A 72,089-nucleotide genomic window follows, 5' to 3' on the forward strand; every position below is an offset into this window, starting at 1 on the left:
TCTCCCTCTTTGCAGATGACATGATCTTGTATTTAAAGCACCCTATGGACTCCACTCCCAAGTTACTTGAGCTGATCTGAAACTTTGGCAAAGTAGTAGGGTATAAAATTAACCCCCAGAAATCATTGGCTTTCCTGTATGCCAATAACAAGAAGAGCGCAGCTGAAATCAAGGAAGCAACTCCTTTTGTAATAGCCACACAAAAAATAAAATACCTATGAGTTAACTTAAGAAGTACCTCAATGACATAAAGTTTAAAAACCTGAAAAAGGAAATTAAAGAAGAGCTAAGGAAGTGGAAAATCCTCCCATGCTCCTGGATTGGGAGGATTAACACCATGAAAATGACAATACTGCCAAGGCTAACAACAAATTCAATGCAATACCTATCAATATCTTAACTTCATTCTTTAACGAAATAGAAGAAGCAATCAAAAATTTCTTGTGGAACAATAAAAGACCCTGAATAGTAAAATCAATCCTTATCAGAAAGAACGTTCTTGATTTTTGGCATTCTAACTGGAGTGAGGTGGTATCTCAATGTAGTTTTGATTTGCATTTCTTTTATGGCTAGGGATGTTGAGCATTTCTTCATGTGTCTATTGGCTATCCTTCTTTCTTCTTCAGAGAAGTTTCTCTTCAAGTCTTTCGCCCACTTATTTATTGGGCAGTTGTTTCATTGAGGATTTGTTGTTGGGGGATTTAATTTTTTGAGTTCCAAGTATGTTTTAGATATGAGACCCTTGTCCATTGTATGGCTAGTGAAGATCTTCTCCCAATCTGAGGGCTTTCCATTGATCTTGCTAGCTATGTCGTTTGCCGTGCAGAAGTTCTGCAACTTTATGCAATCCCATTTGTCCAACCTTTCTTTGATTTGTTGTGTTTCTGGGTCTCTATTCAGAAAATTTCAGCCTGAGCCAAGGAGACCTAGGGTTTCTCCTATTCCATCCTGTAATGTTTTCAGAGTATCTGCTTTGACTTCGAGATCTTTGATCCATGCTGGAGGGGAAGTCTACAGAAGGGAACCTTACTTCATTGTTGGTGGGAATGTAAACTTGTTCAACCACTTTGGAAAGCAGTATGGAGGTTCCTCAAAAGACTTCACATAGAGCTCCCCTATGACCCAGCAATCCCACTTTTGGGCATTTACCCAAATGTTTACAAACAAGACCACACTAAAGCTACCAGCACAACTATGTTTATTGCAGCATTATTTACCATAGCTAAGATATGGAACCAACCCAGATGCCCCTCAGTAGATGAATGGATCAAGAAAAGGTGGTATATATACACAATGGAATTCTATGCCTCCATCAGAAAGAATGGCATTGCCCCATTTGTCAGGAAATGGAAAAACTTGGAAAAGATTATATTAAGTGAAGTAAGCCAGGCCCAAAGAAACATAGGTCCCATGGTTTCCCTTATTTGCAATATCTAGTATATGTATGAGTCAAGCGGAAAAGGTCAGATAATGTGATGTCAGGAAAATGAACCCTTAGATATGTATTTTAATATTTTTTTTCTTTCATGCATGTGTTTCTAACGCATTTATAAGATTATTTCTTTGTTGCTTTGTATGTCCCTCCCCCACAGTATAACCCCTGCTTTCACTATATTTGATGTCAGTATAACTTGTGGAGGAGAGGGGGAAAACCAAGTCATTTAAGGATACAGGTGGACCTGTTGCAACAATGAGAAGTACAAGTTGTCATGTCCAAAACGAGCTTTACAATATCGGTGCGGGGGGGGGGGAAGGATTGGGATTGGGGGTAGGGGAGGGGGGAGGCTGGGAAGGGATGTGAAGGGTAAACAAAGGAGGAGGCTGCAATGCTTGGTAAGAAATGTATGCATTATCTTGCCCATGTAATTGTAACCCCTCTGTACAGTATGTTCACAAATAAAATAAAATAAAATTTAAAAAAAAAGAAAGAACAGTGCTGGAGGAATATCAATACCAAATTTCAAACTCTACTAAAAATCCATAGTAAGCAAAACAGTAATGGTACTGGCACAAGAACAGACCTGAGGACCAATGGAATAGGACTGAAGCCCCAGAAATGAACCCACAGACCTTTAACCACCTAATCTTCAATAAGGGATAAAAAAAAAACACAGAATGGAATAAAGTCAGCCTCTTCAGTAAATGGTGCTGGAAAAATTGGTTCAACACCTGCAGAAAACTAAAGCTAGATCCTTATATGGTCAAAGTTCCTTAATATTTATACTTACTTCCCTTCTATGCTAGGGTTTTCCCACAGCTCTTTATTTTTTCTGCAATGTAAAAACAGAAGTATCTTTTCACAAGCAAAAACACTCATTAAACCTTTATTTAAATCTTGAGAGAAAAAATGTTTTTATCCAGCTTACTCATGTTGAACAATAATGTATCATCTTAGCATTTTTTAACTTCATTTCTTTTTGCTTTTATTGGAGATTTTGGAGATTTTTTTTTTATCAAACAAGATTAACAAATTTCTCATTCAATCTGTTCCTGGATATTGTATCTCTTTATGCAGCTATTTTCAGGATATGCATTGGTGTATTATGTCTTTTACCTGATTCTACATATGAATGCTATTGCTCTTTGCATGGTAATTTCACATTTCACTATTCAGTTGAACTTTGTTCCTCATACTATAATTTGCAACTACCATTCTTTTTTTTTTCATTTTAAAAAATTTTTCCACATTGTTTTGTACTTTTTTTTTTACTGATCTAATTACATTGCCTAATAGTTTTAGTCAAACATCAAATATTAATGCAGATGGATGATTCCTTATCACTCTCTTGACCTTGGGGAAATGGCTTTACCAATCCTACATTAATTAAGATAAATACTACATTCATTTTAATGACTACTTAGTATTCTGTTATCTGCAAGTGTAACATAACTTATTTAATCAGCATATACTGGTGAAAATGTAAATACTTCATATCTTTACCTAACAGAAATCACAGAAGACATTTGTTCATAAGGTACTAGAATTTATATAAATACCTCCATACAAGTTGTAGCTAACTTCCTAAATTAGCAATGTTTTTTAAACTTTGATTTTTTTCCCCAAATTTATATCAATGTAAATTTACACCTATTCATTCAGTGAACATGCTGTTTATCTTTTACTCTTGCCTGTCCAGTTTTAATTAGCCTAAAATGATGATCAAAATTTGGACATTAGTTTAAATTTAATTTGTGTCCAATAGGAAATATATTAAAATCTAAGGTGTACAGTAAAGAAAATTAGCATGCTGTTTATACTAAGAAGTCATACCCAGCATTCATTTTACAACATGCTCATTTATTTGAGGAAATTTTTTTATTTAAGTATTTTGTTCTTGCTAAAATAATGTTAATCTTCACAATGTTAAAGATATGTGTTTTACAGTCATTTTCTGATGATTTTTCAATTCACAAAACTTCTTTACACTACAGTATAAAATATGCTCCTCCTGCTTACATCATAAAACAAAGATCTTCAAAAGCACCAAAGTTATTAAAACAGTAGGTCAACCATTTCTATCTGTAATTACATTTGATTTGTGTTTTATTCATCAGCCTATTATCAGTTCGGAATACATTTCAATGAGAGATGTGATATATGCATTGCAATCTTCTGGACATTCCTAACGATTTGGGGAAAATTTCATTCTCTTTTCAAGTTCTTTAGTAAGTTAAAGGGTATTATAAATATCTGGGTCTAAGCCAAAATATGACAAATACTCAGCCTTGTATATCACTTGCCATCAACTACATATTTTCCTAGACTTTTCCTCATTAGGTGGACAGTCCTGCCATTTTCCTTATTTTAATAATGCAACTGAGGTAAGTTGGGGTCACTAGTGTGCCACTGTTCCACATGCCCTGGGGATGATGCAAGCTACAGACTTAGCATCAAAGCCCAAAGCCTATGTTTCCACATAGATGTCTGCAAAGGTAAAAGCCTACCTGTGAATGTTCTACTGCTTTGTTAGCTTCATATTCCACACTTCAGTATGTAATACTTCCTTCAGAAACTTTCTTCGGTAGACCCTGCTTATTGTCCAGCTGTGGGGTTCTCTACTAGAACCGACTGCTGCTGCATTGAATAGCACGTTTGGGAGCTTTGTCAAACACATATCTTAATAAGGCCAGTTTCATGAACATTGCATCAGTGCCAGAACAAATAGCCCCCAAATTAGAACAATCTAGGGATTAGTTTATGTCCTACTGTGACCATTTTTTCCTCTCAGCAGTTTACAATAAAGGGTCTTACACTGCCATTTTTCAGTGTAAGGCACAAATTAAAAGTACACCTGCGTGTGCGTTCTGTCTTGTAAGTGTGGGTGCGACTGCACATATTCATGCACATGCTGGGGCATTCAGGGCATTGTACAAGCTTTGTACTTATGCTGTAATTGAGCCAGCCTTACCTTTAGTTAAGAAGGCTAGGAATTTTGTTTCCCTTTTTCTTATTTATTTTCGATAATTTCAAAGCTAATAGAAAAACTGGTACACATTGCCATTTTAAGTCAAATTCAAATCTTCAATAATAGATTGTAGTTATTTCTTTTGTCTTTATTTTTCTCCTGTGGTTTATTCTCTGTGGTCACAGTTTCCCATTTCAGTATAGTTTGTCTTGTATATAAGTTTATGTGATTTGGGGAAGGAAAGGGGAGGGGAAATCACAGAAACAATAGGACAAAGAGTGAACCAATGCTACCATGATGCTCACAAGACACTAAGTTGGAAATGAACTTTACAACTTGCTGGGGAGGGAAACTGGGGTAAGGGAAAGCAGGAGAAAACGATGGAGAGGGAACCACTGTTCGAACATCAATGTATTCATTACCTCACTTTTATAACTCTCTGTACATCACCTTTACAATCAAATCAAATCACAACAAAACTAGAGAATGCATTGTGAACTGAGGATTTAGGACAGAACTGCTTGATTCAAAATGCTTCAGTCTTTCCAATTTAGCATGATTCTTCTTAAGAAGAATAACCTTGTAGAGTAAAAAGAAAGACTCTTGGGAGATGTAGCCACATCAAGGTACTATGTAAAACAAAGCCCTGTCTATACTTCCAATTCCATTACATAAAACACTGAATAAGTTAAAAGGATAATGCTATTTCATTGTTCAGTTCGCACTATCCGCAGGGAAAAACTTCTCCTTATACAGAAGTGCAAGGCACACTTTTCCAGAACGTTTGACTAACCACCCCAAAGAAAAAAGTGGCAGGACTGGGGGTGAGCCCTCCCTTACCTAGGGGAAGAAGAGGCCCTGAGTTCAAATCCCAGTGCTATCAAGTTAAAAAAAAAGTACGTAAAGGAAGTGATTTCTAACTGTCCAAGCCCACCATGTTCTCAGTCTGGACATTGTATTCCAGGACTGGAGTTTAAGTTCAAGGACAGAAAGGGCAACATGGAAGGCTCTCACCACAGTGACTGCTCAGAACCTGGAGATTCGAAAGGCCTTTTGATGTTCTTATGATAGGACATTTGCTGACAAAATTTGACAGCTGTGTAGAGCTGTTTCTGGTAAAAAATAAAATGTTGCCAATGAGAAGCCAAAAGCACCAGCATTTTTTTTTCATTAAGATTTATAGCTCATATTTAGGATGAATTTACTATGAATGAAATCCAAAACCTCAAAATTAAACAAAACTTGATTCTGGATTATTAATCCTCTGGTGACAAAACTTGATTCTGGATTATTAATCCTCTGGTGGCTTAATTAAGAACAGAATTCAAGTTACTTCATGAAGAATGCTTCATACTTTATGAAATATTTCAAAAAATTACCATACTGTAAAGAGAAAGTTCACAACAAATATAAACTGATAAATAGAAATAAAATTATATGCAGGCATAATCAGCACAGAATTAATGCACCAGGAAAGAGAAATAATGAAAATATTTGGAGAATATAAAATAATCTATTAAAATATTAAATAGAGATGGGTGCTGGTAGCTACTCAGGAAGCTAAAATCTGGATGACTGAGGCTCAAAACTCACCTATACAGCAGAATCTGTGAGACTTTAGCCCCAATTAACCAGAAAAATCTGGGTTGTAGCATGGCTCAAATGGTAGTGTGCCAGTCATGACTAAAAAAAAAAAGAGAGAAAGAAAGACTGAGCAAGAGATACTGAGTTCAATCCTCAGTACACACACACACACACACACACACACACACACACACACACACACAATGCATGTTTATACATATAACGTAAATATGTATGAATATGTGAATATATGTATTAACTTGGTGAAAACAATAGCATTTATATAGAACAAGTAGTGTGATATAAAGTAAGTAGAATTGAAAATGAGTGAATTAGAACAATTACCAAAGTAAAATTTTGGGTATCCTAGATTATATGAATTCAGGAACTTGCCAATTGATCTAATATTGTTGCAGTAGCTAAAAAGTTAAATCATCAAGACAAATAGTGTGGAGCTTGAGGGATGGCATTGCTAGTTAATTAAAGTTTCAAAGGAATGAATAATAAGAAGAAACTCAAATAAAATAATATAAGTAGTATTTGTGGAGTTAGGACCTAGAAATAGCCCAGAACTTTACAAATAGAAAAATATTCAGATTATCAGATGAAATGAGTTTAATGTATACCTCTGCTTATCTGATAGTACAGAACACTATACACAAAACTTAGATATTAAATTGTTAGATATCATTTTCTTCTCACATGTAAAGAGTTTATAAATAATTACTTGTGTTCCTAAACTGAAGAAAAAGGAAAAGGTGAACAATGTAGAACTTCAGAACTCTTTTGCTTCCCATAGATAATAAAATCACAGAACAAACATTCTAAAACCCGGGACAACAGTAGAGCACAGAAGCTCAGAGGCATAGAAGAGCCCTAAAGGTTCACTGACTACTTATGGACACAGCACCCTGACAAACGTAAGCAAAGGAAACCGTGAGGCCCATCTTAGAGGACCCCTTTCCTGAGTTTTAACTTGCACAGCCTTACCAGATTTTCAGAGAAAAAAATGGAGTAACAACTGATAGATTCCAGGACCAATGAGTGAGAACTAACCATGTTAATGTGTCTAGAGAACTCTCTTCTCCATTTACGGAGGCTTGCCTTGGTGAAGCTAGTCTAGATTCCAAAGTGTAACTCAGTATCAAACAGACTGAGAGGGGTAATTTTCAACTCCAATGTCCAACACTGAAAAGGGATATTCCCAAACCCAGCCATACCAGGCTCTTTGTCTAATCTGAAAAGACGGAAGACACTTTGGAAAGTAACAGCCTTGAAATAAGGCTACATATAAATAAATAAATAAATAAATAAATAAATAAATAAAATCCTTGAATCATGATGTTAAGAAAAATAAGCCATAGGGCTAGGAAGGTGGCTCAGTGGTAGAGTGCTTGCCTTGCATGCATGAGGCCCTGGGTTCAATTCCTCAGCACTACATAAGCAGAAAAAGCTGGAAGTGGCGCTGTGGCTCAAGTGGTAGAGCGCTAGCCTTGAGCTGAAGAGCTGAGGGACAGTGCCCAGGCCCACAGTTCAGGCCCAAAAACCAACAAAAATAAATAAATAAATAAAAATAAAATTGTTTTTTAAAAAAGGAAAAGAAAAGAAAAGAAAAATAAGGATATGTACCACATGTTATCTCTCCCTTGTAGAATCTAATCTTTAAAATTTGATTGAATATATCAGTGGGAGGGCAAAGGGGAAGGTATGTGGGCTGAATATATTCAAACTTCTCTGTGTACATTTATATGAACAGCATAAAATCTGCTAAAATCATTCCAGTAATAGAGGAGGACCTGAGGAGGGCAGTTGATAAAGGGGAGGGCTTGATACAGATAAACTGTATATGTACATGGAAATATCACAATTAGTGATATTTAATTTGGCATATCACTTGGAAAATAACAAGTTTGTATGAAATTCCTGTGTAAAGTTTGTAAGCATTCAGAATATTTATTTGAAAAATTTATAAGCACTAGCACTGGTATCTCACCACATGATTCCTTTCAGTTGTATTTGATTTAATCCAGAATCTGAGAAGAAACACAACGGGACAGAATATCTCTTTAATATATAAATTCCCTCCTAGGTAATATTATCTTATACCTTCCATTTCTATACCTACTGGCTAAATGTGACAGCTTAGTAATGATTCTTCCCCCTCTGAGTAGTAACTAATGATGGAGGACAAGGTACTTAACATAGGTCAAATGGGCAGCAGGGTGATGGCTTATTTTCTTTGGCATGGCAAAAGGCTGGTAGAGGATAAACAGAAGGCAGCCATAAAGGGGCTCCTTCACAGATGTGCTTGCATATGGTTGAGTTAGACACATTTAAAATGCTTTAATTATAATGTAGAACAATGAATTAATTGCTCTGCAGCCATGAGGACATCTTAGAGCAAAACATGCATCAAGTTATAAAATAGTTCTGTTCTCCCTGCCAACACTTCCCAGATGAAGGTGCTGTCAGCAATAAATGTGTAAATCTCCATTGGGTCACTTCAACACCAGCTCTGGCCTGGAAATTGTCATATGTTCACAAAAGGTTCAAAGATGTCATTTCAATCTAATTTGTTTTAAGCCTATTTACTTCCAACTGTAAATACATATTTATTTCCAAACTCTGAATGAGGAACTATGAATTACTATTTAAAGGTCTGAGAAGATAAATGAATGCAGGAATAAAAATATGGGGGAAAGAAAGAGGAAAAAAATGTGCCATGGATATTTTATACATTATCATGTGGTAGAAGGTTAGTTCCATTGCCGCTGTTAATCATGTATGGGTTCCATGCAGTTTCTGTGTTATGTGTTATGAATAGATAATAGTTTCTTAGTCATTTCGCAGCATTGGGAAGACAGAAAAATTAGTAATAGGAAAGTCCTTTGATGGTGCAATATATGATACAAATGCCATCATCGTTATAATTTCATTTTACTAATATTGTACCTTGGAAGTATTCAAGTTTTCCAATTGTATAGTAACGCAGCAATCATTTCTTGGCTATGTAATTTTTATTCCTTCCTTCCTTCCTTCCTTCCTTCCTTCCTTCCTTCCTTCCTTCCTTCCTTCCTTCCTTCCTTCCTTCCTTTCTTTCTTCCTTTCTTTCTTCCTTCTTTCTTTCTTTCTTTCTTTCTTTCTTTCTTTCTTTCTTTCTTTCTTTCTTTCTTTCTTTCTCTCTTTCTCTCTTTCTCTTTCTTTCTGTCTTTCTGTCTTTCTTGTCTGTCTTTCTGTCTTTCTTGTCTCTCTTTCTGTCTGTCTTCCTTAGATCCTTTTCTCTTTTTCTTTCTGCTGTACTGGGATTGAGCTCAGGAACTCATGCTTAGTGATCTACCATATGAGCCTTATACTCTCCCTCTCTCCATATATATATACATATATATACATATTTTTTTCCAGTCCTGGGCTTGAACTGAGGCCTGGGCCCTGTACCTGAGCTTCTTTTGACTCAAGGCTAGCACTCTACCACTTGAGCAACTGCGCCCCTTCTGGCTTTTTCTATTTATGCTATACTGAGGAATTGAATGCAGGGCTTCATGCATGCTAGGCAAGCACTCTACTAAACCACATTCCCAGGTGTCTCGATATTTTTTATTTTATTTTTCCTCTTTTTCTGTGTGTGCCTGTACCAGGCTTAAATTGAGGGTCTTGAGCTCTCACTTGGCTTTCTTGCTCATGACTTACATTCCTTGTTATATAAATTTGAGTCCTCCAATCTTTTTCACGTGACTTCATGATGAGACAAAGAGACGGAGACAGAAAGGGAGAGACAGACAGGGAGACAAAGACAGACAGAATCAGAGAGAGAGAAGACATACTAGCTTTACAGTATTGCCTTCTTGTTTTACTCATCATATTTGTTTATGACATAGGGTGGCTAGGGTAATCTGATTAACCATTGTTTCTGTATGTGAGGATCTTTTTTAGAAGAGATTAATATTTGCATTGGGTTTAGTAAACAGATTATCCTGGGCATCTGCCAGCTCTCTCCCTGCTTCTTTGCTTTAGCTAGACATACAGGTCTTTCTTTGCTCTCTGAATGGGACTTACACCACTGGCACCTTTGATGCTCAGCTTGTGATTGACATCATTGGCTGCCCTGGGTCTCCAGTTTACACAAGGCAGAGTGTGTGGTGTCTCAGCCTCCACAACTGTGTGAACTAATCTCTTATAATAAATTTTACTTTTCACATGTTTCTATCACCTTTTAGTACTGTTTGTTTGGAGAACCCTGATAGAGCCCACACATGCAACTCTTCCTTGGAAAAAGGATTTGAGCTCTAATGGCCATGGCCATAAGAGCTGAGAGTTAGAAGCAGCAAACATGTACCACATAAAACAGAGTCAGTCAATCAATGCCTGTCTGCCAGATAACAGGAAAGTGAAGCATATGACTTTGTTCCTCTGTGGAGTCAAGCTTCTCTTAATCCAATCCGGCTGTTATAAAAACTATCATAATTGGGTAACTTATATGAAAAACATTTGTTTTTGTTTTTTCCCAATTCTTGAGAAGGGGGCATCCAAGATTTAAATTGAGGTCTTGTCTACAAGAGCATTAATATCAATAGTGAGGGCTCCATCCTCCTGATATAATCACCTTCCAAAAGCCTGCTTCCTGATACCAGCATCTTGGAGAATAGGATTCCAATGTATTAATGGAGTGGGTCTCAAACATTAAATCAGGAATATGGTCAGAGCTACGTTTTTGTGCTGCTGAGAATCTATCCTAGTGTACAGCACATGCTAGACAATTTCTGGAAGTACATGGCCAGAGCCCTGAGGCCTCCTTTGTGGCATCATATCAAGTGGTGTTCACCCTGATGTAGGTTCTTTCCTTTCCCTCTCCCACTCCTCTATCCCACAGTTTCTCCTGTAAACATTTTTTTTCAGTGAATCATTTGCACAACATTCTCCTCTCAGGATGCACTTCTGAATGATTGTCCCTAAGACAGAAGAGTATTGCCTTTTTCCTTGGACTCTCTGCCAGTCAGTGTAGGGAATTTTCTGACCCTTAAGATCCAGGCACTCTTCTGGAAATATCAGTATCAGCTATGGTATATGATACAGGTATGATGTGGATATGTGATATAGATTTAATATAGAAACATTCTTCTTATGCCTAGCCCTCAATTAATGAAAAATTGTGCAAATTTTCTTTTATCTTGTTGCTTTCTCTAAGCAGCACTACCACAACCCACTCCCTGTGGAAGAGCAGGGGGCATAGAGGGGAGGGGATCTTGATCTAGAGGCATCCCCTCTGGGAAGAACCCAGTTGAAAGGCTGTTCTAAGCTTCTGTTCTAAGACTCTTTTCATACCTCTTATTCAACACAGGTAATCAAACCAATTTGGATCATCAGAAATATCCCCCCACACACAACAAATACAATAAGGATATATAATTATTATAAATCGAATGTAAGTGTCATTTCCTTCAATCTCCCTCTGTACAGACACTCCCTTTGCTTTCCTTTTGACTGGAATTTATAAAACCTAAGATTGCTTCAAAAGAAACAAATACCATGTTTGACTTTTTTACCGAAAACTAATACTGTTACAACAGAGTTGTTTTGAAATTACCTGCCTAATTAGTACAAGAATTTTAAAAATAATAATGAAACAACCATTGTTTTTCCCATCATACCAATCTGTGTTTTACTTGTTTTATGAGAAAAAAAATCACACGGTCATAGTCTATCACAATGACAATTGGTCATCATATATCTTTATTCTTAATATATACTACTCATCCACAAGATAATTCTTAGTACAAATGATGACAATATTTCAGACCTCCTGCTCACATCTTCACCGTTACAACATTACAATCATTACCACCCTTCTTGCTTCTGCCTGACATTTTATAATAAGTAAAAATAATACGTCTTAAGCAATAATTTACTTTTCCTAAAGAAACAAAAAAATAACCCTGATAAAACTCTTTGGCAATAAGAGACTTTTAGCCTTTAATTTGGAAAGAAAGAAAGAAAGACAGAAAGAAAGAAAGAAAGACAGAAAGAAAGAAAGAAAGAAAGAAAGAAAGAAAGAAAGAAAGAAAGAAAGAAAGAAGAAAGAAAGAAAGAAAAGAAAGAAAGAAAAGAAAAGAAAGAAAGAAGCATTGTGACCTGTTACAAGTTGATATATGTAACAAATACATGTAGAAAGATTTCCATATCAGTTTCTTTACATCTCTAACATGCATTCACCCATTCTGGAAACACACAGACTAATGTATTTACTTATTTATTCAGTCATTCATTTTTATTACCTTTAAGTAATTGTACAAAGAGGTTCTAATTCATCATGTCAGTTTATGAGTACAATGCATTCTGATCGATGTCACCTCTTTCATTTTTCTTTTCATTTTCTCCCAACCCCATCCCATCAAGTTACATTTTCACATATGTACATTGAATGCTATGGCTGTCTTCACCAATCCTTCCTCTCTCCGTTCATCTGCCTTTTCTCCTTTGACCTCCCCTTACCTGACAACCCTGGTATTCATTCTGTTGACCTCTAAGTGAGTTGCTCAAATGAATCAGAACAGCCCTTGAACACAACCTATTTCAATATCTGGGAAGGTCTTCCTCTTCAAGTATTTCTAGAGCTGCAAAAATAACCAAAGAATTTATCTCACTGTTTTGTTTTCTAGACATATGACTCTGTCTGATTTCATAGGTGCTTAGCTGACAGCCACCCAAGATATACATAGAAAGATGAATGATTGATTAGCTACAGATATTGCTCCCCTGAGAGAATTAGGCAGCTACAGAAACTGAACTAGACAGAAACAATGATGAATGCTAGACATTAAAAATATCCCTATCTCTTTTCCTTGTTTTTTCCCCCTGGTTTCCTAAAATTTGTCTACAGAAAAAGTGTAAAGATATAAAGTCATAATAATCCATCACAGTGTAATTTTATAAAGAGACAAATGTTATTTGTGGAATTATTACATTTACTAATTGCATATCATTCTTTCCTATCCACTTGCATTTCATAAAAGCATTCTGACAGAATCCTACACAACTTCTAGGTGTTGCCAATGAAAATGGGCAGAGATCTTATTTTGTACTTTCCATGTAGAAAGGGTGTATTTGATGAATGTCAGTCATACGATAGAAGTAAGGTTTTGGAGGCTTTATTCTGATCACAAACAGCTAGCTCCATACCCATTTAGATACAGAGAGAATAAGCATTCTAAATCTTACAAGCTGATTTTTAGTATTTTAAAAAATTAAAAACTTACATGATTTCAAAGTCACTGTTTGCTAAATCGTAAATAAGTAATCATACAGATTTGTAATAATAAAGTGTCCCCAAATTATCTGTTCCCAGTTGAAATCTGATGCTAGTTGATTATCCAAAATATACTTGGGGGGAGAAAGAAAGGCTGAACTGAAACTAAATTACAAATTTGATTTTGCTTTTTATTTGTTATTGTTTCATTGGTTTTCTCCAGCTGGAAACAGTTTCCAGTTATTGCTAAGGAGGTAATAATCATAATACTCATCTGAGTAACTTTTCAAAGTTTTGTGGGTATTTATTAATACAATTATTCAAACTGATGTATTTTTAATTGTTCATATTAATGTTTACCTTACAGTTAAATGTAATAAACCTAATAGCAAAAGGAAAATGCCATTTTTCCAATGAATTTATCATTATTAAATCAATGTGTCTTTTTCTCTAGAACATTTATTGAAATAGCTAGGAGACACAAAATATCCTATTAATTTTATTTTATTGAAGAAACACAACACAGTGTAATGAATAAATTCACAGCCACCAAGCAAGCTTCACTAATGTTTTTCTTAATGCAGGTGATTGGCCCATAGTTTTAAGTGTTAATATATATGTTGTCATATTATCACCACTTCTGGCAGACATTCAAGAGACACATTTCAAAAGCTAAAATGCTGCCAAACGAGGAAGAAAAGAAGTAATTAGCTTGAAAAAACAAAAATGGGTGTACAGCCTTGGCCAGAGAGTATAATGGAAAGACCACAAAAGAAGAGGTAATTTGAATTAACTTAGAACTCTTAGTGTATGATTGTAATAGCTGTAATGAATGCAGAAAATACAAAGAGGGTTTCTGAATTAAGATATAAGTTATATTTAAAATTTATACATTTATAATATGAAGGCTTAGAAACAGTTGTTCAGTTTTAAAGGGTTCCTAGAAATCCATTCACTGCTATGTACATTCACGAATGTTTAATTATATCTGCAAGACCTAAGTGGTAATACCGTACCATAGAATACACAATCATTTTTCTACACATTCCTGAATATAAATAAATGGCACCCTCCTCTGTCTGCTAATTTTAGTGTATATGGAAAAGCAGCAAAATTAAATTTTGCAGAACTCACATGACTATGTAGTTCCTATCTCCATGGCTGGCTGGTTGTGTCCTCTGCCAGCCGCTCCATGAACCACCTAATAAATAATTTTAAATACCTGAGTATCTCCTAAGCAAGTTTCCAGACAAATCTTACTTAAAAAATATTAATGATCTGAGAAAAAAATTATCTATTTCATGAGATTAATTCTAGTGAAAAGCTAGTACACACAATTTTCTTTCAACTTCCTTGTATTTGATGCTTACTTTGTTATCACCTGGTAAGTACAATGGTCTTCAGTGAGTAAATAAATTGATAGCCCACATCACAAAAGAGGATGGCAATGTGCCCAGACATCAGCATTGATGAAGTTAAAGAACCAGCGGGTGCGAGAAGATCATGATTGATCCTAGTAAAATATATTAGTCAATTCAATTCAGTGTACTATATACGTACTATGTGTCTGGACCATTTAAGTTCTTGGAACAAATTTAGGTTTATACCACAGAAATCATAAGCATTATATGTATAGAGAAATTGTGAACTTCAGGGGAAATCAGTCTTATTCCTGTATACATTTCCTCATGCATAACATTTAATATTAGATAGATAAATAGATATAGATATTATAAGATATAATTATAATATGCTATTATATATTATATAATATGTTATTATATGTTATATAATGTTATTATATAAATATATTTATATATTATATAATATAATGTATACATTTATAGATATATATTTATATAATATATAAGTATATACTATAATAAATACTTTATAGATAGGTATGAAGATACTATATATTAATTATTCATTTCAGAATTCTACAGAATTATATATATGTAATATATACATTTGTGTGTGTTTATGTGTGTGTATGCATATGTGTATGTATTTACCATTGTTAAGTTCTGGCTGCTCTTGCTTTGTCAAACTAGCCTTCAGAGGAATGAAATACCATGTAGTTTTCTAAAACATCATGCTTCTTATGTGTTTAAGGCTTGGCAAGCTCTGGCATTTGGTAGAAGCAGCAGTGTCTTTCAACCTCCCTCTTATCCCTGACTTTCCTGGATAACTGCTGCTCATACCTTCAAATTAGGCAAATGTCCTTTCAACCAGAGACAAGTCAGCTTCCTTCCTGATGCATCTAAGCAAGGGTGACAATGCTACTGCCATTTGCTAGTGTTGAGGAAGTTGTTAAATGTATTCAACAGTTCAGTTCAGCTAATAACTAACCCATCTGGAATTCTGACACTGTGCCTTTGGGAAGCCTAGGAAGAGTCATATCACACAGTAGGCCAACAGCCATCCGAACCCTTTGGAGTCAGCACATTGTGAAGTGTCTTACCTGATCTGTTCCAGCTCCTGGCAAGTGGTAGATTTTCACTAAATGTTTATATATAAACAACTGAGCAAAGGGCTTTCTGGCTACTTTCCTTTCCCCCTTCATAGTGTTGCAGGTGTACTCTGAGTATCCTACACAGTATTCTGAAAGCTCGGATGCTTACCCTTGAATTTGATAGTTTTAGAAGGTAGACAGGGAAGTGGCAAAAGTAAAACAATAGATCAATTTTATCTAGATAAAAGGAAAATCTGTTTAGGCATATAGGAACATTGTATTTACATTGAGAAAACATTCATAAGGCACTAATTTTGAGGCAGATGCATTTTCTAAGTTCAGAGAGAAACAGACATCATCTGGTTTTCTTGCACAGTGTTTGACACTCAGGAATGTGGAAAAATCAAGCATCACTTCACTGACCAATATGTAATTACTCAGGTTTTATCTGATCGTTGTGTTTGCATGCTAGCTTGTGTATCTTTTTGTCCAAGAACTTCGTGCTGACATGGTTTTTAAAAGTTTTTCATCATTCGATTTCTTCCACTTGTGAAATTTGTCAGCATATCTTGCTGTATTAAAGCCAGTGAGTATTTAGGAATTTACAATGGCAGGAGAATAAGGATTCATTTTCCCTCTCTCCCTTCCTCCCTTCCTCCCTTCCTCCCTCCCTCCCTCCCTTCCTCCCTTTCCTTCCTTCCTTCCTTCCTTCCTTCCTTCCTTCCTTCCTTCCTTCCTTCCTTCCTTCCTTCCTTCCTTCCTTCCTTCCTTCCTTCCTTCCTTCCTTCCTCCACTTGGCTCCTTTCCCCCTCTCAATTCCTTGTCTCCTACTCCATTTTTTGTTTCCTCCCTCTGTCCCTTCCTTTCTCCCTGCCTATTTTCCTCTCTTCCTTCCTATATATCAGGCAGAAAGGAAAGAATTTTGGTTTCATATTGCATTCAAGATGCATATGTCTTGACAGGCTTCTCATGAGTGAGATCAATGCATGTGTCCAGTCAATGATCTCAAATTTTCTATAGTTTAGAAAGGAATAACTGGATGCCATTGGGGTTTCACAAAGTTTTCTGGATTGGGTGAGTTTCAACAAGCAAGTTTCTGAGCCTCCCTCCCCGTTTTAAAAAAATATTTTAGTCTTAATTAACAAATCATGGTATGAGAAAGTTTCATCTTGATTCTCTATGAGCTAAGAAGATAAAACAGGGTCCAACATTGCCAAAGCTACTCCTAAGACTGGCCCACAGATCTTCCTCTGCCTGATTAATGTCCCAAACCCCTTTGTAATTCCACACTTCATGAACATTGAAAAATACTGACAAATGCCCCATGGGCCAGACAAATGGGCATCACGGTTCTACAACAAGGTCGCTTGCTGGCTGAAAAATAAAATACCCCTTAATGGAATTGTCCTTGATGTTTCTAAGTGAACTTTGTGAAAGACCTTATTTCTCAGACTTTGTACATATGCACAGCATATCATTAATACCATTATAACAGAGTGGAATGTAGAAATGGACATAAGAAGTTGGAAAACTGTTATACAACCACCTCTGTCCACACAAGACTATTCATCATGAAAATCTCTTCTTATGGAAGGGACTCTCTGACCATATTCTCAGCACAGATGAACCTTAAGTTGTCCCAGACATCACTCCTCAGGGCTTGGACATTCTCTTGCTCAGGTCTGTTCCCGTGCTATGCATCAATGTGTCAACACAGATGTATACAGTACAATTTGAAAAAGTTCAGCCCCTCCCTCTCCACTATATTCCCATGTCTCTTCCCATACACACACACACACACACACACACACACACACACACACACACACACACACACTTGTAAATGTACTTTGATTATATTTACCAGGTAGTATTCTATTCTTTTATTCCCAATTGTTAATTCACTCCCAGACTGTTCACCTTTAGCATTCATTTTTCTTCATCATTATCACCATCATCATCATCATCATCATCATCATCATCATCATCATCATCATCATCATTATTTCAAGTCCAGGTTCCAAAAATAAGTGAAAACACAGACTTTTGAGCTTATCTTGATCAACATGATAAACTACAGTTTCATTCAATTTGTTGAAAAGGTTATTTCATTTTGTGTTATAGCTTAATGATTCTCCATTTGTGTGTGTACAATATTTTTTAAGGATACATCAGTTGTAGGGAACTTAGGGTTAATTTCACATTTTTGCTCTTATAAACAGAGGTTAACTAGTTTACATTCTCACAAACAGTGTGTGGGGAGTGGTTCTTTTCCTCATTTACTCACCAGCATTTTTGTTGTTGTTGTTGTTTGTTTTCTTGGTAATTGCTTATCTGACTAGGGTGCAATGGAATTTCAATCTACTTATGATTTGCATTTCCTTTATGGTTAATGAGATTGCAAATTTCCTCATGAGTTTATTAACAATTTGTATTTCTTTAGACAATTGTCTGTTTATTTTCCCAGTTATTAGCTACATTATTTGTTGTTGGCATTTTTGCGGTTTATTTTTTGAAGTATTTATTTTATTTTATTGCTTTTTAAAATTTTTTCTCAAGGTAATATACATAGGGGTTACAGTTTTGTAAGTAAGGTAATTTCTTATTTTATACTGTAGATATTAATCCTATATCTGTTGACTAATTAGCCAAGATTTTCTCTCATGCTGTGGTTTGTCCCTTGATTATGACATTTGCCTTATTAGATACTATTAAATTTGATGTATTTTGTTAATATGTGGTCTTATTTCTTGGGGAACTGGAGTTCTATTCAAAGAATAATGATCTATGCCTATATTTTTCAGTGTTTTCACTATATATTTCTTTTGATCTTGCATAAAAATATTTGATCTATTTCAAATTTATTTTTTTACAGTGTGACAGATAATAGTCTTCTAAATTTTAGTCTTCTACATGTGGATAATCAATTTTATAGGCTGTTTTTTCTCCAATATATATTTTAACTCAATCTGCATTTTTGACAAAGCATATTAAAACCTGGGATTTAGATCCAGAAAGACTTCACAGTGAATTATGGTTTTGACTTTGGCTTCATAATCATGAATCTATAATGCATCGAATAAGTTCATGAATAAGAATGAAAATAATAATGTACTTATTGCTTTGCTCGTGTAACTGTAACCCCTCCGTACATCTTAGCAATAATAAATTTTTTTTTAAATTAATGAAAAAGAAAAAAAGAAAATAATGCCTTCTCAATTGAACTAGAAAATGCTTAGCTTTGCTTTTCAGTCAAAACATGATTTCACAGAAAATATGATCTTGTGATTATTGTACGTATCTAAAAATTATTAGTTCCACATGAAAATAATTGTGAGAAGCCATAAAATATATGGTTATTTTTAAATAGAATGGGCCTGTATTGAAGGTTAATTTATGGAATAACTAAGTATCAAATCTCTTTTTACACCCTGATTCTGTGAGAACCTGGGGAGCCGGAAGTCTTGCCCCAGGCTGACATCACCACCATTCACACCAGGCTGCTGGGGAGGCTGGGTGTCAAAAGGTGTCTTGGGGGACGGGCCACCGGGTCAGGGAGGAGGAGGCTCTGGGGAGGGTAGATAGGGAAGAAAATAAAATCACCACTACAGGTGCATCGCAAGGAGAGCACCTTCTGGAGCAGAGCAGTGCCGAGCTTTCTCCGGCCTGAGGGGAGACCCAGGCCACTGGAGAGGCCTGGGCCAGAAGAGAGGTCCAGCATGGAAGAGAGGCCTGGGCTGCAATGTGTATGCAGAGCCGAGAAGCCTTCAGAAAGGCCTGCATAGGGTGGAGAGGTCTATGCAGAGTGGAGATGCCCGAGGAGACCCAGGCCGGCAGAGAGGCCAAGAGGCCTGCAGAGAACAAAGAGGCCTGAGGAAAAGATTGTGGAGTCTCAGAGAGGCCTGCAGAGAGCAGAGAGTTCTCCACCAGAGTCCTGTGGAGATCAAAGAGGCCAGAGCCCTGCAGAGAGGCCCACAGAGGGTTGGAGAGGCCCATGGAGAGCAGAGAAGGTTGAGGAGAACAGAATGGCCTGTGGGAAGGAGGGAAAAGGAAACAAAACAAAACAAAACAAAACTTGCCCCTTTGCAAACTGCAGCTACTCCCAGTTCTGAGGTAACCAGGACAGGGTAGTAGACTAGCTAATAAAACTCCTTTGCCATCTTTAACCGTGCTTCCGTGGATGTTCTTGCTCACTGATGATTACAATTCTGTGAAGTAGCACAACACAGTTATTGCTTTTTTCTTAGAGTTTTTAAACATTAAATTATTAACATTTATTGTAACTGCAACTTTTTTTTTTTTTTTTGCCTGTCATGGGTTTTGTACTCTGGGCCTGGGTGCTGTCCCTTAGCTCTTTAGCTCCAGGCTAGCACTCTACCACTTGAGCCACAACACCACTTGCAGCGTTTTCTGCTTATGTGGTGCTGAGGAATCGAATCCAGGGCCTCATGTCTGCAATGCAAGCACTCTACCACTGAGCCACCTTCCCAGCCCCTGTATATTACCTTTACAATAACATTTAAGTTAAAAATAATAATAATAATACCTTTACCCACCTTTGAAATGTACAATGTCCATAGCTGATGCCTTCCATGAACATTGGAAATCACATTTAGTAGACCTTATTTATAAATGTACCATCATACTTTATCTTACTTATGAAAAACAGTGTCTATAATTTCTCAAAAAGTATTGTATTATATTTTGAGCCCACATTTAAATCTTGGCTCTATGTTTTTACTACATATGGGATGCAGAGCAACTGACACCATTTCCGTGCCTCAGATTCCCTCTATGTGGAAAGCAGTTAGTCAGTGGCTATCGCACAGCATTATTGTAAGAACTAAAAACAGTGCTTGAAAGAGTGCCTGACAGATAGCAGATGCTCATTCCTTTTTAGTACCACCTCCTCTGTGGTCTTTCTGTAAATGTTTCAGAACAACTCACAGATGGCAACCTAAAAATCTATCATCTTCACAGCTCTGTTCTCCACAATCCTGGTATGTTTTGGTTGAGGCACATGTAGACTCTATCAAAAGTAAGCAGTATTAGTTTTATGTCAGTGTTTTAAAGACTAAATGAAAGCATGTTAAATACTATTATTTATATGTCAGTGGTATCAAAAGAAAGCAAAAACAAATATAATGAAGGAAGCAAAAAAGGAAGGAGGGAAAAAGGAAGACAGGAAAAAATAAAAGAAAAGAAGAACAATTTATGCTTTTTTTTCTGTGTGTTTCCATGAGGCTATCATGGTCTACTGAACTCTGGACACTTTTCTAGTTGATGCCTTTCCTCTCTCCTGATAGTAGGTGTTGTCATCATGTCTGTTTTTAAAATGATACTGAATTCAGAGCTTGGCTCTGCTCACTAGACTACATGGCTGTTTACAGCAGATAGTGTTTTCCTATGTTTCCACATTCATTACTAGTCTTTTACAAAAGGAGGGGAATAAACAGCAGAAATGGATAGATGATGGTGCCACCGAAATTAGCTTGTGTTTCCACATTCTTTTCCTTGGGTCAACTTACATTTACAAGAAGTTTGGGGACTAATAAACTTAGCTCTTCAAAATATTTTGAATTTTATATTCCCATCATGCTTGGCTATGAGATAGCGCTGAAGATGGGACTAGGATAAACAAAAGTCCTCTGATAAGCCTGTGTATGTGTGTAGCCCCAGAATAGAGAAACTGCAAGATTGCCTCCTTTTGGAAGTCAGTGCTGTAGTGGAATGATCATGGATTAATGTCTTGCCATAGAGTCAAACAATTTGGGACAAAGCAGAACTGTCCTATTGAAGAAGAAAACTAACAAGGAGACTTCTATTTTCTTCTAGGTTTGAGTGAAATGAAAGAAATAAGCAAGTATCTTGGTGACATAAGGAAAGTATTGAAATATGTGCTGTCTTTAGTGTCTATTTTCTGGGAGAAGTAGACTAAAAGACAGGAGTCAATTGATTGGCACAAATTTGTGTTTGCACAAATCCTAAGTTAGAGATAACTGTTGTGGACAAAGCAAGTACTTGATTAAAAACTAGAAAAAAAAGAATTTAAAATGCACAAGTCAAGAATGTTCAAGTTTGCAAATGGCAGATACGCAAGGACACTTCACGTAGGAAAAGGTGAATCTGCTGGATCATTGGTTATGTGTCGCATTTTACAGATATTTGCTTTCATAACCCATAACTGCTTTTCCCTACCTGCTCAATCCATAGAAGACTGACCATATAAATTATGTCAATGGGACTCCTTTGTTTTAGCCTCTTGTTTTGACACAGATACGAGATTATAAGATGTAGAGTGATCAGGGAATTCCTACTTCATACATCATTTAACTTTGGTTACATTCCATACAAAGCAAGAAATATACATTGGCAATGATAAAGGGGGTGGCATTGATCAAGCTCCAATTTATTCATATAATACTATGTTGAATGGCAAATCTTCCATACAACTAAAGATAAAAATAAAATTACATGAAAAACAAATTTCCTTTTCTCCTTTCAGCTGTATTTTCTTTAATTTTGTCATTTAGACTTAGATGTGACAATGACTGTTCACTCTTCCTTCTCCTTGACTGATGTTGCCTTTATACATATTTCATAGGTTAATATTTCTTCAAATATCCAATATAAAGAAGCCATATCTTTCTTTCTTGTAGGCATCTTGATTGATGCCATTTTCAAGTAAGAAATAAACAACCCAAATTATGGAAGATCAGGAATGGAATCGTGCCTTGTAATAAACTTCAGCCAAAGAACAAAGCAAGTGAGAATTGCTTTTCTGTGTTGTATTATCGTTATCTCCATTAAATAAGCTTACTTTTCATTCACTGAAAAAGATTTACACTCTTTCTTCAGAAGGAATAAGAAAAAAAATGAGAGCAGCAATTTTTTTCCTGGAGTCCTACAATCTCACATTTCCTTTTAGTAATAAGAGGGACTCTATTTCTGAGGTCTATTAAAAAATACTGAGTAGCTTAGGGTGAAGTGACATCAATGCTGTCCTTAAATCATTGATTTTTGGCAGGAGAAAAAGATACATATGAATATGGAAGCAGTTCACATGGCTAATTATTGGAATGGTGAGAAAAGCAATTGCAAAAATAACAGAATTTTTCACAAGAGAAATTAGGGACAGCATATAAAACAAAAGACAATCTTCATTCCAAGAATGGGAATCAACATGCTTCCAACTGCAGAGCTTACTTCTAGTGCATAGTATTCATGTGCTTAGTGATATAGGGCACAATAACAACACTGCACACACACACACACACACACACACACACACACACACACACACACACACCAAGTAAGATGTGTTACCATGAAATCCTAATCTAATATTTACAGTCTAATATGGGTCAAATAAATATAAATATATCAAGTCATGTCACAGTGTTATGTATTTTCATTATATTTTATTATGTAACAATCCTCTCCTACCTACTGCCATATTTATGATGATAACATGCAATAGAGACAATCAAAATGATAATTTTCCAGTCCTCTACAGCTGTCAAAGAAATTCTTTTTTTGGTTTTGTTTTGAATAGTTGGCCAAGATCCTTTACAGTTATAATCTATGAGAAGCACAGAAAATATAAGCAGGTGTTGGAGTACACATGTTCTCCATATTCTTACCAGGACAGCTCAGATTCTGAGTTCTCATTGGCTGTAGGGCCAGGTACTGAACTTCTGACCTACTATAACAAGAATGGCCACTCATATGCCCCAGGAATCTTCCTTAGCTTCACTCTGGGATATCCTAGCATCCCAGCCACTGGCCAGATCATCTTCTTATCCTGAAGGGAGTAATTCATTCTCCACTAAAGGGAGAATGAGTAATATTACTTGCTTTTGTCAAATCCATAAAGAAGAGAAGCCCAACATAATCTGGGTGTAAACAAAGTTTGATAGTTAGCAGATTAGCCCTGTGTTGCAGAGCAAGGAACAGCCTCTTTGTTAGTGTGCATGTGGTTCTGAGAATGTGCACTGAGGGAGCTAGGCATTCTCACATGGGTAAATAAATCTCTGCTTCATGCTGCTCAACATGGAAATGGAAAAGGGAAAGTAGCTGGTATTTACTGAGGGACCACAAAGGGTCACTTTCTCTGCTGAGAACTTTAAGAAGACATTTTATTTACTCCTAATAATAGACCTAGAATTTGAACATTATTTTGACCATTTGCTATGTGGAAAACTCAGGCTCTGAAAGGTTATGCAATTGGTCAGGTTCAAATAGATGATAGAAAATCTGAGTTTGACACATTCTTTTTCACTCACTACAGAATCCCTGTGTATAAAACCATTTAATACTTGTCCTATTCAAATGCTAAATATGGGTCCCACACTGCAGGGCAAATTGTGTTAGGTGAAAAAGGCTATCTACTAGGAGGTAATACATTACTTTGGTAAATTTACTAAAATCCAATTTAGACTTCCCTTATTTATGCAGGCTTAGAAAGCTGGCTATGCTCATTCAATATTAGATCCATCTTTCTTTGTTATTCTAATAGCTTCTTAGATTCTATGATTGATGTAGAAGATTGGAATGCCAATACATCAACTTACAATGAAAAATGTATTAGTTTACATGATCTCGAAGACACATACCTCACAGAAGTCAGAAGATTGATGTGGTCCATGGGATTAGAATAAAAGGTATTATTATTAAAGTGGAATGTTTCTAGTATTAGCTAAAATTGTCAGTTGTAATTATTTATCCAGTAGGGTTGGTCTTTCCAGTGGGAACTACAGTTTTGGGATCCTGTTAAAAAAGGGAGCCTGTGAAAAAGGTGTGTTTAATCTTCACTTTTATATGTTTAAATAGTTTCATTTTGGCCCTATTATATATTAATATCCCTTTAGAAATTTTCTCAATCAATTTAGAAAGAAATAGATTCTGTTTCTTGAATGAATGTTAACAGTTTAGTTTTCTATATACTTTTCTTTCAGTGTGACTTTTACCCCGTAAAATGTTAAGTATAAGTTCATTATAAAATTTCATAGAGTAGGAAGATGAGGCATAAGAAAATAGCCTTCACTTATACTTGAAAAAGTAAGAACATGTTTTAGATCCTAAGGACCATGATTATTTTAATATTGCATCAAGAAATATCTAACACAAAAGAGACCATTAAATTTGCAACTTAAAATTTAATGATGTTTCTGAACACAGAAATTAAAAGGAGAATATTTAAAGTAGGGGATACATAACAAACATGGAGATTATAAGTGTCTCATATCCTATCAAGATTTAAGGATGAGGATACAGCTTAGTGATTGCCAAGCATGTGTGAGTCCCTAGGTTCGATCTTAGGTTGAATCCTAAAAGTTATCTGGAAGGACATAAATTTACTCCTTCATGATTTGTATTCATATCTTCCTTTCTGTCATTTAGGCTTTTGTTTATCAGTGTTTCTATGTTCTTTTGAGAACACTAGGAAATATGAATGGAAAGATGGATCAAACTACATCACTGAAATTCTTCATTATACACTAGATTAAAAGATAGTCAATGTTAAATATGTGATAGGGATATAGTAGACAACTATAAAATATAGGTTAGGATGAAGAGAGGATTAACAGAGAAAATTAGTCTCAACTAAATAGTAAATGGGCAAGAAGAACACAAGGGAAATGCAAAGTGAGATCCAATTAGAGAGTGTTGCTCATGAGTGCCAGAGACTAGATGTACTGCCCAATGCATGTGTCTTTGATGTGTACTTTGATTTGGGGTGGTGTGCTGTACACCCTCTCTTTTCATCCACATCATTCTTCTAGGTTGTATTTGTCAGCAATTGTCAATGATGCACTCTGCTGGAAGCTGTCCTTGTACTCTGCAGATCCTACATACTTGGAAATTGAGTGAATAATTCATAACTTCCTAGCTCTTAGTGATGTTGAATTTGTAAAGATATAATTTTTTGTGTACCAAACTTCAACTTTAGGTCCTATGTACACTAATATTCTAGTAAGTGCCTGAAATTTCAGGGATAAAATGATTCAAGATAAGTCTTGAATAGTTAAGCCAATTTAGAAAGTGATTAAAGGGAAATAATTATGGAGAGATGCCATGGTGACTCAGGTCAGATGAGGTAACAATTGTCTGATGAATTGGATATAGGCACATGAAAATGAACTGATTTACGAAAGACTGAGCAAGTTCTATGAGTAAAAAAATAATCAATCTGTTATTCACTATATAACACCTGCTTAGCTTGCTAACTCAGCTGGTATTCTACCACCTGAGCCATATTTCCAGTCAAGCTTTTGACTGTTTCTAGTGGAGTTTTGTGGAATTTTCTGTCCAGAATGGCTTGAAACCTTGATCCTCTAGAGGCTAGTCTCATGCATAGCAAGCATTTGCTACTAGCCTGTAGCTAAAAAAAAAATCTATTTTTTGTTTATGGTCATATTTGGGATTAAACTCAAGGCCTAACTCTACCATTTGAGGCACTTTGATAGCTTTAATAGTATTTGTAATATATCCCTGGATTTTTAGACTTGTTGACTTATGTGGGGATTTTTATGGGAATATGCAAGAATTAAGTGGATCTTGGGAACTGTAAATGAAGTAGACAAGCCACAAATTAAATGAAGTAGACAAGCTACAAATTCAATAGATACAAAAGGAAATTATGAGGATATAATAATAATGTTTTGAGTTTTTTTTTACTGTATAGATATTTAACAAAGGAGATTCCAACAACAGGCAGGACCCTCAGCATTGAGGGCCCTTTGACACATGTCCTATTTGACATTAAAATCTGTATAACATTAGCCACCCAGATTATTTGAAGCAAAAATGTCAAAAAGTAGAGGATCTCCACCTTCTCAAGGGCTTCCTTCTTGCAGGCCTCTGGGATGGGTAGGGATGTAGATTTTGATATAGATGACACCTTTGAACTTACCACTATTTTTCTTGGTAGTCTGTGCTATTAATGAGATTTTAATTGTTATGCAAGAAAGAAAAAAAGGATAGGGCTGAGAAGGTGGCTCAGTGGTAGAGCGCTTGCCTTGCATGCTCAAGGCCCTGGGTTCGATTCCTCAGCACCACATAAGCAAAAAGAAAAAAGCCGGAAGTGGCGCTGTGGCTCAAGTGGTAAAGCGCTAGCCTTGAGCTGAAGAGCTGAGGGACAGAGCCCAGGCCCAGAGTTCAGGCCCCACAACCGGACCCCCCCCCCAAAAAAAAGGATAGTTAGTACTATTTTTGTATTCATCTTAAATTACAAAGAAAGTTTGTTTTATTTGTTTTGTTCTGTCATGCGTTTACCTGATCATTGTGATTATGAAAAAAAAACTATTTGAGGAGATACAAAACCGAACAAAAATAGATTCTATTGAAGCTAGAAAGAAGAGGAGTAGAATTAGTAGGTATGAATAGGTCTTTTAATAGATTTTTATACAAAAAAGAATGAATGGAAACTAGTAGTTTGAGGAAAGAAAAGGAAAAATGGAGACATTTTTGCTATGTGTTTATGTGAATGATCCACTAGAAGTGGAAGAAGGGAAAAGACAGTTGCTTTGGGCAGACAGCAAGAAGGGCAGATGCATATGTAAAGAGAGGGAGCTAGATATGATGATGTGGGGAACTGAAAAAATACTTGTGACATATCCTGGAGTAACCCAGAAAAGATGAGATTTGGTGGAAGAGTAGGGTTAAATTCTCAATATATACTAGCAAACTAAACCCAACAATATATTAGAATGATTACATACCATGGTGGAGTTTATTACATGAATACTACAATATGTAGGTCTAAAATACATGAATATAATAGACCATATTAATGTAATAGAGGGGAGAAATCAAACACAACATTGACATGAGAGGCATTTTGACAGCATCTAGCATATGTAAATCTATGAATCAAAGTCACAGCACCAGATACCTACCTGAATGAACTTTAAAAGCATGGCTTTTGAAGGTGTATTTAGTTGAGTGAAGCAATTTAAATGATATTAAGGTTAACAACAAAACCAATGATTTTTGTCTTTATAAGAAGAAAATTTAAACACCACATATATAGAGGGTCACAGCCTACAAAGACACATGATTTTAGAGGGGAAAATTGGACAGATGGAGCTATAAGCTGATGGCATCCAGATCAAAGCAAGGGATCAATCTTATCTCCAGCCTCCAGAGAGAATATAATTTCTCTAATATCTTAATTTGAGATTCTGCCTTTGAAAACTGTGACATAATAATTTTTATTAAATATTTGAAGCCACTCAGTTTGTGGCTTTCTATTATGGATCCAACGGGACTAGTACATACACAATGGAATATTATCTACACATGAACATATAAAGATAGCTACAATTCAGATAAGAATCAGAAATACTATTCAATGTGAAGAATGCCAGACACCAAAGGGTGTACCTTGTGTAGTATAATTTATATTGAATATCCAGGATAGTTAGATCCATGGAGAAAGAATCAGGTTGGTGATGGAGATGGTCTTGAGTGTAAAAACAGTGGGAGATATCTAGGAACTGTTTAATGTGGGCAGAGTCCTACACATAGAAAACCCACAAGAAGATGATGGAGGTAGAAAAATAGCTCACAAACAAAGAATCAGGTAAACACAAGTAGAACCTACAAGAAGCAGTTGTTAAGAAGGTAGCTAACATAGCAGGAACTACAAAACACCTTTGAATCCTAATTCTAAATATTAATAGAGTTAACTCTCCAATTAAACTACATAGAATGTCTAGTTGGATCAAAAAGCAAGATCTGTCTATCTGCTGTCTTAGAGATGCACCTTCCCCACAAAAGCAAACATTCTGAAAGTGAAAGTCTGGAATAAAATCTACCAAACAAAAGCAGGCTCTACAAACAGGCTAGAGTAGCAATCCTAATATCAGATAAAATAGAATTCAAATTAAAATTTGTGAGAAGAGATAAAGAAGGACACTACATACTAATAAAAGGATCTCACCTACAGGAGGATATAATGATTTTAAATATCTATTCACCAAATACTACCCAAATTTATCCAAGAAACACTACTTTCCCTAAAATCTCACATAGAGCCAAAGACATTGATTGTTGATGACTTTAACACACCACTTTCCCCTCTAGATATATCAACTTGGCAAAAACTCAACAGAGAAACATCAGGTCTAAACAACTGCATAGACCAACTAGACTTAACAGACATCTACAGAATATATCACCCAGCAGCATCAGATTACACTTCTTCTCAGTAGCACATGGAACATTCTCCAAAATAGACAACATTTTAGGTCACATATCAAATCTATACAAACTAAGTAATACTGAAAATTTTCCCCACATCCTCTCAGACCACAAGGGAATAAGATTAAAGCTCAACGCTAAAAGCCACCAAAGAAAATTCTGTAACACATGGATACTGAACAACACATTGTTGAATCACCATGGAAGAGATTAGAAAGGAAATTTGAGTGTTTATGATACCAAATAAAAATGAACATACAAATTTCCAGCTCCTCTGGGATACAGCAAAGGCACTTCTCAGAGGAAAATTTATAGCTCTTAGCTCCTACATCAACAAATTGGAGAAATTTCAATCCAACAATCTAATGATACGTCTGAAGCACCTTGAAAGAGAGCAACAAGTCAAACCCCAATCCAGTAGATGGAAACAAATAATCAAAATTAAATGAGTTAGAGACCAAAAAAAAACTATAGCAAGGATCAACAAAAACAGTTGGTTCTTTGAAAAAAAATAACAAAATTGACAGGCCCCTTGCAAATCTGACAAAAACAAAGAGCACACTCAAATAAATAAAATCCAAGATGAACATCATAACCAAAAACAGCAACATTCAGAACATTATAATGGAATATGTTTCTAGCCTTTATGCTAGCAAATTTGAAAATACAGAAGAAATGGACAGATTTCTAGCAAAGATTGATATACCCAAACTAAACCAAGAAAATCTAAAACAACTTAACAGACCCATATCAAGTATTGAAATAGAAATGGCAATGGAAGACCTTCCACCCAAGAAAAGCCCAGGACCAGATGAATTCACAACTGAATTCTATAAAGCTTTCACAGGAGAGCTCACTCCAATACTACTCAAACTCTTCAATGAAACTGAATGCAAAAGATCACTGCCAAGTTTGTTCTATGAGGCGAGCATAATCCTCATCCCCAAATCTGATAAGGACCCATCAAAGAAAGAGAACTATAGACCTATGTCTTTAGTGAACATGCAGAACTTCTCAATGAATTTCTGGCCAACCGACTACAATGTCTAATCAAAAAAGTCATACAGTATGACGAAGCAGGATTCATTCTAGGGATGCAAAGCTGGTTCAATATACATAAGTCAATTAATGTAATTCAATACATCAGTAGGAACAGGGATACGAAAAGAACCACGTGACCATCTCAATAGATAAAGTATTTGACAAGATCCAACATCCTTTTATAATGAAAACTCTTGAGAAATTAGGAATCCATGGAACATTCCTTAATATAATAAAGGCAATATATGACAAACCTACATCCAGCATTGTACTCAATGGTGAAAGTTAAAACCACTTCCTCTAAAATCAGGAATCAGACAAGGATGTCTGCTTTCTCTACTCCTCTTCAATATTGTATTGGAATTCCTAGCCAGAGCAATAAGAAAAGAGACAAACATAAAAGGGATCCAAATAGGGAAAGAAGAAGTAAACTCTCTCTTTGCAGATGACATGATCCTGCACTTAAAGAACCCCGTAGACTCCTCCCCCAAATTACTTGAGATGATCCAAAACGTTGGCAAAGTAGCAGGGTATAAAATTAACCCCCCAAACAGTAGCTTTTCTGAATGCCAACAAGAAAAAGAGCGAGGCTGAAATTTAACAACAAAACTCCTTTTGTAATAGCCTCTAAAAAAACAAAATACCTAGGAATAAACTTAACCAAAGGGGTCAAGGACCTCTATGCTGAAACTTTAAAAACTTATAAAAGGAAAGCAGATTTAAGAAGTGGAAAAACCTCCCATGCTCCTTCATTGGGAGAATTAACATCATGAAAATGGCAAATGCCCAAATGCCCAAAGCTATCTACATATTCAGTGCAATACATATCAATATCCCAACAACATTCGCTAATGAAATAGAAGAAGCAATCCAAAAATTCCTATGGAACAATAGAAGACTCCAAATAACAAAAACAATCCTTAGCAGGAAGAAGAATGCTGGAGGAATATCAATACCAAACTTCAAACTCTACTATAAATCTGTAGTTTTCAAAACAGCTTAGTACTAGTACATGAACAGGCAAAAGGACCAATGGAATAAAATTCAAGACCCAGACATCATCCCACAGACCTATGGCCACCTAATATTTCATAAGGGAGCCAAAATTATCAGATGGAAGAAAGACAGTCTCTTCAGAAACTGGTGCTGGCGCAATTGGCTACACAGATGTAAAAAATGGAAGCCAGAGCCTTATATAATACACTGCACCAAAATCAACTCCAAATAGATCAAAGACCTTGAGGTAAAAGCAGAGATGCTGAAAATATGACAGGAAGGGATAGGGAATATATGTGGGCTCCTCAGAACAGGTGGAAACTTCCTAAATATAGATCCAGAAATGCAACAAATCAAAGGAAGTCTAGATAAATGGGATCTCATTAAACTGCAGCGCTTCTGCATGGCAAAGGACATAGGTAGCAAGATAAATAGAAAGCCACAGATTGGGAAAATATCTTCACTAGCTATACAAAAGACATGGGTCTCATATCAAAAATATACCTGGAATTCAAAAAATTAGCTCTCTCAATAACTAATCCCCAGAGAAACAGCCACCCCATTAATAAGTGGGTTAAAGAATTAAAAAGAGAATTCTCTGGAGAGGAAATAAGAATGGCCAATAGACACATGAAGAAATGCTCAGGGTCCACTGGCCATAAAAGAAATGCAAATCAAAACCCCATTGAGATTCCCACCTCACCCCAATTAGAATGGCTATCATCAAGAAAACAAATAATAACAGATGATGGTGGAAATGTGTCTAAAAGGGAACACTATTAAATGAACCCTAAGATATGTATTTAAATGTTTTTTTTTCTTTCATGCATTTGTTTCTAACACATTTATAAGATTATTTCTTTGTTGCTTTGCATGTCCCTCCCCCACAGTATAACCCCTGCTTTCACTGTATTTGATGTCGGTATAATTTGTGGAGGGGAAGAGGAAAAACACGTTGTTTAAATAAGGATACAGGTGGACCCGCTGCAACAATGAGAAGAAAAAGTTGTCATGTCGAAAACAAACTTTACAACTTTGGTGTGGGGGGGGAGGATTGGGTGGGGGGTGGGGGGAGGCTGGCTTCGAAGGGATGGGAAGGGTAAACAAAGGAGGAGGCTACAATGCTTGATAAGAAATGTATTCATTATCTTGCCCATGTAATTGTAACCCATCTGTACAGTATTTTCACAATAAAAAATGTGAAAAAATAAAATAAATTTTAAAAAGGGAATACTATTGCACTGTTGGTGGGAATGTAAGCTGGTTCAACCACTCTAGAAGGCAATGTGGAAGTTCCTCAAAATACTAAACATAGAGCTCCCCTATGATCGAGCAATCCCATGTTCGGGCATTTATCCAAATGATCTAAACTAGACCACACTAAAGCTACCAACACAACTATGCTCATTGTAGCATTATTTACCATAGCTAAGATATGGAACTAATCCAGATGGCCCTCAATAGATGAATGGATCAAGAAAATGTGGTATATTTGTACAATGGAGTTTTATGCATCTATCAGAAAGAATGGTATCACCCCTTTCTTAAGGAAATGGAAAGATTTGGAAAAAATCATATTAGGTGAAGTAAGCCAGACCCAAAGAAACATAGGCTCTATGGTTTCCTTCATTTGTAATATTTATTATAAGCCTAAGTTAGTACTGACAGAATTATAATAGCTCAAGAGCTATGAATATACGACCATACAAAATGATGCTAATTGAAATGAACTCCAAGACATGGAAACACCAAGTTGTCAACCTTGATGTCACCAATGCACTGTATCTAGTTCTTATTTTATTTTATTTTCATTTTTCCATTGGTTTATCCTTGGAAATCTCTGTCTTTGATTCTGGTACCCTCCATCTTGTATATGCATTTATCTGATTGGGGGAAGGGAAGGGAAATAAAATGTTGAAAGAAGTACCAATGATGACCCATTGCAACAATGATACAAGATACTATATTGGAAATGAACTTTACAACTTCCTGGCGAGAGGAAAGGGATAGTGGGAGAAAAATAATAGAATGGGTAATCATGTTCAAGGAGAAATGTTCCTTACTCATGCAAAGATGCACAGCATCTTTACAATAAAATAAAATTAAAAAACAAAAACAGAACAAAAATTTATCACACAGTAGAATGTTCAAAGATTTCTATGTCTCACCTGTTTTTCTTTTTATATAGAATGTACTAGAGATGAAAACTGTCAAGGACATATTTTGGAATTTGAGAAACTCAAGTCCAATGTCAAGGAAAGTCAGTGAAGAATAAGAAGCAAAATAAGAAGCCTGAAATTTTGGCGGGGCTCTACCATTGTAGAGAGTGACATCAAACTAGAGAGTCTAAAAGAAATGTGTTGTATGACTTTGCTCTACATCTATTTTCTGTTGTCCTTGCTTTCTGTCTTACAGATGTATCCTTGAAAAAAGTCCTTAACGTGGTTGTAACTTATTCCCACTGATATGCTCATCAGAAACCTGTATGACATTTTTTTTTAGTTAAGACATCTTGTTTAGAGCAAGGATTGCTGAAATAAATCAATGAACTAAAATAGTTAAAGCATAAAATATACACTTAATTTGATATTATTATTTGATATTTTGTGGTCATGGTGCTTTTACTAGGTGAATGTTTTAACAGTTGAGTTACATACAAGTTCCTTTTGCTTTATTCATTTATTTATTATTAATTAATTATATTTTTGGTGCTAGTCCATGGGCTTAAACTCAAGGCCTGGGTGCTATTCCTGAGCTTTTTGCTCAAGCTTTCACTCTACTAACTGCTTGAGCAACAGCTCTACTTCTGACTTTTCATGGTTTATTGGAGATATGAGTCTCATGGACTTTCCTGTTCAGGCTGGCTTCAAACCATGATATCAGTCTCTTGAGTAGCTAAGATCACAGGCATGAGCCACCAGTGCCCAGGACTTTTTGCTTTTAGTTTTTGTTTCATCATAGTCTCAAGTTTTTGTCAGAGTCACATCTCATTTTGTGATTCTTCTGATTATACCTACCACTCAGCTGGAATCACAGTCAAGACCTACCATATCTGACTAGACTTTTTAATAGTTTAAATAAATATTGTTGTATATGTTTAAGGTATATAACATGATGTTATAAGATAGGTATAGATAGTGAAAAGTTATCATAGTCCTTATCTCACTACTCATTATTTTTATTTTTGAAGGAAAAGCAGCTAAAATCTATTCATAGAATCTGTTCATTGAATGACAAATACAGTACCATTCCATTAACTCTAGCCCTCATGTTGCACACTAAATCTCTACAGTAGTTTTTCTTTCATGTCTTTTCTGTCTACATTTCCCCATGACTTCTCCTTTGCCATTGATATCCTCATGGCCACACTTATCTTCTCTACTTCAATACACTTGGATTGCACAATGTAAATAAGATCATCCAATTTTTATCTGGCATGTCTGTCTTTCATCACTTTGTATTATCCCCTCTAAGCCCATCCATGTTTAATACCTATTTTTAGTAATAAATTATTGAAATGATATCAAATACATCATAACTTATAAGGAAATGTCAGAATCCTTGTTTTTTCCAGATTATTTTTCATGGTTTTACTGTCAGGGCTCATCTTCTCAGCTTTATGTTTTGTCTTTTGTGGGGGTTTTTTTGGTTGGTTGTGGGGCTTGAACTCTGGGCTTGGGTGCTGTCCCTCCATGCTTCAGCTCAAGGCAAGCACTCTACCACTTGAGCCACAGCACCACTTTTGGTTTTCTAGTGGTTTATTGGAGATAAGAGTCTCATGATCTTTCCTGCCCTGGCTGGCTTTGAACCGTGATCCTCAGATCTCAGCCTCCTGAATAGCTAGGATTACAAGCATGAGCCACTGGTGCCCAGCTTAGCTTTATGTTATTTATGCCAGAACTATTAAGTGGCATCATCTTCAGTTACCCTTCTGCCAATGTCATGGGCCTGGCCTGGGTGACCCTATAGCCTTCATGGTTGCTTGTTGAGACTGAATCATTGTCCCTACACTGATTCAAGTGCCAACTTTTCTTGCTTAGTCTTGGACACAGAGGTTTCTCTTTCTGAGATCCTACAGTGCTTGTCAACTGGATCACTAAACTGTAGTCATATTACATTAAAAATCTTTATTCTTGGCAAGCACCACTTGCTCACGCCTGTAACCTTAGCTACTCAGGAGGACTGAGATCTGAAGATCATGCTCCAAAGTCAGCCCAGGCAGATATGTTACTGTGAGATTCTTATCTCCAATTAAGCACTCAAAAAGCAGAAGTGGAACTGAGGCTCAAACTGGCAGAACACTAGCCTTCAGCAAAAGTGCTCGAGGACAGCACCCAGGTCCTGAGTTCAAGGCCCACAATTGACAAAAAAACAAACAAGCACCCAAACCCTTTTATTTATATATTACAACCTGGCTTTTAGTCATTTGAGTAGATGTCAATCAGTTATATTTCTTCATATTTTACTTCTCCTACAGAAAGACACATATTTACAATAATTTCTTATTTAATTGACTTAGAAAACTGACCAATGAGGTAGAAAAAAATTGTATCAGAACCTGATCAGTGCATGCCTTGGATACACTGCCTCACCTCAGTTTCATGATTAGGAAAAAGTCTTTGCCCCAATACCCCTCCTTCTCACCACTTTGCCCCTTCCTCTCCTCCCCTCTACGTTCAGCTCCCTTTCCTCATTCTCATCCTTTCCTGATGACTTTATTCTTATTCCCAAATGGAAGTCACATGAAAACATTCCACAAATTCTCACAACATATCTGCACCAGCAAAGGAACTTCCCCAGTGCACACAAGCATGGGTTCCATCAAATTCCTGAGGCAGGAGCACAGGAAACTGCAGACTGTGGACAGCTCTGGAATGCTCTGGAACTTTCTTGATTCTCCTCCTTTTCCAAAATTTGATAAAACATATGGATCCACAAAATGATGGTGTTCGGAGTACAACTTTGTATAAACTAACGACAAGGACAGCTAACAGATTTTCTGAAAAAAGCTAAAAGTGTAAGGACCCTTCACTGAGGAATAAAGACTGAAAGAATGTATGGGATTGAGAAGAGACAATATATCTATCCATCCCCTTCTTGAGTAGAATGTTGCTTGTCCCTCTGGTGTCTTAGAAACGCCGTAGAGAAGGTGCCTTGAAACTAAGCAATGGTTTTGATTTCCTAGGACTATATAACCTAGTTGCTTCTTAATCATTTTGTATTTGTTTTTTTATCCTGTTTTCCTTCTTAAGTTTCTGAGATTACATATTCCAAAAGAATTGCATGAAAGACTTGTTCTAAATTCAGTTTTCCAGGGAATCAGCTCCAATGCTGTCTATTACTAACACTACTGAAATACAAAAAGGGAATAGCTTTGTAGGGAGTCTACAGAATCATAGATCATCTCATGCATCTCAGAATTTAATATTTTTGTTAGTTCTCTAAAATGTTATTTCTTCTCATAGGATGATGAATATGAGTTTCAGAGTGAAAAACGATATCTCCAAAGCTTCCTGATTTGAATCCAAATCTTGACACAGTGCATTAAAAATAACACCTACAGGGGCTGGGAAGGTGGTTCAGTGGTAGAGCGCTTGCCTTGCATGCCTGAGGCCCTGGGTTTGATTCCTCAGCACCACATAAGCAAAAAGAAAAAAGCTGGACGTGGTGCTTTGGCTCAAGTGGTAGAGTACTTGCCTTGCATGCCTGAGGCCCTGGGTTCAATTCCTCAGCACCACATAAGCAAAAAGTAAAAAGCCAGAAGTGGTGCTGTGGCTTAAGTGGTAGAGCGCTAGCCTTGAGCTGAAGAGATGAGGGACAGCGCCCAGACCCAGAGTTCAGGCCCCACAACCGGACCCCCCCCCAAAAAAATAACACCTACATACTGAGAAAGGAACTTGTTATTACTTATATAACATCCCTTATTTATGTTATAATATTCTTAGGCATATTCTTCTTATATTAACCCATGTGAATCAAGTCTTTTGTATTAGTTTCTCTCCAAGAACACTATGAAAGTGGAGTGCTGGTGGCTTATAGCTATAATCCTAGTTAACCAGAAGGCTGAGACCTGAACATTATCTTTTGAAGCCAGCTATGAGAACCTTATTTTCAATTAATCCCTCCAAAACTAGATATACACCTATGGCTCAAAGTGATAGAGTGCTAGCCTTGAACAAAAGAAACTGTGAGTTCAATCCTCAGTACTGACACCAAACTAAAAGTAAAAATAAAAGAGGAACGTGGAACATATCAGACATCACAGAACACAGGTAACATTCTGCACATGCCTAAGTACCATGTAGTAGATGACGGGTTTGTCTGGTATTTCCTGTCACAGTTCTAAGATCACCAGAAAAGTCTTGGCTACTTTCAAGAGCTGGTCTGTCTGAGTGTTTTATGAAGATTTAAAAGCTTGAAATAATCGAGATATAATCACATTTATAATTGAAAAGTCTTCTCATCTCTTCCTTCCAGACAGTTAAAAGTTTCTGAATTGTCACAGGCATACTTAGCCATTTATGAAAGATCTCTAGGGAAGATGGCTTCAAAGTTCTCTCGGTAGCTGTTTCAGAGACTCATATACTTTCCAGTAAGTTTTTCTTGAATTTGAAATCAAATAGCTATGACAATCAAAACTCATTTCTCTTTAGTATCTCTCTGGGACCCAGCATAAACTTTCAAAGTATTATACTAGATTATCTGGCAGTGAATTTCAAACACACCAAGAATAATAGACATAATTTAATAATAAGACAAAAAAAGCCTACTTGAAGCAATCACTGGTGAATAGCTACTAATTGAAGGTAGTGCCCTAGAAAGTACTCACTAAAATGGGAAAACATAAAACATTAAGGAATTGGACTTAAACTATGGGACTTGATAGCTGGAAAGTAGTGAGAGCCTGTTCTGGGTTGGCGGTCAGAAGACCAGAAAGACTAATTCATCACCTAAGATCCCCTGTTCTTTTGAAACTGTAACATTGTTCCAAACTTCTCTGTAATCATTGTGCTCTGAACAATCTATAGTAAAGAAAGAACCAGGGAACAAGAAATTAAGTGAATGAGAAATTAGGAGCCAAATTTATTCCCCTATGCCACTTTGAACTGAAGCCCTGAGGGAAACAGGCAGACACTATTGGTTCCCCTGGTAATAGCCATTCCCCTTCTGCTTTTAAAATGCAAACTGATTGTTTCCAAGTGTTTAGAGAGGATGCATATGCTTCCAGGTGACTTATGTACATGTGAAGCCACAGGGCATAGGGAGTAGTCAGAGCCAATTATGGTCTTAAGAGAATAGAAGGTTGTGAGATGAGCTTAGCATTTAGTACTGGCTAAAGATGCTATGTATAAACGTCTACAAACTTTTCCTCTACCATTGGGTGGGGGGAGCCTTTCATTTCTTTATTTTTGCCTCTAGACTTAGTTTTATGAAACCAGAATGTCTTGAATAGCAATAGCCAGCTTATGACCATTAAAACACAAGCTTGAGAATAGTGTCAATAAGTGGAGTAGTCAAAGGTGAAAAATATGAGACTGCATTTACAGATTTATGAGATTGGACCACTGGGCACCACTGAGCTTCTCACCTCTGAAATAACTCCATTAAATGTCGAGTCTCTGACGTGTGATTGTGGTGGAGTGAATAGAAAATTTCTCTCTGTTATTGTTAGGATCTTAAATGTTTCCCTAAAGCCACATGCTTGGTCTCTGGCCTGTGGCACTACTGGAAGGTAGAAGAACTTTTGAAGATGGAATCTAGAAGGTTTCTAATTAATTGATGCATGCATGTGAAGTGGATAGTGGAATCTGTCCATCTCTTTTATTCCCAGCCTTCATGAGATAAGGAACTTTGCCTCATCACACACATATATACCACCAACCACCATCACCACAATCACCACCACTATCACCATGTTGTTGTCACCTATCACAGGTCCAACTCAACAGGGCCCCGTGACTGTGGGATGAAAACTGCAAGCCAAAACATATCTCAAGTATTTTTGCATGGTGACAAAAAGCTGATGAATACTCTCCTTGTATGCTTATTTGCCCTCATCTCTTCCTTCATTCTTTCCTTATTTCAGTGTGAGTAAAAGTGGTAGAACAAGGATGTAAATACTCTGCATAAGGTTATCCAGTAGAAATTATATTAAGTGAAGTAAGCCAGGCCCAAAGAAACATAGGTCCCATGGTTTCCCTTATTTGCAATAACTAGTATATGTCTGAGACAAGCAGCAGCAGTCAGATAAGTTGATGTGAGGTGAAATGAACCCCAAGATAAGGATTAAAATGCTTTTTCTTTTATGTGATTGTTTCTAAAATATTTATGATTTCTTTGTTGTTTTGTATGTCCCTCCCCCACATTATAACCCCTGCTTTCATTGTATTTGATGTTGGTATAATTTGTGGAGGGGAAAGGAAAAAACAAATTGTTTCAATAGGGATACAGGTGGTTCCATTGCAACAATGAGATGTGCAAGTCGTTATGTGGAAAAACTAACTTTGCAACTTTGGCTGTGGGGAGGGAGTGAGGGTAGGAGGATAGAAAGGGTTTGGAGATGGGAAGGGATGGGAAGGAGAAACAAAAGAGGATGCAACAATGTTTGATAAGAAATGTACTCATTATCTTGCCCATGTAATTGTAATCTCTCTGTACGGTATATTCACAATTAAAAAAATTGTTCCCACCCAAAAGATGAGCAAGTAAGATAATGCTACTCTGTGAAGCAAAAGTGACAAGAACAGGAAATGAGCACAGTCTAGTAGCTGTAGAGGAAATAATGGGAAAGAGCTCTGTTTATGTGGGATAAATATGCACTGGTTTGGGACATAGGTATCCTTGTAAGAACACACAAATTCATGTAAATGAAGTGGAAACACAATTCACCAGTGAGTCACTGTTAGAATAAAGAAGTCAGGGAAGGAGAATATTTCAAAACAGAAGGAAGACATGGTCAGTCATGTCCTACATTATCAGTTAGTACACGGGCTTTCTCTCTGATATGATGAGGATAAACACCTGCCGTTCCACACAAAGTGTCCATGAGGATAAAATAAAAAGTGATTGGCAAAATTCTTAGATCATTATCATAGCAGGATTAAGACAAAAATATATCCCATATTTAGCTATGAGAAATAATGCTGCAATAAACATAGTTGTGCTGGTGGCTTCAGTATGGTCTTGCTTGTGATCCTTTGGGTAAATGCCCAAAAGTGGGATTGCTGGGTCACAGGGGAGCTCTATGTGGAGTCTTTTGAGGAACCTCCATGTTGCTTTCCAAAGTGGCTGAACAAGTTTACACTCCCACCAACAATGCAGTAAGGTTCCCTTCTGTCCACATCCCCTCCAGCATCTGTTGTTATTAGAGTTCTTGATTATAGCCATTCTAACTGGGGTGAGGTGGTATCTCAGTATTGTTTGATTTACATTTCTGTTATGGCTAGGGAGATTGAGCACTTCTTCATTTGTCTATTGGCCATCCTTCTTTCCTCTTCAGAGAAGTTTCTCTGTAAGTCTTTTTTTTTTAATTTAAAATTTTATTTTATTTTATTTGAGAACATACTGTACAGAGGAGTTACAATTACCTGAGCAGGATAATGCATACATTTCTTACCAAGAATTGCAGCCTCTTCTTTGGTTACCCTTCACCTCCCTTCCCAGCCACCACCCTCCGCCCCACCCAATCATACCCCCCTCCCCCCCCCCAACACAGATATTGTAAAGCTGGTTTTGACATGACATTTTGTACTTCTCATTGTTGCAACAGGTCCACCTGAATCCTTAAACGACTTGTTTGTCCCCATCTCCTCCACATGTTATACTGACATCAAATATAGTGAAAGCGGGGGTTACATTGTGGGGGAGGGACATACAAAGCAACAAAGAAATAATCTTATAAATGCATTAGAAACACATGCATGAAAGAAATGAAAACATTAAAATACATATTTAAGGGTTCATTTTCCTAACATCACATTATCTGACCTTTTCAGCTTGACTCATACATATACCAGATATTATAAATAAGGGAAACCATGGGACCTATGTTTCTTTGGGCCTGGCTTACTTCACTTAATATAATTTTTTCTAAACCTTTCCATTTCCTAACAAATGGGGAAATGTCATTCTTTCTGATGGAGGCATAGAATTCCATTGTGTATTTATACCACATTTTCTTGATCCATTCATCTACTGATGGGCATCTGGGTTGGTTCCATATCTTAGCTATGGTAAATAATGCTGCAATAAACATAGTTGTGCTGGTAGCTTTAGTGTGGTCTTGTTTGTAAACATTTGGGTAAATGCCCAAAAGTGGGATTGCTGGATCATAGGAGAGATCTATGTGAAGTCTTTTGAGGAACCTCCATACTGCTTTCCAAATTGGTTGAACAAGTTTACATTCCCACCAACAATGAAGTAAAGTTCCTATCTGTCCACATCCCCTCCAGCATCTGTTGTTGTTAGAGTTCTTAATTTTTGCTGTTCTAACTGGAGTGAGGTGATATCTCAATGTTGTTTGGATTTGCATTTCTTTTATGGCTAGGGATGTTGAACATTTCTTCATGTGTCTATTGGCCATCCTTCTTTCTTCTTCAGAGAAACTTCTCTTTAAGTCTTTCGCCCACTTATTTATTAGGCAGTTGTTTCTTTGAGGATTTGTTGTTGGGTGGTTTAATTTTTTGAGTTCCAAGTATATTTTAGATATGAGACCCTTGTCCGTTGTATGGATAGTAAAGATCTTCTCCCAATCGGTGGGCATTCTATTGATCTTGCTAGCTATGTCTTTTGCCCTGCAGAAGCTCTGCAACCGTATGCAATCCCATTTGTCCAACCTTTCTTTGATTTGTTGTGCTTCCGGGTCTCTATTCAGAAAATTTCGGCCTGAGCCAAGGAGACCTAGGGTTTCTCTTATTCCATCCTGTAATGTTTTCAGAGTGTCTGCTTTGAGTTCAAGGTCTTTGATCCATTTGGAGTTGATTCTGGTGCAGGGTGATATATAAGGATCTAGCTTTAGTTTTGTACATGTAGTTAACCAATTTTGCCAGCACCATTTACTGAAGAGGCTGTCTTTCTTCCATTCTATTGTTTTAGCTCCCTTATCAAATATTAGATGGCTATAGGTCTGTAGGTTCATTTCTGGGTTTTCAATTCTATTCCATTGGTCCTGAGGTCTGTTCTTATGCCAATACCAAGCTGTTTTGATTACTATGGCTTTATAGTAGAGTTTGAAATTTGGTATTGATATTCCTCCAGCAGTGTTCTTTCCATTGAGGAGCGTTTTTGCTATTCAGGGTCTTTTATTGTTCCATATGAATTTTTGGATTGCCTCTTTATAGGTATTGCGTTGAATTTGTAGATAGCCTTGGGAAGTATTGCCATTTTCACTATGTTAATCTTGCCAATCCAGGAGCATGGGAGGTTTTGCGATTTTTTAAGTTCTGTGTTGATTTCCTTTTTCAAGATTTTAAAGTTTTCATCATAGAGGTCCTTCACTTCTTTAGTTAAGTTAATTCCTAGGTATTTTATTTTTTGTGGGGCTATCACAAATGGAGTTGCTTTCCTAATTTCAGCCACACTTTTCTCATTGTTGACATACAGAAAAGCCATTGATTTTTGGGGGTTAATTTTATAACCTGCTACTTTGCCAAAGTTTTGAATCAGCTTGAGTAATTTGGGAGTGGAGTCTATGGGATTCTTTAAATACAAGATCATGTCATCTGCAAAGAGGGAGAGTTTTATTTCTTCTTTCCCTATTTGGATCCCCTTTATGTCTGCATCTTGTCTTATTGCTGTAGCTAGGCATTCTAATACTAGATTAAAGAGAAGTGGAGAGGGTGGGCATCCTTGTCTTGTTCCTGAGTTAAGAGGAAATGTCTTTAATTTGTCCCCATTGAGTATAATGCTGGCTGTAGGTTTGTCATATACAGCCTTTATTGTATTGAGGAATGTTCCATGGATTCCTAATTTTTCCAAAACCTTCATCATAAAGGGGTGTTGGATCGTGTCGAATGCTTTTTCTGCATCTATTGAGATAACCATGTGGTTCTTATTCTTGCTCCTGTTGATGTGATGAATAATATTAATTGATTTGCGTATATTGAACCAGCTTTGCATCCCTGAAATGAATCCTGTTTGATCATGGTGTATGATTTTTTGGATGAATTGTTGAAGTCGATTGGCCAAAATTTTGTTGAGAAGTTTTGCATCAATGTTCATCAAACAAAAGGGTCTATAATTTTCTTTCTTTGATGAGTCCCTGCCTGGTTTTGGGATGAGGTTATGATGGCTTCATAGAATGTGTTCGGTAGAGAGCTTTCTCTTTCCATTTCATTGAAGAGTTGGAGGAGTATTGGTGTGAGCTCTGCTTTGAAGGCCTTGTAAAATTCCGCTGTAAAACCATCTGGTCCTGGACTTTTCTTAGCTGGGAGGTCTCTTATTGCTGTTTCTATTTCAATGCTTGATATGGGCCTGTTAAGCTGGTTTAACTCATCTTGGTTTAGTTTCGGCATGTCAATATTTGCTAGGAAAAGGTCCATTTCTGTCAAGTTCTCAAACTTATTAGCATAAAGTTTTGAGAAGTATTCCCTTATAATGTTCTGAATCTTGGTTGTTTCCGTGGTGATGTTTCCATTCTCATCTCTGAGTTTATTAATTTCGGTGTGTTCTCTCCTTTTTCTGATAAGGTTTGCTAAGGGTCTGTCAATTTTGTTAAGTTTTTTGAAGAACCAACTCTTTGTTTTGTTGATTTTTTCTATAGTTTTTTTTGGATTCTAATTCTTTTAATTCTTATTTAATTTTGATTATTTCTTTCCGTCTACTGGATTGGGGTTTATCTTGCTGCTCTTTTTCAAGGAGGTTTAGATGTGTCATTAAATTGTTAGTTTCAGATCTCTCCAATTTGTTCATGTAGGAGCTCAGAGCTATAAACTTGCCTCTGAGTACTGCCTTTGCTGTGTCCCAGAGGAGCTGGTAATTTGTGTGTTCATTTTTGTTGAATAGCATGAACATTTGAATTTCCTTTCTAATCTCTTCCATGACCCACTCATGATTCAGCAGTGTGTTGTTCAGCCTCCATGTGATACCGGGCTTTCTTTGGTGGCTTTTGGTGTTGAGTTCTAATTTTATTCCCTTGTGGTCAGAGAGAATGCAAGGTATAACTTCAATGTTTCTGAATTTAGACAAGTTTGCTTTGTGGCCTAAAATGTGGTCTATTTTAGAAAACGTTCCATGTGCTGCTGAGAAGAACGTGTATTCTGATGCTGCTGGGTGAAATGTTCGGTAAATGTCTGTTAAGTCTAGTTGATCTATGCAGCTGTTTAGATCTGCGGTTTCTCTGTTGAGTTTTTGCCGAGTTGATCTATCTAGTGGGGAGAGTGGTGTGTTAAAATCCCCAACAATTGATGTCTTTGGATCTATATGGGATTTGAGGGAAAGTAGTGTTTCTTTGATAAATTTGGGTGCTCCATTGTTTGGCGAATAGATATTTAGAATTGTAATATCCTCCTGAAGGAGAGATCCTTTAATTAGTATGTAGTGACCTTCTTTATCTCTTCTCACGAATTTTAATTTGAAGTCTATTTTATCTGATATTAGGATTGCAACTCCCGCCTGTTTATGAGGGCCGTTTGCTTGGTAGATTTTGTTCCAGCTTTTAACATTGAAAATGTGTTTGTTTTTATGGGCAAGATGTGACTCCTGCAGGCATCAGATAGAAGAGTCTTGTTTTTTAATCCAACTAGACAGTCTATGTCGCTTAATTGGAGAGTTCAGTCCGTTAACGTTAAGAGATAGGACTGAGAGGTATTTGGGAGTTCCTGCCATGTTATCCACTTTCTTGGGGGCTGTGAAAACTAGGTTCTTCCTAAGGTTCTTGGATTCTCAGTTTGGGTGCAGTTTCTTGGCCTTTGTTGCGGTCTTGTTGGTTTTCTATGTGTAGGACATCTTTAAAAATCTTTTGTAGGGCTGGTTTGGTGGAGATGTATTGTTTCAATTTTTCTTTGCTATGGAAGGTTTTTATTTGGCCTTCAGTTATGAAGGAGAGTTTAGCTGGGTACAGTATTTTTGGTTGATAGTTGTTTGTTTTTAGGGCATAGCATACGTCATTCCAAGGCGCTTCTTGCTTTGATTGTCTCTGCTGAGAAATCTGAGGTGATTCTAACTGGTTTCCCTTTATAGGTGATTAACCTTTTCTCCTTGAGAGTTTTAAGGATCTTTTCCTTGGTCTGGGTTGATCCTGTGTGGATTATATTGTGACAGTGGGATGTCCTATTCTGGTCTGGTCTATTTGGGGTTCTAAAAGCTTCTTGTATCTGAATAGGCCTATCTTTTTGTATGTTTGGGAAGTTCTCTGCTAGGATCCTGTTAAACAAATTTCCTAGACCATTAACTTCTGTTTCTAGGTGCTCCTCTACACCCATTATCCTTAGATTGAGCCTTCTGATGGTGTCTTCCAGGTGTTGGATAGATCTATCATATTTCTTGGACTTATCTTGGATGGTTGTATGTTCTTTCTCTATAATATCTAGGCTGTCTTCAATCCCTGAGATTTGATCTTCTGCATGGTCTAACCTGCTGTCAAGACTCTCTACTTTGTTTTTTTATCTCTTTTCCTTCTTATTGGTCAGCTTTGATGGCTTCAAGTTCTTTGTTGAAGCTCTGTTTTAGGTCTTGTATGAATTTCTTTACTTCCTTAATTTGGTGTTCAGTGTTTGTTCTCAAATCACTTAGTTGATTGGTTATGGTTTCTTTGGACTCCCATTCCTTCTGGTGGGTTCCATTCAGCATTCCCTTTGTGGTCTCCCTGACTTCCTTCAGCTCTTTGTTAATGGATTCCATGAATGCCTTTAGTGATCTTTGTGTATTCTCTACCTGGTCTCTCAATTCCTGAATTACTCTTTGATTACCTTCCTCCCGTCTGTGGGATTCCTGGAATTCTCTTTCTTCCCGTTCGTGGGATTCCTGCAGTTCTCTTTGAGTGTGCTCAGCCTGCTCAAGCCATTCCTCCCTTTCTCTTTGAGTATTCTCAAGTTGTTCATGAAAATCCTGTATCAGTTTTTGAGTAGCTTCCTCACTCTTATGATATTCCTGTATAAACTTCTGGGATGCCTCCTCTCTCTCCCTATCACGCTCATACAGAGTCCTTTGTACATTGTCAAACTTCTCATTTATCATGTTTGCTAGTAGTGTTTGTAGAGCTATTTGGGAACTCTCCTCTGGATTATTCTTTATCTGTTCTAATCCCTGATTATCAAGATTGGGAATTGAGATACCCGAATTTGCCATTTTTCTTGTGTTTTTCCAGCTTACTCTGCCCATTTGAGATGAAGATAGCACCAGTTTTGTGCTAGAACACTATCTTAAGGCAACCATCAACTAAAGTTTGTGTTTGTACAGTCAATAGTCTACAGATACACTCTAGTTCAACAGATACATCTATTCAACATCAAACAACTATATGTTAAAGGACTTGGAACCGCAGAAAAGAATTTGGAAAACCAGAAATTATTAGGATTAGGGAGAGATGTGGGTAAAAAATAGGAATAGATTTGTGTGGGGGGCACAGGGAGAGTTAACTGTGTCCTAATCACAATGCAGGAAATGGGTTGGGTAGGATGCAAGTAGAGGGAGAGAGAAAAAGAAGAGACGGAAAGGGGAATGAAGAGACCAGAAAAAAAATAGAAACATAAAAATTAATGTTATTATAGAGGTTAAAAGACCGTCTATTTAGAGAGGAATGTGAATATGTTGAGAGAAATGGAGGGACATAGAGGAGATGTAAAAAACTTTAAGGATGGGAAAGGGAGAAGAAAAGATCAGTAGTTCAGTAGAGCTAGACAAAAAACAAAAAGATAATTAAGAAAGAAAGAAAAAGAGAAAGACGACAAGAAAAGAATGGAAAACACTCATTCACATATTCCTAAAATAAAAATTATAAGAGGAGAGGAAAAAAAAGTTACTGGAAAACAATTATTTTTTCAGAAGAGGCAAAAATTAAAGATTAATAAAAGTTTTAGAAGAGAAAAAAATTTATATATGTTTATATAAGGTAACAAAAAACAAAAAACAAAAAAAGAAAAGAAGAAGAAAAAAAAGAAAAAAAATTCTTTTGATTTTTTTTTGGGAGGGGAGGGGTGGGAAAAATCCTGTATCTCCCTTTTGTCTGTAACCAGTCTCTTGTTGGAGTCTCTGGTCAGCTTGAGGTCCTGTGGCTTGATTGGTTTCTTAAGTCGGTTTGTTGGAAGAGGCAGAAAAATGGTCTGCTTACCTAAGATTTTGAGATCTCCCTCCCAGGTTAGTTTTCTGGGAGGGTGATCTGCTTTGAGAATCACAAAAGAGGGGGATCCGGTGATGAGGCTAGTTTCTGGGTAGAGTTGAGGCCTTTCAACAAACAGTAGCTTTTCCCTGGGGCTATTTTGTGATAAAGCTCACAGCGCCCAGCCTGGAGCCATTCTCAGTGTTTCGGTTTTTCAATTGATTGTGGTGGCTGCTAGAGGGAGGGGCAGCTTCTGGCTCTGGTTACCCAGTGAGGCAAGGCACTCCAATGGCTGGCGCCTGAGCTGGGTGACTTTTTCCTTCATGGAGCTGAGTCTGGCAGGTCACTTCGCCGTTAAGTTCTTGTGACCTGCTAAATGACTTGTTTTATTCCAAGGCCTGAGCTGGAGCTAGCAGCTCCTCTGAGCTTTGTTGGTATCCAAGATGGAGATCACCGGTGCTGGGGGGGGGAGGTGTGGCCTTCCCTCCTCTGCTCCCTGAGAAGGAGTGAGGACGTCGGGCTTGTACTCACATCGAGTCTTGGATCCTGGGTCGTCACTGGTCTGCACACTGCAGGATGAAGATGTCCGCTCCTTGTCGGTTTTTGTTGGTGTTAAGTAGAATCCGCTCATCAGCTGCATCTGGCTCCTTCGTCCTGGACTCTCTGTGTCTCAGGTATGACCCTGCGGCGGTGGTCACTGCCGTGACCCTGCCGCCGCAGCGGCAGCTGCTGGCAGGCGCTCAGATGTGTCTTTTTGCCTTGGCTTCCCCTCTCTTGTCTAACTCTCTGTCCTGTGATGGCACACTTGGTGTGATTCTCTGGCTTAGGACTGTTCACTGGAACTCTAAAACTGCTTTCTATGCGAGAGCTTGTTCAGATTCCAGCTTCTCCTCCGCCATCTTCCCGGAAACCCCCCTCTGTAAGTCTTTAACCCACTTATTTATTGGGCAATTGTTTCTTTGAGGATTTGTTGGGGGGGATTTAATTTTTTTTAAGTTCCAGTTATATTTTAGATATGAGACCCTTGTCTGTTACATGACTAGTGAAGATCTTCTCCCAATCCGTCGGCTTTCTATTGATCTTGCTAGCTATGTCCTTTGCCATGCAGAAACTCTGCAACTTCATGCCAACCCAGATGCCTCTCAGTAGATGAATGGATCAAGAAAATGTGGTATATATACACAATGGAATTCTTTTTTATTTATATATATATATTATTGTAAGGATACTATACAGAGGGTTACAGTTACATGAGTAAGGTAATGAGCACACTTCCTATTGAGCATTGTTACCCCCTCCATTGTTTTCCCCCTCCCATCCTTTTCCTCCCTACGTTCCCCGAGGTCCTTTTTTTTTTGATTGTGATTAAGTGATTACATAATTTCCCAAATTAAACAGTATTGTGGAATAATGATGCTCATTTAAAATCACAAGTTCATTCTAACTTTCCTGGAGCAAATTGTCTATCACAGTCTATAACATATATCGGTGTACACATATTATACACCATACATGTGATCAGCAGCATGGGGATATTTAGTAGTGGTTCGACCAGATGAGTGGGAGTTCTTTGTTTTTTAAGTACTGTTAGTTGTGTCATATCACCTAAAATTTTGGATTTAGCATCCACTTATCAGGGAGAGCATGTACTGTTTGTCTCTTTGCTCTTGGCTTACCTCACTCAAATGATTCCTTCTAGCTCCATCCACTTCCCTGCAAATGCCATTATTTTGTCATTTCTAATGGCTGCCTAATATTCCATTGTGTATAGATACCACAATTTTTGGATCCATTCATCTGTGGTAGGGCATCTGGGTTGTTTCCATATCCTAGCTATTTACACAATGGAATTCTATGCCTACATCAGAAAGAACAGCATTGCCCCATTTGTTAAGAAATGGAAAGACTTAGAAAAAATTATATTAAGTGAAGTAAGCCAGGCCCAAAGAAACATAAGTCCCATGGTTTCCTTTATTTGCAATAATTAGTATATGTCTAAGACAAGCAGAAACGGTCATCTAAGTTGATGTTAAGCTAAATGAACACCAAGATAAGGACTCAAATGGTTTTGCTTTCTTCCTATTGTTTCTACCATATTTATAAGATGATTTCTTTGTTGCTTTGTATGTCTCTCCCCCATGATATGACCCCTGTTTTCACTGTATTTGATGTTGGTATAATTTGTGGAGGGAAAGGGAAAAATCAAATCGTTTCAATAGGGATACATGTTGACCCATTGAAACAATGAAATGTACAAGACGTTATGTCGAAAAACTAACTTTACAACTTTAGAGGTGAAGGGGGGAGTGGGGCAGGTGGGGGTGGAAATGGGAGGGCAGGGATGGGAAGGGGAAACAAAGGAGGAGGCAACAATGCTAGATAAGAAATGTACTCATTACCTTGCTCATGTAATTGTAACCTCTATGTACGGTATTTTCACAATAAAATAAATTAATAATAGTAAAAAAATTCCACTCACATTTGAAACTTACCTCAAGCTAAGAAAATATTTTGAATGTCAAAGCAGAGCTCACACCAATACTCCTCCAACACTTCAATGAAATTGAAAGAGAAAGTTCACTACCGAACACATGCTATGAAACCATCATAACCCTCATCCCAAAACCAGGCAGGGACTCATCAAAAAAAGAGAACTATAGACCCATTTCTTTGATGAACATTGACGCAAAATTTCTCAACAAAATATTGGCCAACCGACTTCAACAATTCATCCAAAAAATCATACACCATGATCAAACAGGTTTCATTTCAGGGATGCAAAGCTGGTTCAATATATGCAAATCAAATAATATTATTCATCACATCAACAGGAGCAAGAATAAGAACCACATGGTTATCTCAATAGATGCAGAAAAAGCATTCGACAAGATCCAACACCCCTTTATGATGAAGGTTTTGGAAAAATTAGGAATCCATAGAACATTCCTCAATACATTAAAGGATGTATGTGACAAACCTACAGCCAGCATTATACTTAATGGTGAAAAACTAAAGTCATTTCCTCTTAACTCAGGAAAAAGACAAGGATGTCCACTCTCTCGACTTCTCTTCAATCTAGTAATAGAATGCCTAGCTACATCAATAAGACATGATGCAGACATAAAGAGGATCCAAATAGGGAAAGAAGTAATAAAACTCTCCCTCTTTGCAGATGACATGATCTTGTATTTAAAGAATTCCATAGACTCCACTCCCAAATTACTCAAGCTGATTCAAAACTTTGGCAAAGTAGCAGGTTATAAAATTAACCCCCCAAAATCAATGGCTTTTCTGTATGCCAACAATGAGAAAAGTGTGGCTGAAATTAGGAAAGCAACTCCATTTGTAATAGCCCCACAAAAAATAAAATACCTAGGAATTAACGTAACCAAAGAAGTGAAGGACCTCTATGATGAAAACTTGAAAATCTTGAAAAAGGAAATCAACACAGAACTTAAAAAATGGCAAAACCTCCCATGCTCCTGGATTGGCAAGATTAACATAGTGAAAATGGCAATAATTCCCAAGGCTATCTACAAATTCAACGCGATACCTATCAAAATTCCAACCAGATTCTTCAAGGAAATAGAAGAGGCAATCCAAAAATTTATATGGAACAATAAAAGACCCCGAACAGCAAAAACGCTCCTCAATGGAAAGAACACTGCTGGAGGAATATCAATACCAAATTTCAAACTCTACTATAAAGCCATAGTAATCAAAACAGCTTGGTATTAGCATAAGAACAGACCTCAGGACCAATGGAATAGAATTGAAAACCCAGAAATGAACCTACAGACCTATAGCCATCTAATCTTCGATAAGGGAGCTAAAACAATAGAATGGAAGAAAGACAGCCTCTTCAGTAAATGGTGCTGGCAAAATTGGTTAACTACTTGTACAAAAAAACAGCTAGATACTTATATATCACCCTGCACCAGAATCAACTCCAAATGGATCAAAGACCTTGAACTCAAAGCAGACACTCTGAAAACATTACAGGATGGAGTAGGAGAAACCCTAGGCCTCCTTGGCTCAGGCCGAAATTTTCTGAATAGAGACCCGGAAACACAACAAATCAAAGAAAGGTTGGACAAATGGGATTGCATAAAGTTGCAGAGCTTCTGCAGGGCAAAGGACATAGCTAGCAAGATCAATAGAAAGCCCTCAGATTGGGAGAAGATCTTTACTATCCATACAACGGACAAGGGTCTCATATCTAAAATATACTTGGATCTCAAAAAATTAAATCCCCCAACAACAAATCCTCAAAGAAACAACTGCCCAATAAACAAGTGGGTGAAAGACTTAAAGAGAAACTTCTCTGAAGAAGAAAGAAGGATGGCCAATAGACACATGAAGAAATGCGCAACATCCCTAGCCATAAAAGAAATGCACATCAAAACAACATTGAGATACCACCTCACTCCAGTTAGAATGGCAAAAATCAAGAACTCTAACAACAACAGGTGCTGGAAGGGATGTGGACAGAAAGGAACCTTACTTCATTGTTGGTGGGAATGTAAACTTGTTCAACCACTTTGGAAAGCAGTCTGGAGGTTCCTCAAAAGACTTCACATAGAACTCCCCTATGACCCAGCAATCCCACTTTTGGGCATTTACCCAAATGTTTACAAACAAGACCAAACTAAAGCTACCAGCACAACTATGTTTATTGCAGCATTATTTACCATAGCTAAGATATGGAACCAACCCAGATTTAGCTCAGCAGATGAATGGATCAAGAAAATGTGGTATATATACACAATGGAATTCTATGCCTCCATCAGAAAGAATGACATTTCCCCATTTGTTAGGAAATGGAAAGACTTGGAAAAGATTATATTAAGTGAAGTAAGCCAGGCCCAAAGAAACATAGGCCCCATGGTTTCCCTTATTTGCAATATCTAGTATATGTATGAGTCAAGCAGAAAAGGTCAGATAATGTGATGTTAGGAAAATGAACCCTTAGATATGTATTTTAATGTTTTTTTCTTTCATGCATGTGTTTCTAATGCATTTATAAGATTATTTCTTTGTTGCTTTGTATGCCCTCCCCCACATTATAACCCCTGCTTTCACTATATTTGATGTCAGTATAACTTGTGGAGCAGATGGGGAAAAACAAGTCGTTTAAGGATACAGGTGGACCTGTTGCAACAATGAGAAGTACAAGTTGTCATGTCCAAAACGAGCTTTACAACGTCGGTACCGGGATGGGGGGGGGAAGTATTGGGACTGTGGGGGATGAGGGGGGAGGCTGGGAAGGGATGTGAAGTGTAAACAAAGGAGGAGGCTGCAATGCTTGGTAAGAAATATACGCATTATCCTGCCCATGTAATTGTTACCACTCTGTACAGTATGTTCACAAATAAAATAAAATAAAATAATTTAAAAAAAGAAAATATTGTGCATGGCATTTTTCAGGGAAGAAAACTAAGGCCTAAATTTTTTTTAAATTTATTTTTTGGTTGTATGAATTTAAACTCAGAACCTCACATTTGCTATGCAGGTGTTCTACCACTTACAACCATGTTCCTAAAAAATGTTCTTATTTATCTCATTGTACCTATTTAATTAATGAGAAAACTCATAATTTCTTATTTGTTTACAAATTTAGAAAATGTGTTAGTTTTAAATTTTTTCCTTGTTTGGGTTTAGGGGTTTATTTCAGTAGGAAAATATTTTCCAGGCAAGTACAAGGCCTTCTTCAGTTCTAGAAAAACAACTCTCCTTGTTTATTTACAATAAATAAAAAAAGTTTTCTTCTTCTCTCCTCTTAGGGTATAAGTTGCTCTATTGCATTCATTTCTACTAAATTCAACCGTGATTCATTTAATGGAGACTATTAACCAGGACTTTACTCTAATAGCCATCAAATTCAGAGTAAGTTTCATCTTTTAATACCTACTGGACACGTTTTATTTTTAGATAGATCACAGGACAGTCTTTGTATGAACTCCTTCACACCCTTATAGGAATGCAAGTCTGTTCATTATTAATCTTATGATATGGAAAATAGTTCATTTGTATGGAAATAGCTGAATTGGTATGATGTGTTCCTTGTTCAAAATGAAACACAGATATCTGATTAAATGCCAAATCTTTCTTTGTAAAGGTCGAACATGATGGCTTCAAATGAAATTATTTCAGCTTTATTCTGTGCAGGTCACTGATGAGATGCCCTGTCAAAATATGATCTGGTTCTCCGCTGTTCCTATGAAACTGTAATTTTAAAACGTCCCTTCTCCTAAGAGTTTTGGAAGTATAGATATGTGTTGAATACCTCCATAATCTTTGAATTCAGATATTTTGTGATATGTGTGTGACAAGCTTAACTATATAAAAACAATATATATGTAGACATTCAAATATAAACACATCTATACATATATATCATGAACACAGACTTCAAGAGGTTGTATAATGAACATTATATATATTACAAATTAAGGCTAAACACAAGCTGAATTATGGTTCAGAATTTTTTTCCAAAATTTATGCAGGGATTTATGTCTAGAGAAATTAAGACATGTTTTGTATATTTGGATACATCTGTACAATTATGCACGTGGAAACAAATGTTTATAATAACCAAAAACTGAAATTCAAAGGTCTTTGAGCTGTAAAGTATATTATCAATCTTGGTATGTTCATGGATAGAAAATAGTCTCTTTAGTGACATGCATGATAATGATGAATCCTATATACACAGTATTGTGCAAAGGACCTAAACAAAAACACAAATACAAAGACAGTGAATAATTAATTCTATTTATACCAAGTTGAATAGCAGATAACTTTACATTTGGTGTTGGAAGGTAGCAATTGGCTTTAGGTAGGCTTGGAAGTAGTAATAAGTAGAGATTATGAGGGAAGTTGTGGCTGCTAAAATGTGATGCTTATTAATTACTGTGCTGCAAATATTTGTAAAATTGATAGACTATAATTGTGGGAGTATATTAGTCCTCATGTAGAATATATTACTCTATTAATTGGATATCTACAAACTAAATTCAGCCAAAGTCAGTTCTGATTTTCTAATTCTGTTTAGAAGGTGGCAAAAAATGCACAGAGGCAGTGCTATCTACACTCTGTAATGCACTGTGTGTGGGCAGGCCTGAATGACTCGGGTCATGTTTCCCAGGTCAGTACAGTAGTACAAAATGTCCAGCAGTGGAACAACACAAGGTTTCCTAATTGTCTGCAAATTACCAAAAATGACCACTAGTGAATCTGAAAGCATTTTCATGTAGACTGATAATAGTGAACAATGTTTTTATTTTACTCCTGTAATTACATTTCTCAATGGAAATGTATATACTAAAGGTTATCTTTATTGTAAAAACTACTAATCAGTTATTATGGTTAATACACTTGATTTTTATCTATCTTTACAGTATGAAACCTAATATAGATTATGTTTCAACAATAAGAATGATTAAAATAAGATTACTGAGGTGAAATTAATGTTACACTGGAGACTGCAAATTTTAAATCATATAAGAAAAGTAAGAAATTCTTTATGGTGCCTCCAGCTATGCACACATTGAGGTATACAAATTTTATATTGTGGCTTTGGGTTCCTATATGTAATATGCACAAGGGTTTTTTGAACCAACCAAGCTTTCATAATTTGCTTTAAATAGTTATGCTTTAAAGGATGATTTGATTTAGAAAATTATTCTCAATCATTTTTTAATATATATTTTATTGTAAAGATACTGTACAGAGGGGTTACAGTTACATGAGTAAGGTAATAAGTATATTTCCTATTGAGCATTGTGACCCACTCCTTGTTTTTCCCCTAGCATCCTATCCCTCCTCCCCTCCAGCATCTCCCCCCACAAAGTTGTAAAGTTTTTCTCAACACAGTGTCTTGTACATCTCATTGGTACAATGAGTCAATCTGTATCCTTATTTCAGCTTTTCGTTATTGCCCTTCCCCTCCCCAAATTAGAAAAAAATGTACATACAAGATGCAGGGCAGGAGCTGGAAAGGTGGATCGGTGATAGAGTGCTTGTCTTGCATGCATGAGGCCCTGGGTTTGATTCCTCAGTACCACATAAGCAGAAAAAGCCTGGAGTGGCATGGTGGCTCAAGTGGTAGAGCACTAGCTTTGAGCTGAAGAGCTGAGGGACAGCGCCCAGGCCCAGAGTTCAGGCCCCATGACTGACAAAAAAAAAACAAAAACGATTCAGGGCACTGGAATCAAATACAGTGAAAACAAGGATTATACCATGGGGGAAGAACATACAAAAAAAAAAACAAAAAAATCATGTAGTATGTTTTGAGTACATTAAAAACAAAACAACACAAGAACTCTAATAACAAGAGATGTTGCAGGTGATGTGGTCAAAAGGGAACCCTACTGCATTGTTGGTGGGAGTGTAAAATTGTTCAACCACTTTGGAAAGTAGTATAGAGATTTTCAAAAGACTCCACAAAGAGCTCCCCTATGACCCAGCAATCCCACTTTTGTGCTATCAGCGTAACTATGTTTATTCCAGCATTATTTAGCATAGCTAAGATATGGAACCAACCCAGATGCCCCTCAGTAGACAAATGGATCAAGACAATGTCAGATAAGATGATGTTAAACGAAATAAACCCTAAGATAGGGACACAAGTGTTTTTTTTTCTTTCTTGCTATTGTTTCTAATGTATTTATAAGATACCATGTGGTTTTTTTTGTTTCTTTGTATGTCCCTCCCCCATGGTATAACCCCTGTTTTCAATGTATTTGAAGTTGGTATAATTTGTAAAGAGGAAGGGAAAAAACAAATTGTTTAAATAGGGATACAGGTGGACCCATTGCAACAATGAGATGCACATGATGCTATATCAAAAAACGAACTTTACAATTTAGGCAGGGAGTGGGGAGTGTAGTTGAGGAGGTAGGAGGGAGGGATTGTAGGGGAAAACAAAAGAGGAGACAACAATGCTTGATAAGAAATGTACTCATTACCTTGCTCATGTAACTGTAACCCTTTTGTACAGTATTTTCACAATAAAAACTTCTTAAACAACAGCAACCAAGATAAAACCTCGTGTCCCTATCTTGTGTTTCATTTCGCTGAACATCATTGCATATGGTCATATGCAAATTACTTTGAGCTTTTCTGTTTGTCCTAGACATATACTAATTATTGCAAATGAGGTAAACCATGGGACCTATGTTTACTTAGGCCTGGCTTACTTCACTTAATATAATTTTTTTCAAGTCTTTTCATTTCCTAACAAATGGGGTGGTGTCATTCTTCTTGATGGAGGCATAGAATTCCATTGTATGTGTATACCACAGTTTCATTCATCTACTGAGGGACATCTGGGTTGGTTCCATATTTTAGCTATGTTTAATAATGCTATGATATCTAAGTCAAGCAGAAAAGGTCAGATAAGTTGATGTTAGGGAATGAACTCCAAGATAAGTATTCAAGTGTTTTCTTTTCTTTCATGCAATTGTTTCTAACATATTTATAAGATGATTTCTATGTTGCTTTGTATGTCCCTCCCCCACGGTATAACCCATCCTTTCACTGTATTTGATGTTGGTATAATTTGTGGAGGGAAGGGCAAAAACAAATCTTTTAACTAGGGATACAGGTGGACCCATTGCAACAATGAGATGTACAAGATGTTATGTTGAAAAACAAACTTCACAACTTTGGTGGAGGGGAGGATGGGGTTGGGGGAAGTGGGGTAGTTCGGGAAGAGAGGGGAAGGGGAAACAAAGAGGAGGCAACAACGCTTGATATGAAATGTACTCATTATATTGCCCATGTAATTGTAACTCCTCTGTACAGTATTCTCACAATAAAAAATAAAATAAAATAAAGTAAAATAAAAAAATGCTATGATAAACATAGATGTGCTGGTACCAATGCCCTTGTTTGTGATCATTTGGGTAAATGCCCAAAAGTGGGATTGCTAGGTCATAGGGGAGGTCTATATGTAATCATTTGTGAAACCTCCATACTGTTTTCCAAAGTGGTTGAACAAGGTTATCCTCGCACTAACAATGTAATAGGGTTTGATTTTGACCACATCCCCTCCAGCATCTCTTGTTTATTAGATTTCTTGATTATAGCCATTCTAACTGGGGTGAGTGGAATCTCAGTGCTGTTTTGAAAAAGTTGAGCATTACTTCGTGTGTCTATTGGCCATTATTATTTACTCTTCAGAGAAGTCTCTTTTTAAGTCTTTAGCCCACTTATTAATGGGGCAGTTGTTTCTTTGAGGACTTGTTGGGAGATTAAGTTTTTTGAGTTCTAAGTATATTTTAGTTATGAGACCCTTTTCTGTTGTGTGGCTCCTGAAGAACTTATCATTAGCTGTGGGCTTTGTATTGTTCTTGCTAGCTAGGTCCTTTGCCATGCAGAAGCTCTACAGTTGAATGCAATCCCAGTTGTTGAACCTTTCTTTGATTTGCTGTGTTTCTGGATCTTTATTAAGAAATTTCGGCCTGTAAAAGGAGCTCTAGAGTGTCTCCTGTCCCTTCCTTTAATGGTTTAAGGGTATGTGCTCTGAATTTGCGGTCTTTGATCCAGTTGGAGTTGATTCTAGTACAGGTTGATATACAACGATCTAGCTTTAGTTTTCTACATGTGTTTAACCAATTTTGCCAGCACCATTTACTGGAGAAGCTGTCTTTCTTCCATTCTATTTTTTTAGCTCCCTTATCGAAGATTATGTGATATAGGTATGTGGGTTCATTTCTGGGTCTTCAGATCTATTCCATTGGTCCTAAGGTCTGTTCATGTGCCAGAACCAAGCTGTTTTGGTTACTATGGGTTTGTAATAGAGTTTGAAATTTGATATTCTTCCAGCACTGTAATTTCTGCTAAGGATTGTTTTTGCTTTTCAGCATCTTTTAATGTTCCATATGAATTTTTCGATTGCTTCTTCTATTGCATTGAAGATGAGGTTCGGATATTGATAAGTTTCACAATGAATTTGTAGATAGCCTTGGGAAATATTGCCATTTTCACAATGTTAATCTTCCCAATCCAGGAGCATGGGAGATTTTTTCCAGTTCCCTAGTTCTGCTTTAATTTCTTTTTTCAGGTTTTTAAAGCTTTCATCATAGAGGTTTTTCTCTTCATTTTTTTTTTTGTTGTTGTTGGTTGTGGAACTTGAACTCTGGGCCTGGGCACTGTCCCTCATCTCTTCAGCTCAAGGCTAGTGCTCTACCACTTGAGGCAGAGTGACACTTCCCCTTCACTTTTTTATTTAAGTTAACTCCCAGGTATTTTTTTTTTGTGGGACTATTAGAAAAAGAGTTGATTTCCTGATTTCAGCTGTGCTCTTTCTGTTGTTGGCATACAGAAAAGCCATTGATTTTTGAGGGTTAATTTTATACCCTGCTACTTTGCCAACCTTTCAGATCAGCTCGAATAACTTGGGAATGGAGTCCGTGGGATTCTTTAAATACAAGATCATGTCATCTGCAAAGAGGGAGAGTTTTACTTCTTTCCCTATTTGGATCCCTTTGTGTTTGCATCTTGTCTTCTTGCTGTAGCTTTCTAATACTAAATTGAAGAGAAGTGGAGAGAGTGGGCATCCTTGTCTCTTTCCTGAGTTTACAGGAAATGGCTTCAGCTTTTAGCCATTAAGTATAGTGCTGGCTGTAAGTTTGTTATACATTGCCTTTATTATGTAAAGGAATGTTCCATGGATTCCTAGTATTTCCAGAGCTTTTATCATAAAGGGGTGTTAGATCTGGTCAAATGCTTTTCCTTCATCTATTGAGATGTGATTAATTATATTAATTGATTTGCATATATTGAACCAGCTTTGCATCCCTGAAATGGATCCTGTTTGATCGTGGTGTATGATTTCTTTGATGAGTTGTTGTAGTTGATTGGCCAAATTTTTTGTTGAGAAGTTTTGCATCAATATTCATCAAAGAAATCTGCTTGCACACCACCTGTGGTACCTTAGTCCTGGGCTCTCTCTGTTGAATGTTCACATCTGTCTCTTTAATCAAGCTGCCTGAATTTTTCCTCTCTGGCTAAACTTTCTGTACTATGATGGCACATAGGTGTGACTCTCTACCCTTAGATTTTCCACTGAAACACTAAAACTTGTTTCTACATAAAGGCTTGTTTAGCCCCCAGCTTCTCCTCTACCATCTTTCTTTGACCTCCATTGTTTTTATTTTTGTTGCTGTGTTTAATGATTTTGATTTCTAGATATTATAATCACCATCACAGATATGACAAGTCCAATTATAGCCAAGTATTTTATGCATGCATCCAGTTATATTGTATTTTACTGGAGGAAAGCTTTTTGTGGCCATTGGTTGTTTTCTTTTTAAATCCAAGGACTAGAATTTTCAATTAATTAATTAATTAATTTTTGTTTCCAGCAATCAAAGCAAGAGCCTTGTCTAAACTAGTGAAGAACTCTAACACTGAGTTTAATTGCTTAAGTACTATGTTTACGTGCCAACCTATATGTCTCCATTGTTCTCCAGATGGACCTTGGGAAAGATTCCTGAAGATTTTCATAGATGATATCAACACACCCATGCATATTTGAAACTAAATTTGAGCATATATGTAGCATGAGAATAAAGAAATGAAAATGTACATAATAGAACAATAATATACTAAAATGAAGAGTGGTCATGAAGATGTGATGTGACATGCTGCTACTTACTAGATGAGTATGCCATTTTTTATATTCTTGCATCTTTTAAAAAGTTTTTGGTTGCTTGATCTAGGAGTTTTATGTTGTTTGAAAGGTTCTCTACCATGTAAACAACACGTCCAGCTCTACTTTAATTTAGATGGAATCTAGTAGGATATTTTACTCCATCTGGCTTTAGCCCTTGAGGTCTCAGCCTCCTGCGGAGCTCATATTACAGGCATTAGGCAGCAGAATTTATACTAGACTTAGAAGTATAAATTTTTGCCTATCTTTAATTATTAATTTGTCATGTATTATAATTATTTTTGATTTGCGGTTCCCTTATAGATATCTTTTCATATTGTATTTTTTCTTTGTGAGGATTAATTTGGATAAAATTAAACTACATAACTTGTAAATTGCTTTTATAAGTTCCATAAAGTCTATCATATAGTGCAGTATACTGGAAATAATAAATCATTGAAGGCACACTCTGAACTGGATGGTCTGTGGCTTTCTGGCAAATGAATCAAGACAAAGTGAGGGATTTTAAAGTATAATTTGATAAAACAAAACATACACTGGTCAGATTTGATGTAATTTCATAATCAAACAAATTGTAAGAATGCAATGGGCTCAAGGAATAGCTCAAGAACTGAAAGTGAGTAATTCGCTAAGGGAATATTAAGTTAAGGTCTATTGGGTGTATCAGACACAACCTTCAAGATTACCTTCAATACCTGGCTTGTGTATTTCCAAAAGGAAAAGTTTACAAATTAACATGGAATGACAACAAATTTGGGATCTTTTAGAAGAAACAATTATTCGATCTAATCCAAAAATTTCTAGGTGCCTGATACATGTGCCGACCATGTTTTGCATAATATACAATTTTTTTGTAGACCATGGATCATTATATCACACCTATAATCCTAGTTAGCCAGAAGGCAGAGATATGAGAATCCTGGTTCAAACCAGCTCAGATGGAATTGTAGGGGGAGAGGCTCTCCCTACAATTAATCTATATATAGCAGGACTAGAGGCATGGCTTAAGCAGTAGAGTCAGCTATGAGTGAAAAACCGCAGAGCTCAAGACCCAAAACCCACACATAAAAATCCTCTTCATAACGTTTTCAATGTACTGTTTTTATAATGAGAGTACATTTTTTAACAAAATGGACACAATCCAATATCTATGCATAGTATGTCATGATCAAAACCAGCAATTTGGTGTTCAGTCTATGTCCTTCTGTGGTTTATAACTGACTCCATATAATCATAAGAGATAGACTTTTTCATGCACTTTCCAGACTAAAAGAGGACTATTCAGTTTGTTATCCTTTTCATTGTATCAGTAGATGGTGACAATCAAGTGTCAACAGCCTCTTCAAGGCGTGGTGAACACCCAGGTGATGTCAGATTCCAAGATGGGGAGGCAGCTACACTTTTTCATTGGTAGAAAGCAAGTATCTTTTTTTAAATTTTTTTTATTGTGAAAATACTGTACAGAGGGGTTACAATTACATGGGCAAGATAATGAGTACATTTCGTATCAAGCATTGTAGCCTCCTCCTTTGTTTCCCCTTCCCATCCCTTCCCAGCCCCCCCCATCCAACCTCCCCCCCCCACCAAAGTTGTAAAGTTCGTTTTCAACATAACAACTTGTACTTCTCATTGCTGCAACGGGTCCACCTGTCTTATTAGCTTTTATTCCAAAGCTTTCCTCACCCAGTGTCTTTGAATTATAATGTGATCCCTCAACCTTTATACACTACAAAGATGGACAAATATGAGCCACATAATCAAATTTCATAATTCCAAAATTTCTGTAAATCTAACATGGAGTGACACAATTGGATCCTGAGTTAAGCCTTGGTCCCATATAACCTTCATTATATGAACACCCTTCTTTGTATCTACTTTTTCAACTATGCCCATCTGACTATATTCATTCAGGTGAAAAATCATTTGTGCCTGTTAGTAAAGACTAGGCTCTTCTTTACTCTTTACAAATAGAACGCCTATGTTTTCAGGTCAATTACTTGGAATCAGATTCATCTCAAAGACTTTTTGCAAGGTGTCTTTCATATTTCAGGAACAGCAATTACATCTATGTTAAATTATTTCACATGATTGATATGAAGAACAAGAATATTGAAATGTAACACATGAAGGAAGTAGGTTATGTTATTTTTATTGGTATCCAAATTTCATTAGTACGCTAAAGTCAGCTCATTATAATTAGTGCATTTATAATTTGCATCAATATTTTTTACCATTTAGAAAGAATGAATTATTCTGCTATTCTAATCAATATTTTATATCAAATCCTTTTCTTCACACATCAAAATACTAAAGTTAACAATTAGCTTTCTTTTGTGAAATTTTCATGACCATATTAGTGAATTGCTATAGAAAAATACAATCACATGGATACTAATTTAATAGTCTAGTCTAAGTTATGCCCTCATTTAAAAATATTTCAATCATGCAGAAGAATACGCCATTTGGAAAACTTTTTTAATAAACAGAAAAGTTTGAATAATCCTTTACAAAATTTCCAGATTCAGAAATATAAGGTGATATCAGGAGCATATTTTGTTTGTTTGTTTGTTTGTTTGTTTTTGTTGGTTGTGGGGCTTGAACTCTGGGCTTGGGTGCTGTCCCTGCATTCTTCAGCTCAAGGTGAGCGCTCTACCTCTTGAGCCAGAGGACCACTTCTGGTTTTCTAGTGGTTTTTTTGTTTTGTTTTGTTTTTATTGGAGATAAGAGTCTCACATAGTTGATTGCTCAGGCTGGCTTTGAACTGTGATCCTCAGATCTCAGCCTCCTGAGTAGCTAGAATTACAGGCGTGAGCCACCAGTGCCTGGAGCATCAGGAGCATATTTTAAAATTAAGACAACAAAATATTCCTAGGAGATTGCACTTGGATTTGATCTGTTTATTCACTATTTGAGTAAACCTCAATAGAATACAGATTCATACTATATTGCAAAATCCTTTGCAATGCTAATATTGAGTTGCAAGACTAGATGTTCACTGTCTTGAAATTAATGAATTTCATTCTGATAAACTTTGTTTTATATTTTGTTATTTCTTCCTCCATTTATTTATCTCTTCCTAGTACAATTGTTTTTCCAGAAAATTTATAATTTCTAATGCTCACTTTAAACTAACTCTATCAGCAGAGTGCTGGGTGGACCATGCCTGTAATCATAGTTTCTCAAGTAGTTAAGATCTGAGGATCATGGCTCGAAACTAACCCAGGCAGAAAAATGTGTGAGGCTCTTGTCTTCAATTAACCACCAAAATGCTGAAAATAAATCTGTGGCTAAAGTAGTAGAATGCCACCATGAACAAACAAGCTAAAGGACAGTTCCTAGGCCCTGACTTCAAGCCCCGAGTACCAACACACAGAGAACTTGCACATGAACAGACATGCTGGAGTGCAGACACACACACATACACAGACACAAACACACAACTTTGGATTCTAACTGGCTCCTATAATATGCATTATTTTTGTTTGTAATCCAAGTTTAACATGTGTAAAAATACTCATGGCATTGCTTGGCTTACAAAAGGCATAGTAGTATTATCTTATTTGTAATGTAATAATGAGATTAAAGATGTAGATTTTGGCCACACTCCAGTGTCATACCTATAATTCTTGCTACTTAAGAGTCTGAATTCTGAGGATGGAAGTTTAGAGCCATCTCTGACAGAAAAAACCATAGCTCTTATACTTAATAAACAAACAAAAAGTAGAACTGGAGATGTGGCTCCCATGATAGAGCTCAAGACCTCAGTAGAAAATCAATCAAGAATTTGAATCCCTGAGTTCAAGCCTCAGTTCTTTCTCCCTCCCTCTCTCCCCCTTCTCTCTTTCTTTCTCTCTTCTGTCTTCTCTTTCTCTTTCTCTCTTTCCTTCCTTCCTTCCTTCCTTCCTTCCTTCCTTCCTTCCTTCCTTCCTTCCTTCCTTCCTTCCTTCCTCTCTCTCTCTCTCTCTCTCTCTCTCTCTTTCTCTCTCTCTCTCTCTCTCTCTCTCTCTCTCTCTCTCTCTCTCTCTCTCACACACACACACACACACACACACACACACACACACAAATAATCAAAGCTTTGGGCTCCTTATAGTGTGTGAATATGAACAGACCTCATAAATACTCATGTAATACAGACAGTGAAGGTAATGCTTCAAGTGCTAATGCCTAGATTAAATTATATTAAGCATCCTAAAATCCTTAGAAAAATCTTAACGCTCATTGAGTGCTCAGTTCACCTGGTATTTAAATAAATGTAGCTTGCTTTCTGAGCATGTATATGATGAGGAATGTCCATGAGTTTTTGTGTGGATCTATTTTTGCAAGAGGAAGGGAGAGATGCACATATACAGTAGGGCGAGAAGATTGCCTGTATTTAGTGGCTGATTCTCCCATCAAAGTCCAATGAAGATGGCAAAGAAACAGTACCAGTTTTCTTAATGTGTGAATTGCTGAAATGGATTTTCTTAAATGAAAGATTTCGACTCCTAAATTCTTTTAAGTGTGTCCTAGTTCCCAGAAGACAGCTTGGAAATTGCTCCCAGGCAGCAGTGACACATTTTAAAGTGTAATATTCAGTGAGCTCTTCAGAATCTGCTTAATAATGAGCTCTTGTATGTTGACATGAGGCTAATATAGGTGATATATTGATTATAGCCCTGCTGAAATATGAACCCTTCTGCCTAACCAACTGTCCTAAAGTAAGAAATGTAGAAATTCTTTCTGGACCAATTAGCAGGTGCATGATTTTGAATTATTACATTACCTCTCAAAGTTAATATTAATAAAAGAAGTAAGGTTGCTAATTAAATTTTTCTTTGCTTTTGCTTTGCCCTTGCAAGGCAAGTAAGGTATAAATGGCCAAGGGCCAGTAGCCATGCCAGCAATTAACTGGTGAGAAACACTTACAAGGACAGACATGATCAAAGTATAGAGAAACAGTGTCAAATAATTAGTATAAACTCAGGTTAAGAAGAAAGACTGAAATGGCAACCTCAGCATTCATTGATCTTCCCTCTATCATGCTTGAAGAATTTTCAGATCTACAATGGCTTCAATCTATTCCCCCAGTATATTTTTAGGCTTTGTCCCTTATTGTCTGCTGGTGTGAAAGCCAGAAATTCTGACTCTCCTGGTCCTCCAGCACATTAAGGACAGAAGTTAGCCATGAATCATAGACAAGTGTGTTGGGAGAGAGCACACAGAACAGTGAAGCTTCTGAATGTAGCATACTACTTTTTGAAAAAGAGAATGAGGTCTTGAGGAGGCAGGCCTTATTTCTCACCATTGCATCTCTCCTGTGATCTGTGTGTCCATAGGAAATACCTTAAATTCCCATAGCCAGTTTTCTTATCCATAAGGTATAACTTTTCTCATCCATAAGGTATAACCAGAACTTGCAAGGATGCAATGTGGAAGAGAAAAATTGTGATGACTTTCTGAGATATTAATGGGAGAGACAGGTCTTGACACTGATTATAGAGCTAACTGTTGTTGTAACCTATTGCTAATTATTGCACATCTACGAATCTTCCTTAATCAACATTATTATTCTGGAATAATTGATACTCAGTTTACTTCTATCTTTTGTTTTATATATATATATATATATATATATATATATATATATATTAGTTTTTTTACTTGAGAAAGATCTTAAAATATAGTTGGTTCCCTAAAACTTCTAACTCTTGTCATCTTAAGAGATCTCCAACAATTCCTTCCTTCCATCCTTCCTTCCTTCCTTCCTTCCTTCCTTCCTTCCTTCCTCCCTTCCTTCCTTCCTTCCTTTTGTCCTTTTTCTTTCTTCTTTCCTTCCATCCTTCCTTCCTTCAGAATACGCTGATGAGTTTCCCAATCACCTGATGAATCTAGGCATTTATAATTAATATCAAGTTGGTAAATTGCTCTAAGTCAGAGTGTGAAGCTCAAATTGCAATACCTGTGACCCCACAGTGTGTAGAACCCAATGTAGTTAATAGAGAGTTCATAGCAGGTACAAAGAAACAACACAATAAAAGAAATAATTGGGGGCAGAGGGGTTCAAGGACGTTCAAGGAAGAAAAGGAAAAACAAATGTTTAGAAGAGGAAGAGGGCACCAAGTAGCCTCTAGGTTAGATACTGAATTGCCATGTAGAATTGAGTAGACAACTTGTGAATTTAGCATATCAACTTTATAGTCTTCATAATATTTTAGATTCAAGGCAGTAAAGAAAGGACAAATAGCCAGTGCTGGAGACTCATGCATGTAATCCTAGCTACTCAGGAGGCTGAGATCTGAGGAAAGTCCGTAAGACTCTCATCTCCAATTAACTACCAGAAAACCAGAAGAAGCACTGTGGCTGAAGAGGTAGAGTGTTTGCCTTAAGCTGAAGAGCTCAGGGACAGAGTCCAGGCCTAGAGTTCAAGCCCCATGATTGATTAAAAAAAGAAAAAGTAAAGAAAGAGAAAAAGAAAAGACAAATGCAATCAGGGAAATATAAAATGATCGTAAATAAGGCTTGTAGGTCAGAAATTCATTTCTGCTGGCTTTCTGTAAGCAATATGTGGCCTACAGTAGATTTTCAGAACTCCTCTCTTCTGATTGGATGTTGTCATGACACTTGTAAAAGCCAAATTAACTTTTCTGATCATATTTGTAAAGAAGAAAGAATATTTACCAAAACCTGGATTTGGGAATTGTAGCATTCAAAAGAAGTTATAATTATCACTGATGTTTTTAATTTATGTAGCTGTATTTTACTTAAATTGTAAATGTACAAATGCATGTCCTATTTGCTTTCTCTTTCTGTAGCTCTGGGAAGTATGCAGGGTTATGAGTCTGCTTTTGTAGATTAAACATCTAAAGCAATTAAGAACTGAAGAGAGCTTCAATTTATTTTTGTCTTAGGAAGAACAGTTCACAGGTAACAAGAGGTCCACTTAAAAGTATAAAGGATGAGTTTGCAAAAGATAGCAATAAAATATACATTTTGTTTCTAGGCAATTAAAATGAGCCCTCTTCCACTTCCCATTCACAGAATTGTTCAAGTTTAAAGCTACTTTTTCATTAGTCACAGAACACAGCATACTTGCTTAAACGAAAAGCTCTTGATTTGAAAAGATAAGGGCTCGAATTAAACTTTGCCATTTACCAGCTGTATTGTTCTGTTAAATCCCCAATCTTACTGAGTCTCATTTAAAACATAAATAATAATGTGCAGTTAATTAGTTTTGTATGAACATTAACATTTTGTTATTGCATCCTATCAGGCATATAGAACACAGTGAAGAAAAAAATGAATAACATCTGTCATTAGACTAGCTGTCATCATCACTACATAACTAAAAACTGACCTTTAAGTTACACCCCACTATATAGTGCCACATCTGCAACAGATCTCAGAACTATGTCCCTCTGGGGACATCAGGCCTCTTTTTTGCTGGTATTATTGTACTCTTCCCTCACACCATCACAGTTTCTTGTGTTCCAAGGAGTCTAAGGACTACAAAGATCCTTGTAGCCTAAGCAGAGGACAGCCTCACTTCTTAGGGCATCAGTGCTTGGCCTGGGTTGTTCAACTCCACCCTGCAGGCTAAACATCCACAGTGTTCTACTTCCCTGCCAGTGGACTTGGCCACCTGCAGCCATAGCTGCTAAGAACCCCTCCCTTCCATGGAATTGCGTTATGGCTATTACTGCTTCTTACCATCTAGGACCAAAGTCACAGCAGCAGCAGCAGCAGCAGCAGCAGCAGCAGCAGCAGCAGCAGCAGCAGCAGCAGCATGCCATAGACCTCACAGACACTGGGGCTACTGATGTATTGCTACATCCTAGCATCCAGATTCACCACTGGGTGATTCCTCCTCCTCCAGACCCCAGGATGCACCTGTGATTTTTTTTTCCTGTCAGATGTTGAATTTCAGCTGTGCCCCACTTCATAGGGCAGAACCTCCAGAACATGGCTTCTTTTCCACATTAGTACCAGTGTTGCCTCTGCTCTTCAGGATCAGAACTGCAGCTTCTTTTCAGACCCTTGAGGGTCAAGTTGCTGAACTGTACCTCAAATTAACTGAATTTGGCTCAGAGAAGGAAATGCACCACCTGTTCTAGTAACTTATGCAGCTGCCAATTGCCGTAAACTCCTTCAGTCTGCAGCCTGAGGTATCAACAGTCTTCACTGATGGTGAAGAATTTTTCCCAGAGATGATCTTACCTTGCCCCATGCAAGAAGCCAGTGAACCCTGTGAAGTTGGAGCTCTCAGGTCATCTGCAGAGAAATCCCCACATACTAATACTATTTTGTACACTTGGAGGTGGGGACTGTATACCATATATGCAGACATAAACGCATGTACATAAAGAAAGTGAGAAAAAAGAGTGATGACATCAGTAAAGCCATACAACAGTTTAATCCTCTAGTACTTGGTCAAAGAAATAGGAATTCGTAAGTATTCTTAAAGAACTGAAAAATAATGATCTTAAGAAAACTCAGCAAGTTACAAAGGAATGCACATAAATAATCCAACAAAATCAGGAGTAAAATTATGACCTGAATGAAAAATCCAATAGATATGATAGAAAGTATAAATTACACAACTGAAGAATTCAATCAATTAAACAAAGAACATAGTGATGAGATTCAACAGCAGGATATACATAGAAATAAAAAGAATCAATGAACTTGAAGATACGTTCTTGTTTTTTGGTTTTTTTTTTTATGCCAGTCATGGACCTGAACTCCAGGCCTGGGCGTTGTCCCTCAGCTCTTCAGCTCAAGGCTAGAGCTCTATCACCTGAGCCACAGTGCCACTTCTGCCTTTTTCTGGTTATATGGTACTGAGGAATCAAACCTAGGGCCTCATGTATGCAAGGCAAGCATTCTACCACTGATCCACCTTCCCAGCCCCAAAGACAGGTTCTTTTAAGTAACTTAGAGGGGTAAAAAAGGAAAAAAAATAAATGGGAATGAAAACAGCCTATAAAACTTATAGAATACAATTAAATGGACAAATTTTAATGTGTCAGAATGTCAGAATAAGAATAAAAAAGAAAAATAGTAGAAAATGCTTTAAAAAGAAGATAGTATTAAAAGTTTCCCAAGTATTAGGAGAGATGTGGACATCCAGAATAAGAGAGCAATATTCCCCTAATGGATACTACTTGAAGATGTCCTCCACAAAGCATCTTATTATCAAACTGTTAAAAGCCAAAGCAAAGATTATCTTGAAAACAAAATCTCCCATAGATGATAATCACGCTAGATGATTAGTAATTTTCTTTTTTTTTTCATTTTTTTATTGTAAGAATGCCGTACAAAGGAGTTACAATTACATGGGCAAGATAATGAGTACATTTCTTATCAAGCATTGTTGCCTCCTCTTTGTTTCCCCTTCCATTCCTTCCCATACTCCCCCCACCAAAGTTGTAAAGTTCGTTTTTCGACATAACGACTTGTACATATTGTTGCAATGGGTCCACCTGTATCCCTAGTTAAACGATTTGTTTTTGCCTTTCCCCTCCACAAATTATACCAACATCAAATACAGTTAAAGCATGGGATATACCATGGGGAAGGGACATACAAACCAACATAGAAATCATCTTATAAATATGATAGAAACAATTGCATGAAAGAAAAAAAATTAATACTTATCTTGGGGTTTTCTTAGCATAAATTTTACAAGAATGAATAGAACAACATATTCATGAGACTAAAAATAACCCAAAATACCAATAACCAAGAATACTCTAACCAGCAGTACTGTCTCCCAGGAAGGAAGGTGACATAAAGTCTTTCTCTAAAAAAAAAAAAAGCTAAAGAAATTCATCACCTCTATGCTTCCCCTAGAAGAACTAATTTAGGAAGTTCTTTACACAGAAATAACAGAACAATAATTGCTAATATTAATGTATATGAAACATAAAGCTTAAAAGTACAGTTGATTATGGCCACCAAACGTGTTTTCTATAGAGATCCACCTGGATCACTTATGACCTGGGTTCCCAATTTTCCTGGATGTTCTTATCCACACAGAACTGAGGCTTGAGATTCTCCATGTAGGTGAAGGCCACATACAGCAGGAAGCAGTTCAAGATGGATTTTGACTTTCCATTCCCTAAAAGATGTCAGGGTCTTGAATACTTGAGGGATGAATTATAGGTGGCAGTAGCTATAAGCAAAGAAGATAAGTGAAGAAAATGAAAAATGAAAAATGCTTCAATGTTTTCCAGTCCATAAAAGGGAAAGAAGGGAGGGAGGGGAGGAAAAAAGGAAAGGATAGATTGAGAGAGAAACAGAGAGGGAGAGACAGAGTGAGGGAAGGAGGAACGAAGAAGAAAAGGAAAAAGACCAAAAAAAAAAAAAAGAAAAGAAAAGGGAAAGGGATAAATATTTAATTAAAGCAAGCCTAAAGAGGTGATATTATTAGCAGTAGCAAGGGGTTCAACAACCATATCATTAACACAGAGAAGCAGCACCATATCCCTAAATTATTAAACCTAAATAAAGGCAAAGATAATGAAAATTTAACTCAAATTAAGTTGTGATTGATTCAGGCGTAGTGGCCAGTTTTCTTCCACTTTTTTTAATTGTATGTGGTTGAATTAACGAACTAAACTTCTATCTCATGTAGAAGGAGTCATGAGAACATGGCTCTAAGAGCTCTTATCAGAAAGTAGAGAGACTTAGATGTAAGCATTCTTTATAATCAATTCAGCTCTGAAGCTACATTGTATTTTCATATGTCAAATGGGGAACAAAATACCCTTCATTCCAGAACCTAAGTTTATCTGCAAAATACATGATGTAATGACCTGCACAGGTAGACAGCATTAAAGCTCTAAAGCAATGGGATATATCACCATAAATTGCTAAATTTTGGCACCATGCATTTCTTTCTTCTATTTAAGCTTTTGGCCATGTTTCCTTGGCTGACAGTGTTATTATAATTGATTAGATTAATGGTTATATTTGCACCTGAACCTGTTTTATTTATCATTACTGTGACAATTGAGGGGAAATTGTATTGACAGCTCCTTTTTAATGACAATTATGTGAAGAATACCATCTAGAATCAATTAATGTTGGAAATCATCTTCAATTTTATGAAAATCTGGAACCTACAAAATTTGTATTCAAGGCAATAAGAAGATAAAGGTAGCAGTAGCAACAACAGGTTTTCTTGCATATTTGTATTCATGACTAAAAGGTAGAAAGTTTGTGAAAAACTGAAGATTGTTAATGGAATATTCAATATCATAGAATTATATGTTATCTCTTTTCATTTCCTTGTGTGACTCAGTATTAATTTCATTCAGGTATTTTATACAGATTTAAAAATGCTATAGATTTGTGCATTCATTCCTACATATTATTTATCATCATATTAATACAATATTCAGGAACATGTGGTTATGTATACTAATAATGAATTCTTTTACTAAATTAATGGTAAGTATAGCATAAATATCTTCAGAAATTAATGTACCTGTTCTCTGTACCAAGCAGAGATGCTAATGAAATTAAAGAAATAATTTTTGTTACTAACAAATACATTATTTAAAAAATAATATAAATAGGAGCTTGTAGTAGCTCGGTGTTAGATTGCTTACCTTGGAGGTACACATTCCTGGGTTTAAATCCCAACCATGTGTGTGTAATTTGAAATGTATGCATATATATTATACATATATAAAACATATACACATATGTGTTCTGCATATACATGTATATATCTTCATATCAATATGTTAGATATGTATATTTAATAAACACAGCATATCCTTTCAAAGAGAAAGCATTAACATTTCCCAAGACCAAATCTTAATGTATTTTATGAATGCTTAGTTGTTAAGTAATTCAGGCGTATACATGCCTAAATTCTATCCTAACGATTCACATTTCTAATTAGTGAATTCAGACAACCTTTTTAACATTCTAGTTCTTTGCTATTTATTGTAATTTAACAATGACTTATTTCTGGTCACATTTTGAATAGTTGAATTACTGCTATTAATTATAATCCTCTGAATCTAAACTTCTGCATCCTAAACTTCATTTGTTACACAGTTGACAAGCTATGCTTGCCTAATATAGCTAGCGTTAGCAAGTGAGGGTTTTCTACTTTAAATTCCAACACCCTTAATTGGAAGTCAGGAAGATTGAAATTAGTTTCCTTTTAAATATTTGGGTTTTCTGTTGAAGTATATTAGGGTAAAATCATCTGACTGGGTATTCCTAGAGGG

General features: G+C 36.6%; 1 long non-coding RNA gene across 1 annotated transcript; it reads left to right on the forward strand.

Moving 5' to 3' along the window:
* The first annotated feature begins 6,861 nt into the window (after window positions 1-6,861).
* LOC138804983 (uncharacterized) lies at window positions 6,862-33,260 on the forward strand. Its single transcript, XR_011365390.1, has 4 exons — window positions 6,862-6,910; window positions 22,345-22,451; window positions 24,204-24,348; window positions 33,117-33,260. It is a non-coding gene; the product is annotated as an uncharacterized lncRNA (long non-coding RNA).
* The last annotated feature ends 38,829 nt before the right edge of the window (window positions 33,261-72,089 follow it).

This window comes from Dipodomys merriami, unplaced genomic scaffold (assembly GCF_024711535.1).
Source record: "Dipodomys merriami isolate MVZ:Mamm:240054 unplaced genomic scaffold, mDipMer1.0.p SCAF_38, whole genome shotgun sequence".
Taxonomy (NCBI): Eukaryota; Metazoa; Chordata; class Mammalia; order Rodentia; family Heteromyidae; genus Dipodomys; species Dipodomys merriami.